Consider the following 72,089-nt stretch of genomic DNA (forward strand, 5'->3'; position numbering starts at 1 on the left):
TTAGATCCTTCATTAGCACCAATACCAATAATTGATAAGAGTTTTAAAAATTTGCTTTGGGGAGAGTTATTTGCAATTTCACAAGGAGAAAAGCCTTGAAAGACAAAGGAAAATCTTTTTCGATAGCATTTCTCTCGTTTATCCTTCAAATCACACCACTTGGACAATCTCTTCATTCACCCTTCTACCTCTGTCAGCAAAGTCAGCGAAGTCAACAGGCACAGGTCGATCAGTGGAACTCCCAGTGTAGATAATCTGAAACACAAGGTAGAAAACAGCTTTTGGTTCCAAATGCTTTTCATTCCTTAGGCTAGAAAACTATGCTATATGCTTCTAAAAAGGACCTTCATGTGGAAACTCATGGAGACTCAGAGTGTGTCTATCATTTTATTCTTGGAAGACCAGAAATATCTGAGGTCTGTTCTATGCCTTTGAATCTAAAAAGAACAAAGTATACATGATGTATTTAAGTCACTTCCTTAATTAAATTTGCATACCACTGGCTGTCTAACTGTATAGCAATTACTTTTTCTTGTGTGAGGAATGAAGCTTTGTAATATCAATAAAATTTTGAAGAATTGTTTCCCATAGAAAACTTTTAAAAATATAGGGCAGGGTATTTTATTGGATCATTCAGAACCCTTCTAATGCTTGTGATGTCATCTCCCTTCTATATTTCAGTCACTGATTTATTAACGTTTATGGTTTGCCTTGTCAAGATATTCAAGGCCTGGTGTAAACATTATGTTTGAACATGCTTGTAGATTTCCAGCCTGAACTTCTGCACAGCTTTAATGAATTCATTATTCAGACATGCACTATCTTGTGGATTGAATCATCTTTGTGAATTGACCATGGGTTTGTTGGTGCTTATCACTGAAAGCATTTAATGATGCAGATGACCAGCTCATTTCTGAAATACCAGAGCATCCACTGATGGTAAAGATTCACTTGCCTTGACCTGCAAAAGCATGCTATTAGGTTGGGAATATTTTTTCCTAAGGCAGGCAGGATACACATTGAGCTCTCAGTCTAGGTACAAAGTTACTGTCTTCCATTTGGAATTATCATAAGCAATGGTTGATTGCATGTTTTGTTCATATTCTGTCATTTTACTGAAAGATAAAATTAGTTTTCCATTCCTTCAAGACTTTACATGGTTCTTCTTTTTTTCCTATTGGCTCTGCTTTTAGATTTTTTGTTTGTTTTATTAATTCATTCACTCAGTGAATATTCAATCAGTACTCTTATGCTAGGTACTGTGTTATGTGAGGTATGACATCTACCTTCTATTAGGTTTCAGTATGATGCAGACCCTGACGCCAGAAATCTGAACTAGAGGAAATTCTGGCTATAGTCAAAATAATTTCTGGGGCTCAAGTGTAGACCTAATTTTGATAAAGATTAGAGGGCAATGCTGGGCTAAGCTGGTGTAGCAGAAGCTACCACATGGAGGATAGCAGAGCAGTCTGTGTTGAGAGAACACAGTTCAAAAAAGTTGCCTTTAGAATTCAATCTTGAGGAGTAGCAGGGATGAGACTGAGAGATTAGTTGACAGCCAGATTGTCCGGCTAAGCATTTGATCTTAATATCTTTTAAGGGGAGACACCCTCAGAGATTCTGGAAGGATTTTTGGTGACTTCTGTGCTTTAAGAAAATGAAGGTGCAGGATGATCTTCAAGATGAACCAGAGGAGGGAGGGGCAGCAGAGGGAGAAAGATCAGTTGGGAAGTTATCAAGGTGTGGTGTGATAAGAGGTGGGAGCAGGATGAATCAAAGGCAGAGAAGATACGTAATATGGGAGTGTCATGTTTTATTTCCCCAGAGAATTGAGTTCACCTTCATTAATGAACCAATAAAACGAGTCATGGTTTTGCTAGGCCTTCCAAATATGTAGCGATTTATTTTGCAGAAATTGTGCTCAAGAATAACTTATGAATGTTATGAAATGCAATGAACTTAGTCAGTGACTTGAAAGATATATGTCAAAGAACGTGATCATCACAAATTTTAAGTCCAATATGCCTCCTTTTCAATCCCTCTACTGCCCATGATCTACAAGTGCAGAACATTATGGACATTACCTGTTCCATTCTCATTAGTCCCTCTGAGGCTGGTGAAGCCTTTCTGCCTTGATAATGGGGAAAATGCAACACAGAAAGCATCAATAAATGAAGTAATGCAAAAGTAATATTTTCATTGTCCCAATTTTCTTTAGCAAGAGACAAGTCAGCATAGCCTTAGTAGAAGTTACTTAAGAGTAAAGTGGTTGAACCAGGGAAAACTTGTGCTGAACAGACTAATGAGGGATAGTGAAGACTAAGCATCTGTGGAGGACAGGTCTGCCACTAACAAGGAGATGGTCCTTAATTGCTGAAGCTGGCATGGACAAGTTAGGAAATTTAGAACAATTACAGTGGATTTTGTCATAAATTATCTGGAATACTATTTATCTTCTTGTCCAAATTAAGAAAAAGTAAAGTTTAGCTTATTCTTTAGATGATGTCAAGTGTGACCCAAATTGATTTGCTGCCTGTAAAGAGCTTTCAATTTAAAAAGGATCATCCCCAACTCATGCTGGGAAGAGAAAGTCAAAACATTGAATAAAATGTGGAATTCAGTTAAATACAAGTTTTGACAACGTTACTGAATATATACCCTAATAGATGACACAGAAAGCAATGGTTAAATTGAAATGATTATTATGCATGTTCATTGGTTATGCACCATATACTTATGTGTTTATTTGGGAATACACAACTTCACATTTTCATGTGTATATAATGAGAAAGGAACAAGGAGAGTGAGAGAAAATAAGAGATTTTACCTAGGAGCCGAATATTCTGAGTACTTATGTTTAAAACATTTTCCTTAAATTACTTAAAGGCTCCCTCTTTAGGCATTTGAAGTGGAAGTCATTCTTTTAGGATTCTGTGTTATCCTTCATTTTTGTTTGCACAGAGTTGCCCAAGAAGGCTGCATGGTAATACAACATGATTTACTGTTCTGTAACAAACAACAGAAGAATTGCAAGAGTTTGAAAACTGACATGGGGAGGAGAGGAGAAAAAAAGGATATGTTTATACCTCCTCATTTTGACATGGCTCCTTCAGAAATCTGATACTCAATATCTGCCTGCATCTGGAGGAGGGAAGAAAGAGACCATACAGGCATTCTGTACTTAATGTTGAAATAAAACCCTCTATTGTCCACCAAGACAATAGAACCAGTCTATAATAATGTAGTACAAGTAGAGCATAAATGACATAAGCCAGCAATGCAGGCTTTGTTCTAGTGTAATCTTCCATATCAACCATCTCCACTCCCCAGAGGTAAGAGAAAGGCCTTTTTCCCATTTCCCATAACTTGCCCCTGCTCTCTTTCTTTACTCTATAGAAAGCCCTGTAATAAGGCTCCCCTCTGGGATGGCTAATCATGTTTGACAACATAGGAACTGTCCTAATCTTGGCCAAAATCTCACACTAAGCCCAAATTGTTTGTAGGCATAAACAAAATTGTTAGTTTCATTATCTATTTAAAATTTGCAGGAAGTGTTTACTTTGGTGGGAAGAGATGTGGGAATACTGAGAAGATGGGGGTTCCCACAGCAAAAAGCACTTCTTAGGAACATGTCACTTCAACTTCTATGGAGAAAGCATCTTTTATGGGCAAAAGAAATAAGTAAACAATATATTACTAAAACAAAGTAAATTATCAACGATAAGCGTAGGGTAGAAGCCCTGATTGGGAACACTGAAGCCTACAACATATTCACCACTACCTGGTAATGCTTAGGACAGCGGACATTGTGGGGAGGTTATTATTCCGGCTGAAGACTATAATTTCAGGTTATATGCAGGAGTCAGAGAAGAAAACTAATTCACAAAACACATCATGTCTTTTTGCAACCATAAAATCAACCTATGTGTAAGAGAAAACGCAATCTGTTAGAAATATTTTATGAATGAAATTAATCTATAAAGAAAAGATCATTAAGAATTGCAAAAAGCAATCAAAATAGCACAATTCCATATTTTAAAAAATGAAGAGCTCTGGAACAGAAAAGCATATGCTATTACCTTTGCTTTGCTTGAGAACAGAAAGAAAAGGCTCTCAATATTTGTAGCCCCTTGACTCCCTGCCTTTCTCACACTGGAAAAGACTTATTTCATATCTTTCTGGCACATCTTTAATTTTGGTAAGGGTTCAGTCAATCATATTAGAATATTTAATAATACTTATTGAATGAATAAGTGTTCACCCATAATTGTGGATGTGTCTTATTCAATTATTTTGCTGCTGTGACTAATTGTTGTGGGGGATACAATAATGAACAAAAACCAAGAACCTTAGTTTAGTCTGTTAGTATTCCCAGAACTAAACAGTACTTGGCATACAGTAAGTGATACAATGTTCATTGAAAATATAGAACTCTTCTATTTTTATCCGAACTATGGACTTGGAGAGTTTATAATGTATTACCTTGCATTAAAATGCTTCATTTGTGTCAATATTATCTCTTTGGCAAAACCATAAAGATCCTTAAGAGAAAAAAAAAATGTCTTTTACTTTACTCTTTTTTTCCCGCAAAACTTTTACAGGGTTAAGCAAGGGATAGATTCCCGTACTTTATAATCTAGAGTGGGAAACATACAATGGATCCAAACATACTAGAGGCAAAGAATAGTAAGAGGGAAAAAATGAAAGCAAGGCAAATGGAGGAAGTTATGGAATTGGTGAGTTCTAGAGTAGCTTTTTCACATGGAGATATCATGGAAGGCCTCTTTGGTCACAGGGCAGTTAGTAGAAACTGGAATGATGTGAGGGAACATGTTATGCAGCCAAGAACAAGAGTTCGGTAAAGAAAGAAGAGCAAGTCCAAGGCTGCGGAGGCCAGTGTGCCAGGGAGCAGAGCTGGGTAAATGGGAGGAGAGGCGATCAGAGAGGTGAGAAAAGGGTGATAGGCAGGTGTGTCTTTCAGGCAACACGGGGGAATTTGAATTTAATTCCACTGGAGATGGGTAGTTTATTCAGAGACAAATAAAGTTGCAAACAGGACACGATACTTTGAAAGTGATCTTGAACCAAGGGAAGATAGGCTAAGCTTCACCAAGAAAATTTATGTTAGATGTGCTAAATAACGTTTGCATTTTTAAGGCATTTAATCACTGGAAAAGTTTATCAAAGTACAATAATAAATTTCATTCCTTAGAACTACTTAGAAATGACCATGTTTGTTTAATATAAAGTATCACCTGAAAAAAAAGATCAGTGTTTTTTTTTTCTCCAATAACTTAAACTAATCCACTGTCAGTATAATTGATTGTATAACCACACTGATTTAGTAATTCAGATTACTAGGAAAACTGGAATATAGTCATCTCTTCAATTTATTGTTTTTCATCATGGGTACCATTGAGGGAAAAGATCTATTTGCTGTCTAAGACAACTGTTTTACTATATTTGACTCCTGAACAACTTCAGTTCCTTAGCTATTTATTCTAGGGAAATTTTTAATTTTTTTTTCCTGGTGCTAGGATTGAATCCAGAGACCTCATTCGTAGTAGGCAAGTGCTCTACTGCTGAGCTATATCCCCCAGCCTCTAGAAAAAAACCTTTTTTTTTTTTTTTCCTTGAAAGAACATCACCAAGGGCAGACTAGGACATGAAGGCAACTTGGGATGATGTATGATTTGATATTCTTTCAAAGTATATTAGGAAAACATTAGCCCAATACTCGTCTTAGTTAAATATTATATACAGACTAGCCTCTGCTAATTTCCTTTCAGCATCCAGTAAGAACATACTTCTGGAAAAAAATGTGACAAAATTTTTCCTCTTCTTCCATGTTTTTTCTTTTCTTTGATGCTTTCTTTTGCAATTTTCCAAAGCCTTGATTTGTTGAAGACATAGTAAACTTTTAAACTTTAGATAATAAAATAAAGCATTCCTATAAGGGATACTGTGTTTTGAAACCCTTTTCATTGTCAGAAGTCACCATCTATGATCATGGCTTTCAGTTGATGACCACCATTTCCAAAAATACTCAACTGAAGTAGGTTTGCCCTAATGAGGACTGTTTTCTTTCTTTCTCTCAAGGGCACGGGGAATGGGATCAATGAACATTGATTCCTGTGACATTTTGGAGACCTGTCTAGATTAGTGACAATTAGTTGTCGAGCTGATTTACCCTACCCATAATGTGGCTCTGTAGACAAAATAAACATGTTGCAAATAATGCTAAGTAGGACTTACCCCAGGACAATGTTAGGGACTGCACAGTCCTGCTTAGACTTAAGGTGTGGTGGCAAGGGGCAGTTTGAAGAAATGTGGCCCCTCTTTACCTCTTTTTGAAACTCTCATAGTTCTCTCCCCTTTCCTATGAATCATTGCTGGAGAGGTTTATTGGATTCCCTAGCAAAGCACAATGCCTGCAGAAATAAGGGATTAGTACTTGTTTGTTGGTTTTGGTTTCTGTTTGTTTTAAATAATGATGATGGCTGCTCTCATTGCTTTCAGAAACTGGATTAAGGAGTTAAATGATGTTCGAGCTTGCCAACCAAACCATTAAAAAAACAAGATGTTTTAGTCGCCAGAATGGTAACCTTTTCCACTGGACCCAGGGAGAAGAGCCTCACAGTCCACCCACCCTTCCATTCCCTTTTCCTCCCAGGCTCCTCTGACAGCCTATTAAGATTAGGGCCAATAACATACATTCCTGCCAATAGTAAACCTAAGTTCTATGTTTGCAAAATGTGAACTGCATCCTGAAAAGTGAAGGATATTTCTATTCCACTCCCAGGAATTTCTGGCAAATTCATAAGTTAGATGAGACAAAGAACAGATAAAAATTCCCTGTTATTGTGCAGAGACCTGGAATGCTAATATAATTCCAAACTATCCATTACTAGTTCTAACAGCCTATTCTACCTATTTCAGCTCTTCCCTGTATCACTTTCCCCACTTCTCAGTCCAAGGACCTGCCATTACACAGTCAGTATACAAGTCATCCAACACCGAATGGCATTTATGTTATTCATGCATCTTATCAGTGCTGTCTGAGAAGTTCTGGATGAGATCAGGCAGAAGAACGGTGCCAAGGCATAATATCAGTCATTATAGCATCAAGGACTTTAAAAAATACTATTACATAATATCAGTGATAATGAGACTAATAATAATAACAAACACTATGTGGTGGCAGAGATAGTATAGACATATCTGGCATGTGAAAGAGAATTCGCAAAGTGGGTGGAGAGAGGACAGTATACATCTGTAGTTGGGACACACTGGACAGAGAATAATTCACATGTGCAATTAAAAATAGGGTTGCTGGCTTCACACTTGAAACTTGTATGTGGAGAGTGGCCCTCTCATGATCTGCCTTCAGGGCAGCCTAGAAGCTGGTAAGCACACTGGTCTCCAAGCTGCCCCTTATTCACCATGTAGCTATTCACCTTTGGAGGGAAATAAGAGGGCTCTGTTAGATGGCCTCTGCTGTCCTTTCAAAGTCTTTAATTGCCTTTGCCCATCACTTCTTCCCAGAAAAGCTGCATCTCCCATCCTTTCCCCAGACACCATTTCCTGACTGTTTCTTGCCACATCGTGTGGCAGGTTTGGAAGATGATATGGGAAGGCAGAAAAGGAAAGAAGAGAAGGAGCCCCAAGTAATAATTTCTGAAACCATTTGCCCTGAAAATTTTATGCAGAAACTAATAACTGTAATGAAAGCAACTAGACATACTAGTTGGGAGAGGAGGAGGCAGCTTGGAGCATCCTGCATAGAATCCACTTCAAGGGCACTTGTTGAGTTCCAAGACTTTACAATGGGGAGGGAGGGACAGGCTCCTCTGAAAAGCACATTTCCTGTTCACAGAAGCTTCCTTATATTGAATGACTATCAGGAGTGATCTAATTTCATCTGCATAATAGTTCCATGATGTAGCTATTATTAGCTCTTGTATTCTTGAGATGCAGAATGCTTAAACAGTTTCCCTAAGGTCACAGTCAGTAAGGGAAAGAACCAGTATTCAAAAGGAGAGTTCTTTATGTTCAAAGTCCATGTTCTTTTCACTACATCAACTGCCTCTTGGCTCCTATTTCTTTGGGGTAAATGGTATAATATTTCGAAAACCCAGTGATTCCAAGCTTCAAGGTACAGAGTGTAATCTCTACACAGTACACACAATTCGGATGTTATTGCTGTGGGTAGACCTGTTTGTGGTTAAAAAAAGAGAGTGTTGACTCATTCCCCCTCTAAGCTGGCCCATCCCACCCATGGCCTTCTGGTGGCGTGAAAAGGAAGCTGGTGTTGGTAACTGTTAGGGCATGATTACCTCCATAGTAAAGGCAGAAGATAGACCAGCTGAGTGGTGCTGGCTCTGGGATCCAATCCTTACTCATAATATAAATGCTACTCAAATGTCTCCAGGGGTGATGGGTACAACCGGAGTCTGGAATCCCACCTGCCTGAGACTCCTGGGAAGCTAATGAGTAGGGCTTATTTTCTGCACCAACAGCAAAAGCTGCACAATGAGAAAAAATAACCATTCTTTCTAAGCAGAGGAAACTTGAGCCTTCCATTTCACGATACTAATCACCAAGTAAACAGACTCTTTTAAGTCAACATCTGTGTGAGGGCTGCTTCCCTCACCAGCCTCCTTCCTGCCCATTCTCACTGAAATACCACCAGGAGCACAGGTCCTTCTTAGACTTGGAGGGTTCCCTGCATTGTCCTAGGACCTATGCCACAATCCACAAGGGCTTCACCTTGGAGCCTCCACTTCCACTCAGGGGTGAGTGCTGACTCCTTTGGTTGTAGGAGATGTGAGTTGTCGCAGCAGCTGGAGAAACCTGCTCAGTGATCTCCATGGCATTTGCTTAACTCTGCAGCTTTGTACCCCTGGGTGCCTGGTTGCTTTGCTAGAAGAACTCATTGTTTGAAAATAACTTTTGATTTTCTCTAAGTTTCTTATTTGTCTAATATTGGCCAGATCATGAGGCAATTCACATACACTGGTGCCAGATTTATAAAGTGTGAATTCAATTCTGTCTTTGGCCTTCTCTGTCCAACTCCCACCATTTCCTTATGTAGTGTCTCTTAAAACAGCCACATTTCCCTTCTAAAACCCCTAATAAATCCTGGAAGATTAACAAATAGGGGGGAAATGACAATTTCTTATACTTTTTCATATGTAGGCTATAAACAGTTCCTGTTCTCTGAGATCCTCCTTACAGTGTTCCTATGAGACCAGGGTAGTTATCAAGCTCCAGATTTTACAAGAGGAAAAACAGAGACCATTCCTTTTCTTTTCTGCTGCCAAAGGCGGGGGGGGGGGGGGGGCCCTCTGAAATTAAGTGGATTGAAAATGAAGTCAAATGAGCAGAGGCCTCTGTCTTAAACTCAGCACTTTGTGATTTGCTTGATTACACTTTCCTTAGCCGCTCCCTCAAATCTAATAGGCACAAACTCATTACCCCTTTAGGATTTGGCTGCGGAGGTCTAATGGACAATGGGAACATAGAAGAATCTGGCTGGTGTGCCAGAGTTAACAACCACTCATGTGCAATAAAACCAGACAGCATTTTTGATGGACAACATTTTCACTGCATTCAAAGAGCCTTGGAAAGCTTCCACGGCTGCTGATTTCAAATAAGAAAACATTCCAAAGGGAGTCAAGGCAAGGATGTATCTTTTCCAGGCTTGCTCCTAATGTTTGCTCAGCTCAGGGCAAGAGTACCAATGGAGACTCATAAGTCATCTATCTAAATACTTAAAAATTGTGATGCAAAGTTGAAAACCCTTAAAATAAGCAAAATATGTTCTACCCTCCCTTCATGACAAATGTATTTCAATTAATAATCTAGAGGCTAGGTTCATGTTTAAAATTCTCTGACTCCTTTTGAGTTTCATTCTGGAATTCATTGGCCAAGGAGATCTGGTTTTTCCCTGTTTAGCCCATTATCCTTGGTCTTAGATCTACACTCTTCTCTTCACAACCTGGCTCCATCCTGCAACGTGTGGGACCTCATACTCATGAAGGGCGCTCTATCACAAGTGTCCAAGCTCCTTAACACACCTACTAACAACCATTCCTGGTCCATTGCTTGGCCTAGAAGTGTGTCCAGTTTGCACCCAGAAAGTTCTCTCAGAAGGTGCTGGAAGCTGTCCCCCTCTGGTCAAGAAGGCAATTATAAAGTCCTGAGAATCCAAAACATGGTTAAGAGTGAGTGTGTGGGTGGCTCTATGATTATTTCTGTGAAGAGAGGCATTGCTGAAAGAAGAACAGGGTAAGACTTTTAAGAGGTGGTCACAGAGCTGTGACCTCTCTTGCTTGGATGTGTGGCTAGTACATATAATGTCAGTCTTTTATAAGATAATGTTTCATATAGAAAGGGGACACTTACTACAGTGTCTGCAGATAGAGGTACAACATGTCAAGGTGCTTTCTTCCATAACTAAATGAGATTATACTCATTATTTCATTGTGTGTGAGATGATTATGTGGTAATTCTCCCTTCTGGATGCATTGTGTCTTCATTTAGGAAGATTCCCCATGACCCCACACATACACATTCTGATATAATTGGTTTAGAGTGAGGACCAGATATATGTATTCTTAAATAGCTCTCCTGACAATTTTGTATACAGCCAGGACTGAGGACCACTGGGTTCAGCCTAATGACTTTGCTTTTCATATATTGTGGCACTAAAGCTTTTTGTTATCCAAGAATCCAAGCCATTATAACTCAGGAGAGATTCATTTCCAGGATGACTGGAGCCCCTTTATTGTAGATAACAATTAAGTCTGTGCTTGGAGCAGTGAGTAAGATTTGTCTGCTCAGGTTAAAATAGTGGTAGGCAGGACCCTTACCTGGCTTCTCTGTGTTCCATGAAAGGTGAGATTCAAAATATTTAAAAACAATTGCATCAATTGTTCAATCCAAATGAACTCCAACTATAGATTACTGGTCTACTTTACCATTGATAAATCTAATTGTACCTCTCAGAAATTCCTCAGAATAGTCATTAGTGTGTGTATTTATCAGGTGATTTGCAAGAAGGTAGCAGATCTGGGACCCACATCCAGGTCTTTTGACTCCAAATCCTGAGTTCTGTCAACTCTATCAAGCAGCTTTTGATAGCACTTGTGGTTGGCATTAACTGAATTCTTTAGTCTATAAAATTGTCTCATTCCAGCAAACTGGTAGGGAGATTCATTACAAACCTCACAGAAAACCCCACCTTCACAATGAATCACCTTGTCCAAATCTATAAACATAAGTGAGAACAACATTTCAGAGCTTCATTTTCAATGACATTTATTTCTGGGACTAGTGACTTTAATTCTGAAGTTTACACATAAATCCTAAAGACTGTTCAGAAATGTGCTTATCCTTCATAATCAGTCATGCTCAAAGTTCCATAAATGTGGGGTTAATGATTTTAAGCCTGTGTCCTCTGCAGGTAGAATCTTTGAAATCACAATATTACAAGACAGAATGGGATTTTCAATGGCCATCTATTCAGCATATATTTCCAGGGAGGTTTGCACATTAACTATCCCAGAGACAAAACTCTCCCACTTAGAAAACAATTTCTCCCCTCAGCAGGAGAGGCTTCTATTCAAAGTTCAGGTCAAGAAGACCTCGACCTGGCAAAGTGATTTATTGAAAATCTCTCCCCAGCAGAGCAGACTCAGGTTCTGGGGAATAGAACTTTATACCATTGGAGAGTTCTCTTTATGATAACAGATACGAATTTAGGTACAAGAGTGAATATTGATTTAGAATGAGGAAGTAAATCGCACAGAATTACTGGAGTCTTGGAGATTTCAGATCCCTTTCCCTAAGGTCCTTTTAGGCATTTTCCAGACATGCTAGCCTAGAATGCTTCCTGGTTGTAGCTTGGTAATCCTGTCCTACCTTGGAGTCAACACAAAGCCCAGCAGATCTCAACATGCTGAAGGCCCAGTAAATCTGCTTCTGCTCTTCAGCAAATATATATGGATATTCTTTATTTATTGGTTTATCTATTCATGTGCCTCATCATACAAAGAGAATGAGACATCATCGAAGGACAAAATCTTGCTCTTTACACTCCTGCAAAGTAGCACAAATTGATTTTACAAAAACAGTGCTGTCCCTCACCTCTGCCGTTTCTCACCACTATTTCCTCATCTGCTTTTGTGACCTGGTAAAACTTGACTTGCTCTTTAATTCATTCCTTGATCCCTTTAGACCAAAAGTTCTCAACTGGGGTGATCTCATCCCCCACGGAATATTTGGTAATTATCTGTATACATTTTTGATAGCACAACTTATGTGGTGGCGAGGGTTGCTAATTAGCATCTAGTGGGCAAAGAAAAGGGATGCTGCTGAGCATCCTACAATACTCAGAACAGATTCTCAAAACCATTGTTAAGTTTTCAATGTCAGTGGTGCTGAGGCTGAGGAACCCTGCTCTTGTCCACTGTGGTTGTCCTTCCTCCATGCCCAGAGCCACACACACAGGTGATGGATTTGCACTTGACCTACTGACTATAATCACCCATATACATGCCTGTTTCACTAATTGAATGGTGAGTCCCACAAAGAACACTTTTGTGTTTTAGTTCCTTTAGTGTCCCCAGGTACTAACAGTGCTTGGCGTACATTAGGTGATCTATAATGGTCATTGAAAATATAGAACTCTTCTACTTTATCTGACCTTTATAGTAAATTTATCATATATAATCTTAAAATACTTCACATATATAAACATTGTCTCTTTAGCAAGACTGTAAATTTCCCGAGGGAAAAGATCACATCTTACACTCTCTGTCTTCCCATAGTACTTCTGTAGTGCTAAGCATATGACAGATGCCCAGTAATTATTTATTTTAAGGTTGATTATGTACCAATTTCTTCTAAACGTCTATAAGGTTTAAAGTAATAGTTAGATCAAGGTAGGATGGACTTAGTAACGGAAAGTTTCTGATGGAGTGTACTCAAAATTAATTTTGAGGAAGGAAACAGTATTTGATTGGAAAGGAGGGATTCCATATGAGGGTGGTGGAAAATTAGAGTTAGGTGTGTAATGATGCTTTCTAATTTGTTCAGAGAAATCTGAGTTTATGATAAAAATCTTTAGTGAAATTTAATCCACCAAAAGTATGTTTTCTTTTCATTTATTTATTTATTGTTCAGTGATGGGAATTGAACCTAGGGCCTAGCACATACTAGGCAAACTCATACCACTGAGCTGTGTCCCCAGGTTTTTTAATTATTTTTGAGACAGGGTCTTACTAAGTTGCCCAGATTGTCCTTGAACTTGGAATCCTCCTACTTCAGCCTTCTAAATAGCTGAGATTAAAGGTGTGCCCCACCTAAGTACGGGGATATCTTGAGGTTTATTGAACAAACTACTTCTGGTAGGAGTTTCAAAGCCAACAATGTGGTTTTTAAAAAATGTATAAAGTGATATCAGATTGCCAGTGGGTCACTCTCCCAAATGCTTCAGTCTATAGAACAAAACACCTGATGGAGAAATGATTTCTATGAATCAAAAATTACAGAAATGCCTGAAGGCCCTGGAAACTCTTCAGAATGTGGTGCTCCAAGGAATGGCAGTTCTTAGTATTTGATCAGGTCTTTTTTGTGTGTATCAGAATCATTTATAGACTTGTCCATGAAGGAGAGGTTTTGAATTTTCACATCCATGTTTCCCATTCATTTCTTTTACTTGTTGAGAAGGAAGATGCTAAAATTTCATAAAGTGGGAACAAGCTCCCCTTATGTAGTATATTTCACCCAGATGCTTAATAGGTGAAAAAAATCACAGGAGTATGGAGACTTCAGAGAACTCCTGACAGTTTTAAAAATCACAGGAGCACTGGAGCATCTGTTCAAGTCTAGTGGAAGAGATGAGTGTGGCATTTTCCAAATTCTTGCCAATCCCATCTAAGCCCAAATCTCATCTTTGGCCTCTGATATATGTGGGCTTACAGGATATCACTGACTACAACAGGGTTGGTGGGTAGTAGGGAAGGAAAGCTATCCTTAAGGCCCAAGACTTCCATCATTTAGACATAGACTAACTCACTGACTTATCACTTTATTATTGCAGAATGCTGGCAGATAAAAATCAATTTTATTTCTCAGTTTACCCTCCAGGTTATATGGTAAGTAATTACTGGATGTTGCCTCTATCATCTGATAACAAGAATCTCATGATTTTCTCTCCTGGTGCATAAAGTGTGTGCAGTGTGGATCATGTGACAGAAACTAAGTAAATGCATCTTGATTGACAGATTTTAATTTTTTAAAAGGCTTCACCCCAGTAAAATTAGACCTCTTCTATGTCTCTTCATCATGGCCCCCTCCAGCTTGTTCAGGACTTCACATTGTGTAAGTGCAAGATAAGATTTCCACTGAAGAACATTTTCATATTATTCTGTTTCATGGTAACAGACATGCTTTTGTGACCTTCATTAATTTAGATAATTAAAGAAACCCTGATTTAACTTGAGTCATATTTCATTCTAAACATGGCAAAGTAAAGGCTTTTGTGAATTATAGGTAGCTGCTGTTTTTATCCATTTGTGGCAGTTTTCTCATCTTTCTCATTGTGTAATAGACATTGTAACTTCAGTCATGGAAAAGAGACTGAGAAAAGAGCTGGTCAAATGTTGTCCTGGTGTTCTCCTGGCTATGGAGAAACAGTTAAAATCTGAGCATACGAGCCGAGCAGGCGTAGTCAGGACCTTTCCCTGGTTTTGTTACATGGGAACAAGGAGAAAAGTGTGACTTATTTCTGTGGAGTGAAACAACAGAGTGGCTACAAATCAGAAACTTCCCTCAGCCACTTTCCTGGGCTGCTCAGGGGAACTTTGATCATGGGGGAGAATAAGGAACTCTCCTATAAAAGTAAGACCAAGAGATTGAGGGAGTGAGGGAGAAGAAAGGAAGAGTTGAGACTAATGTTGGACACTGATCACATTTTGCCTCCAGATTTAGTTATACTTAAGGCTAGTGTCCTTGGATTTTTCAGTTTCAAGAGTCCATAACTATTCTTCCTCCATTTATTTTATTGTTTTTGCGTTTGAGTTGATCGTTTGCTACTAACAGCCGAAGGGATTCTGATTAACACCATCTGTGCAATATCTGATGGATCATTCAAATCAACACGGTCAATTTCAGAGAGGATATTTTACTAGAATTTCCTTCCCTAAAAGAACTTTACATTAAAATCTTCCTCAAATTAAAGAAGTGGTCCACTCTTGTTCCTATGATTGTTTGGATTATTAAATCAATCAATCATGTAAAGCTCTTAGCACATGGGTCTAATTATTTGCTAGCTATTTGATCATATCATCATCATCATGTTAGGCGTTGACTAAAGTTACAGAGGGGGACAAGGTTGAGAAATTGTCTGGAAGCTGGAAAGTGGTAGGTGTATATGTTGTACAAAAATATTTTTCAGTTAGTACTTTCCTTGCAGTCTATATGACTATTGTATATGTACCATAATGCTCTTCATGAGACTTTTGTTGTTCAAGTTGTTTAAAGAAATCTCTGGTAGTATTTTCAGTCTTTTAAAATCAGTTACAATTTGGAGGGTGGTATTGGCAGGATATACTGCTGTATTGAAAAACAATATGGTATCAATTTGACCATATACATAAGAGAAGACAATAAATTCCTTATTGATATGAGTTAAGACAGCACCAAAAAGCAAACACATGAGCTGGAGTCAAGCTAATAAGATTATTTGTACGAAATAGAAATTTCTATCACTTATGAATGAAATCAAAAATTTTTAAGGAATCTAAAAATTATATTTAAGAAAATGTGAGAACTGATCATTGAAATTAACCTCCAATTAAACAGGAGCTATTGACACAATACACTGAGAAGCATGCATATCTATCCTCTGACTCATGAAGCAATTAAAATCAATTCTGGTGAATAAGGTTGGTTGTAACAGGGGAACCACAGTGGCCATAGTCTGGGGAAGACTCAGTAAAAAGACAGAAATTAAGAAAATTCTAACTCTTTAAAATCAACCTTTTTTTTTTTTTCTTTTCTTTTTTTGCCCCAGAGGATGCAAGTTGAAAACGTCTTTGTTTTTTCACTCACAATTTTATTTCTGTTCTCACACCCCACTCTCCTTACATGAATATTAAGGACTGAGGCTTTAGCAACAGGCTTTTGGTTGTGGGGGAGGCAGGGGTAAAGGGAAAAGTGTTGTGTATGGCTTTTCATATGTTAATAAGTCGATTCCATGACAACCATTGAAAAAAGCAGGGCTGGGAACAAAAGCTGCAGCCGGAGAGAGGATCAGGGCCCTTTCAGGGGCGCTGTAAGAATAACAGCCAAGACTCCCTCCTCTGAAAGGTATCTGATGGCTGCTCCTCAAAGGACTTTGTTTTAATAGTGCAGAGTCAGTAGGTAATTAATGCAGAGTTTTATGAGCCCAAATTTCACCCTCAATGATGCTTCCCTTTTAAAAGATAGTGAATAAGAATCTGAAACCAAAAGGATATGTCAAATCACTGCTCCCATTAGGGACCTGGGACGGAGCCCATCCAGGGGACATGCTAGACTATCAGTTCCAAAGATCTTACACGTCAGTTTTAAGTAACAAGGTCAAGGGCTTTTATCTTGGGAGTATTAAGAAGGCGTTTAGAGCTGGTTGACCAGAGAAACTGCGGGGGGAATGGCTGCTCCCCTCTTCAGTAGCCTTTGAACATAGTACAACATGTTATCCTGAGTGACATGTTGAGATTGTACAGGACACAGACAAGAACAGTCCACAGGACACCGATGGCATTCCTGGGCTTCCCTGACCAATGAAAAGAAATCCTGGCTGGCTATTTGTCCTTCCAGAGACACAAGGTGACACCCTGATGCCAGGTTTCCTAATGTCTAGTACAGCTGAGTTTGTGCTTGAACTTCAGTTAGTCAGACATATGAATTAGCTGTTGTATCATGCTAACACAATGCATTCCTTCTAGCCAGTTCTGAAGCACTGCAAAGGATTGCATTCAGTAATAATGCTGACTTTACTACTTTTCTCTCCAGCCTTGTTTTTCTCTCATGTGTATTAATTACCCAGTCTTTGATTGAATTATATTAAATTCCTCTTTTTTTTTTATCCCTTTAAGTATTTGCCAGAAACGCCATGAGTAACTCGTGATACAGTGTTTTCTCTGTTTGGATGGACACAAGGGCTTTCATCACAATGGAATGCTTATGGAATTACATATTTCAAAGGACACTAACATGAAAATACAACTTCATTCAGAGTCAGGTTACAATGATGAATAGTAATGCCACAATGATTACTAAAGGAATTTCCAATTTGCTTTCAGAGTATTGGCTTTGGTCTTCCCTTCAGTGATTACAAAATGTAATTCTTGCTTTTATTTCTCATAAACTTTATGCACTTACGTGAGTCTCACTTTCATGCTATTCATGACTATAGTAGGGTTGTTTGATGAAAAGCCCATATTGTAGTTATGATGAATCAGAATTTGAGATCTGACAATATTGTTACCAAGATTATATGATAAAAATGCTGTTTTTCTTAAAATGATCTTACTTGCAAACGCATATTTTACTCAATATTCACAGCATGAAATTTATCATCATCTGATATTTTGTTAAAAACATTGAACCATTGGTTCATTCAGCAAATTTTTAATATGTACTAATCATACACTAGAACTGAGCTAAACTTGAGAGGTGCAAAGATGATAATGTGCATGCTTTTCTTAAAAAATGCACAGTTAAGTGAATAGATAATTATGTGCATAGATAATTACAGCTTCTGCCATTTGTAAATCTCATTTCTCCTGAAATTGAAATTTAAATAGATTGGAAGAGATAAAAATAAGGGAAATTAAGATGATTTGGGGAAATAAAATCAAAATAGGAAAAGTCAACGAAAGTAGGGATAGGATGAGCTGCATGTGCAGAGCATAAAACTTCATACCCTTGTAGGGGTGAAACTTAAATCTAACCCTGGTAGACTCAGAGAGTATTAGTCACAATGATGGACTTGAGAACAAAACTAACCAGAAGGTACAATTAGCAAAGTTTTTACTTGTTGAGATATGAGAGAAAATTTTTTTTTCAGACGTCTGTGAAAAGGGTAAAGAAGTGAGATACAGAAGTGACACGTTCTCAATAACGTTGCTAAAAAAAATTCAGTATCGTCTTTTATAAGTATTTTGTATACTATTCCTCAGTGAAAAAGAAGATAGCTTCGTTAAAATGACTGCAATGGCCATAGATTTCCTCAGAAAAGAAAGTGGTCTTAGTGAGCCTGCTCACAGATGGCTGCTGTCTGTGCCGTGACACTTCTCTTGTAACACACACACACACACACACACACGCACACACACACACATACACAATTACAAACAGTATGGCCTATGGCCACAGCTAATTGGCCTAGGAAGAGGAGGGACACTTGACTCAAGAGAAACTGATGTTTACAGACTGGCTAGTAGCTTACAAGGCCATCTGATAAAGAAAAAGCTTGGCTTAGAAAGGATGACTGAAGTGAAGAGGAAACAATTGGATGTTTTCTTTTGGGGCGTTTAGAGATAAGAGGTACACAGAGGGAGGCAATTATTTGGAAGTGTGAGCAGAAACTGAAGGGCACACAGAAAGAAGTTAGGTTGCAAAGGCCAAGAGGCAGCTGAGACAATAAATAGGCACAAAGGGACAAGGACACAGAGCAGAGGCTGAGGTGATGATTTCGTAAGGAGAGAAAGGGTGTAAATCAATGAGCTCCTGCTGCTGAGCTGGGGATTGAGAGAGCTGACCACTGAAGCTCTGCTGCTTTCTGAAAGGCACAGTGGCTTCCTGGGAGCCTGGCTGTACTGTGATTCTGCTCTTCCTGCAAGACACAGGCTTCTGGTTATTACTTGAACTAACTTGAGAGAATGACTGATTTTTGTCATTGTCAGAACAAAGCAAACGGCTGATGACATAACCCAAAGTGTGGCTCAGTAAGAGAACTTCTACGAGGGTACAAACAATGTGGTACAAGTATGTAATCTTTGAAGGTCTGACTTGATCCAAAATAGATAGACAATCACAGAGCTACAGGTCTTTCAAAAAACTATCCATGGTGTTATTGTTATGATTTGAAAAATAAGATCCACATCAGAATTAAATAGCAGAGATCTGAGGTTACACTCTAGAAAGAATATGGGGTGCAGATGTCTCCTGTAGCTGATTAAAAGTCAGTTTGACTAATTTGCCAATCAACAGCCTAGAAGATAGGGATCCCATGGTATGTGTGTGCGTGTGTGTCTGGGGGCTGAAACCAGAGCTTCACCATTGCTAGGCAAGTGCTTTACCATTGAAATACATTCCCAGCTCTTTTATTTATTAATTTATTTTATTTTTAATTTAAAAAATTTTTTATACATGTATATAGGGAAATAATGTCTGTCTCATTCTACTGTCCTTCCCATCCCTACAACCCCTTCTTTCCCCTCCCTCCCCTCTGTACATTACAAAGTTCCTTCATTCTTCCCTAACCCGCTTCCCCCAACCCGGACTATGGATCAGCATTCGCTTATCAGAGAAAAAATTTGGCCTTTGGTTTTTGGGGATTGGCTTATTTCACTTAGCATGATATTCTCTAGTTCCAACCATTTACCAGCAAATGCCATAATTTCATTCTTCTTTAAGGCTGAGTAATATTACACTGTGTATTTGTACCACATTTTCTTTATTCATTCATCTGCTGAAGGGCATCTAGGTTGGTTCCATAGTTTAGTTATTGTGAATTGACCCAGCTCTTTTTCAATTTTCATTGAGACAGAGTTTCCCCACGTTGCTGAGGCTGGCTTTTAAATTTGTGATGATCCTCCTGCCTCAACCTCCTGAATAGCTACAATTACAACTTCCTGAATAGCTAGAATAGGTGTGCACCAACAAGTCTGGTAGGATCATGTCTTTTTGGGAAAATGTTAGAAGTGTGGGTTCTTTTCCTTGGTCTGCAGGAGAACTGATTCGCAGTTCTAGGGAAATATTTTCTAACATAACATAATAAAATAAATTCCTAATTCTACTCTACTCAGACATAGATAAATAGGAGTCCAGAAACCTGAAACTCTGAGCCACAAGGCAGAACTACAATGATGTATTTCTATAAACATTTCAAGGCATAATGGGCAATGATTGTCCCCCATAACCAAACAAAATTTCCATCATATCCTCATAGAACATCACATATGGTATAGCATTATCAGAAATAATCAACACAGTTTTAGAGTTAAATTGCTCAAAACAATGGTTTTAACTTTAGTAATTGTAAGCTCGGCGGATCTCAGCGGCGGGACCAAATGTAAGCTTGGCGGGCTTGGCGGGCTCTGCGGGCACTGTTAACCGCCAAATAAAATCGGACTGAAAACACATACCATGCACACGGACACAGCAAAAAAGCTGGAGTATCCATCCTCATTTCAGATAATGTGGACTTCAAGCCAAAACTAGTCAGAAGGGATAAAGAAGGACGTTACATGCTACTTAAGGGAAGCATAAATCAGCAAGACATAACAATCATAAATATCTACGCCCCGAACATTGGCTCATCCACGTACGTCAAACAAATCCTTCTCAATTCCAGAAATCAAATAGACCAAAACACAATAATACTAGGCGATTTTAACACACCTCTCTCACCACTGGATAGATCGTCCAAACAAAAATTGAATAAAGAAACCATAGATCTCAATAACACAATCAACAATTTAGACTTAACGGACATATATAGAACATACCATCCAACAAAGAACGAATACACTTTCTTCTCAGCAGCACATGGATCCTTCTCTAAAATAGACCATATTTTATGCCACAAAGCTACTGTTAGCAAATACAAGAAGATAGAGATACTACCTTGTACTCTATCAGATCATAATGGATTGAAATTAGAAATAAATGACAGAATAAAAAACAGAAACTTCTCCAATACCTGGAGATTAAGTAATACACTATTATATGATGAATGGATAACAGAAGACATCAGGAGGGAAATAAAAAAATTCTTAGAAGTAAACGAGAACAAAGACACATCATATCAAAATCTCTGGGACACTATGAAAGCAGTACTTAGAGGAAGATTTATTTCATGGGGTGCATTCAAAAAAAGAAGTAGAAATCAACAAATAAACGACTTAACACTACAGCTCAAAGCCCTAGAAAAAGAGAGCAGACCAATACCAAAAGTAGTAGAAGACAGGAAATAGTTAAAATCAGAGCCGAAATCAACGAAATTGAAACAAAAGAAACAATTGGAAAAATTAACAAAATAAACAGTTGGTTCTTTGAAAAAATAAACAAAATTGATAAACCCTTAGCCACACTAACAAAGAGAAAGAGGGAGAAAACTCAAATTACTAAAATTCGGAATGAACAAGGAAACATCACAACAGACACGAGTGAAATACAAAACATAATTAGAAGCTATTTTGAAAATCTATACTCCAACAAAACAGAAAACCTCGAAGACATCAACAAATTTCTAGAGACATATTAATTACATAAACTGAACGAGGAGGACATACACAACTTAAATAAACCAATTTCAAGCAATGAAATAGAAGAGGTCATCAAAAACCTACCAACAAAGAAAAGTCTGGGACCAGATGGGTTCTCAGCCGAGTTCTACAAAACCTTTAAAGAAGAGCTCATTCCAATACTCCTCAAAGTATTCCATAAAATAGAAGAGGAGGGAACCCTCCCAAACTTGTTCTATGAAGCCAATATCACCCTGATACCTAAACCAGACAAAGACACATCGAGGAAAGAAAATTTCAGACCAATATCCTTAATGAACATCGACGCAAAAATTCTCAACAAAATTTTAGCAAATTGCATACAAATATATACTAAAAAGATAGTGCACCACGATCAATTGGGTTTTATCCCAGGGATGCAAGGTTGGTTCAACATTCAGAAATCAATAAATGTCATTCACCATATCAACAGACTTAAAGTTAAGAATCACATGATTATTTCAATAGATGCAGAAAAAGCATTCGATAAAATACAGCATCCTTTCATGCTCAAAACACTAGAAAAAATAGGGATAGTGGGAACATTCCTTAACATTGTAGAGGCCATCTACACTAAGTCCATGGCTAATAACATTCTAAATGGTGAAAAACTGAAAGCGTTCCCCCTAAAAACTGGAACAAGGCAGGGATGCCCGCTTTCACCACTTCTATTCAACATCGTCCTTGAGACTCTAGCCAGAGCAATTAGACAAACCAAAGAAATTAAAGGGATACGAATTGGAAAAGAAGAACTCAAACTATCCCTGTTCACTGATGACATGATTATATATTTAGAGGAACCTGGAAATTCCACCAGAAAACTTTTAGAACTCATAAGTGAATTCAGTAAAGTAGCAGGTTACAAGATCAATGCTCATAAATCCAATGCATTTTTGTACATAAGTGATGAATCTTCAGAAAGAGAAATTAGGAAAACTACCCCATTCACAATAGCATCGAAAAAAATAAAATACTTGGGAATCAATCTCACAAAAGAGGTGAAAGACCTCTACAATGAGAACTACAGAACACTAAAGAAAGAAATTAAAGAAAACCTTAGAAGATGGAAAGATCTCCCATGTTCCTGGATAGGCAGAATTAATATTGTCAAAATGGCCATACTACCTAAAGTGCTATACAGATTCAATGCAATTCCAATTAAAATCCCAATGATGTACCTTGCAGAAATAGAGCAAGCAATTATGAAATTCATCTGGAAGAATAAAAAACTTAGAATAGCTAAAGCAATCCTAAGTATCAAGAACGAAGCAGGGGGTATTGCAATACCAGATCTTCAACTCTACTAAAAAGCAATAGTAACAAAAATGGCATGGTATTGGTACCAAAATAGACAGGTAGATCAATGGTACAGAATAGAGGACATGGACACAAACCCAAATAAATACAATTTTCTCATACTAGACAAAGGGGCCAAAAATATGCAATGGAGAAAAGATAGCCTCTTCAACAAATGGTGCTGGGAAAACTGGAAAACCATATGCAACAGAAAGAAATTAAATCCCTATCTCTCACCCTACACAAAACTCAACTCAAAATGGATCAAGGACCTCGGAATCAGACCAGAGACCCTGCATCTTATAGAAGAAAAAGTAGGTCCAAATCTTCAACTTGTTGGCTTAGGATCAGACTTCCTTAACAGGACTCCCATAGCACAAGAAATAAAAGCAAGAATCACCAACTGGGATAGATTCAAACTAAAAAGCTTTCTCTCAGCAAAGGAAACTATCAGCAATGCGAAGAAAGAGCCTACAGAGTGGGAGAACATCTTTGCCAACCATACTTCAGATAGAGCGCTAATTTCCAGAATCTATAAAGAACTCAAAAAACTCTACACCAAGAATACAAATAATCCAATCAACAAATGGGCTAAGGAAATGAACAGACACTTCACAGAAGATGTACAAGCAATCAACAGATATATGAAAAAATGTTCAACATCCCTAGTAATAAGGGAAATGCAAATCAAAACTACCCTAAGATTTCATCTCACCCCAATTAGAATGACGATTATCAAAAACACAAGCAACAAGAGGTGTTGGCGAGGATGTGGTGAAAAAGGAACACTCATACATTGCTGGTGGGGTTGCAAATTAGTGCAGCCACTCTGGAAAGCATTATGGAGATTCCTCAGAAAGCTTGGAATGGAACTACCATTTGACCCAGCTATCCCACTCCTTGGCCTATACCCAAAGGACTTAAAATTAGCATACTACAGAGATACAGCCACATCAATGTTCATTGCTGCTCAATTCACCATAGCCAGATTGTGGAACCAACCTAGATGTCCTTCAGTTGATGAATGGATAAAGAAACTGTGGCATATATATACAATGGAATATTACTCCGCAATGAAGAATGATAAAATTATGGCATTTGCAGGCAAATGGATGAAATTGAAGAATATCATGCTAAGTGAGATAAGCCAATCTCAAAAAACTAAAGGACAAATGATCTCGCTGATAAGCAGATGAGGACATATAATGGGGGGTGGGAGGGGTTAGCATTAGGGTTAGGGTTAGGTTTAGGGTTAGGGATAAGGAGTCTGGTAAGAATGAAGGAAAGAAGGACTGTATAGAGGGAAAAGAGGGGTGGGAGGGGTGGGGGGAAGGGAAAAAAAATAATGAATCAAACATCATTGCTCTATGTAAACGTATGATTACACAAATGGTATGCCTTGACTCCATGTACAAATAGAGAAACAACATGTATCCCATTTGTATACAATAAAAAAAAAAAAAAAAAAAAAAAAAAATCGGACCGAAAGTGGCCAGAGCAAGCTTTATTGGAATTTGACTCTCGGGCGAAATTCCCAGACCCTGGGAGGTATAGGGACCCGGAGAAAATCGCATGTGGCCCAGGCTGCCCAGGGTTTTTATAGACTGGGATGGGAGGGGATCCTGTTGAGTGACCGGTGGGTGTGAAGAGTCAATGGAACTTTCCATCCACCTTGCTGCGAACTTTCTGATCACCTTTTGGTGGGTTGGTCTTTGTTCCAGCTCCTCAGCTTCTTTGTTCCAGCTGCTCAGCTTTGCCCCCTACAGTTGCCTAATTTCCGACCTAACAGTAATAATATAAATTTCATGGTCTTTTACTTACTGGAGTAGCTTCTGGTCATCAGAATGAGATGAGGAATGGAACAACAATCAGAATGGGACAGGAATGGAAAATTTTCAAAACATATGTGTCCAGGCCCTATCTTTGAGGAATCAAACTATAGGATCAAGTAAATCTGGGCCAGCATAATTGGGCACATTTTTCCAGATCATTTTGATCCATTACTCTGACTAAGAATCACAACCAATTCCTGATGATAGAACTCCTAGATCCTAGATATAAATGTCGAACTATGTTGGGATTTTATCTGTATGTTAACTGGATTTTACCCTTGCTTAATTTTAGCTGTTTAGATAGCTGTACATTTCAAAGTACTGTATTGTTGATTTTTTTCCCTTTTATTGGTGCATTATAGTTGGGTTCATTTTGTACATCATACATGTATGGAGTTTAATTTATTCCATTTCAGTTCCTGGTACCCCTGCATTTCCCTGCTCTTCTCTCTCCCCCTATTCCTTTTCTTCTACTCTAAGGGTCTTCTTTTCACTAATTTATTTATATTTAATTGGTGCTTTATAGATACACAGGAAGGTAGAATTCACTGCAGTATATTTATACATGCACATAGCATAATTTTGTTATATTCACTGCATTTCCTCCCCTTTCTGGTCCCTCTTGTCTCCTTTTAAATCCCCCTTTTCTACTCCATTCATTTTTCCTATATCTTTATGATTTCCCTCTTCCTGTTCTTTTTCTTACTTTATTCTAGCTTCTGCATGAGAGAAAACATTTTACTCTTGACTTTCTGAGTCTGACTTATTTTACTTAGCATTACATTCTTCAATTTCATCCACTTACTGCCAAATGCCATACTTTTATTCTTCTTTAGGACTGAGTAAAACTCCACTCTGTGTGTGTGTGTGTGTGTGCGTGTGTGTGTGTGTGTGTGTGTGCTATCACATTTTCTTAGTCCTCATTTATGAATGGGTACCTGGGCTTGTTCCATATTTTGGCTACTGTAAATTGCACTGTTGTACACATTGATGTGTATGTATTACTATAATATACTGATTTTAGTTCTTTTGGATAAAACCTAGAACTGGGATAGCTGGGTCATATGGTGGTTCCATTCCTAGTTTTTTAAGGAATCTTCATACTGTTTTCCAGAGCAGTTGTACTAATTTGCAATCCCACCAACAAGGTTTGAGAAAGTACAGTATTCTTTTTTAAGAAAATTTTTTTCTCAGAAGGTATGTTCTAAGACCTCCATTAGATGCCTAAAACCTCAGATCATATTGAACTCTATATATGCTATGTTTTTTTTCCTATACTGTACATATGTACCTATGATAAGGTTTAGTTTATAAATTGGGTGCAGGAAGAGACTAATGACAATAACTGGTAACAGAATAGTCATAATAATATATGGAAATAAAATTTATGTGAATGTGGTCTCTCAAAATATCTTGTATTATAATCCCCTTCTTGTGATGATATGAGATACTATAATGTCTATAGGGTGAAATGAAGCAAAGTAAATGACACAGGCATTTTGATGTAGTTTTAAGCTGCTATTGACCTTCTTACTTGAATATAAACACTGCCATGCCCATAAGAGTAGTCAACCTGATTACTGAGATGGCTACTAAGTGACTAAAGGGAGGGTATCATATACACTATGGATACATTAGCCATAAGCATGATTGATGTTCTAACGAGCAGGATAGAGTGGGACAGCACGAGATTTCATCATGTTATTCAGAATGGCACACAACTGAAACCTTATAAATTGTTTATGACTAGAATTTTCCATTTAGGAAAAGGACAGCAGTTCACTGCAAGTAACTGAAATTGTGGAAAACAACAGCGGATTAGAGGGGATTGCTGTACACTTTAGGATTAGGACTTTACAAATTTCCTCATTTAATTAATTCATTTAAAAACTAGGTTCATTTTATTACACAGTATTGTTATTTATTTGTGTTTAGTGCAAAATGGGAATAGCAACAATACTTACCTATTAGATGAAATTGATTTTGTGACTGTAAGTATTCTTAAATAAAATTCTATTTCTTTTTCTTATTTCCCCTCATTTTGTCCTGCTGAGTCAAACAAATTGACCACAAAAATAATGAATATTTGTAATTAACTTGCAAGATATTTGGGATAAGAACTTAGCAATAAAGTTTCCAAATGTTTTTAATTTTACTAATCTAGGAGAGATTTCCTGATTTTTAGAGACCATTACACTAAAAATAGTTAAAACCACCAAAGGTACTAAGTTTCAGTTCCCTGGTTAGCAAATTTCCTATCATCTGTGTCATAATGGTTAGAATACTAGGCTTGATATCAAAAGAATGCTCTGGTTCTTCAATCAGTAAAAGTATACTTACCTTTTAAAAAAAAAGTCTTGACTTTGTTCCACCATTTACTTCAATATGGATAGAAGGTCACCTTTCATACAGAGGATTTTAAAAAAGAGAATGAAATAAAATAAATTTTACTAAGACACTGTGACTGTCCTTGACATAATAGGTGTTTGATAATTATTTTTGTTTGTACAACTTTGAAAAGTTGGGTAAAAACCAAGAATAGTGATTACAAAACTTCAATGAAATCATTGTTTAACCGGAAGACTCAGTGGATTTGGTTTTGGTTGTTATACAATGATCTAGCCGTTGAAAGTATTTCTCCACACTAAGAAGTTTCATGTTTTAAATAAAATGTGGGACTGCATGTTTATATTTCAACTGTGGTTTTTCCTTTTACCTTGGGTTGTCTCTGTAGACAGAAAGTGAATGGGGAAAATGAGACAGCTGCTTAAATAATTCCATCCAAACAAAAGAGAGACAATAATTGTGCAGATTATTGTCAGTGAAAGTGGTCCATGGATTAAACAATCTAGATGATTGCCTCAATTCTTGTTTTACTTTGTGTACAAATAACATAACCTTAGAATTGGAGAAATGTGAAGGAGACTATTCTAGCCAAATTTTAATCTCAAATTATTCTTTCATGAATTTCCTTGGTTTATCAATTTACTTCTTTTTCTACCATTTGCTTGTTCCCTGTAGAAGAAAGTAGTATAATCCACACAATAAATTTTATACTGAATTTCAAAACAAAAGATAACTAGTACTTTAAAAATGTTTCCTGAGAGACCAAGTTTTCTATTTTTCTCTGAGGAGTTGGGAATACTCTAGGAGATGAGAGGATTTTGAGATCTTGATCTGTTTCATGAATCTCAGCATGGTACTATAAACTTAAAAAGTCAGTTATAATGTTTATAGTCAATATACAGAAAATAGAAATCTAAGTAAATTTTTTTCCTCAAATGAAAACACTTAAGCTTATCTACACAATAGCTGAAATTTCTGGGTGAAAACATGAAACTCTATCAAATATTTTGATCTTATATCTACAGAATATTAAGCGTGAGGTATTTTTAAAAATTCAAGAATTTAGAACTATTATAGTTAGAAGCACCAAAATATTAAATTGAACCTAACATATCTAACATAAAAAAACAATTGGATATATGGAGAAAATGTTTATTAGTTGAAGCCTTATGCTGTAGTTCATGAAACCTCTGGTTCTCCACTAGTGAGTTGTGGAATTTGGATAAAATCCTTCTCTTATTTCTCAGAATCCTCACTTGGAGTGTTGTGGCTACACGACAAGGCTCTGGAATCAGGCTGGAGCCAAACTGCCTGGGTTTGAATCCCAGCTCTTCATCTTACTAGTTGCCTGACCTTCAAAATTTGCCTGAAAACTATGCATTTCAGATTCTTGATCTGTGAAATGTAATAACAATGGCACTCACTCCATAGATTTGTTATTTTATATATATATATAAACACATATACATATTATATGTGTGTGTATATGTATATATCACTCATGGGTGACTGATCTATAGGAATGATGCTGCTAGTGTGACAATGGACAGACCAGTACCTTTTATAAAGAATTACATTAAAGAATCTTTTTAAAAGTTATCATTTGATTTTGATGACTTATAACAGAGAAGTTTCTAGCAATATAAATTAGTATGTGAGAAAATCAGGCACATGAGGAAAGAGGATCAGGGTAGAGGCAAGGTCATGCATAATTGTCAGCACACGGAAAGTGGTGCCTTGTGCCCCTCTCAACATTGCATGATAAGAGATAACTTCCTCTTTGAGTTCATTTACTTAAAAAGATTTGTTGGAGCTGAGGACTATGAGTCCAGAATATGGGTAAAAGTCATAAAAAAATCAATGAGAAACAATGAAAACAGAGCAGTCAAGTACACTACATCTATAGAAATATGGGTATAAAGATGAGTTTACACACACATTTTTATACCTTCACAAAAAAAGAAAAAGGAAAATCTAAAGATAGCATAAAAGATGAGAAAAAATAGAATGAAGGGGGAAAAATGGACACAAGGAAAGAAAGAAATAACTCTCCATTTATCATTTTCTTTTTCAAAATGGTCTATGCAAGGTGAGAGAATCAGAATGAAGAGAATCCCTGCATTTTCTGAACAGGGATATGAAAGGAAAAGATGCTTAAAGGCAGATTCCAAAATGGGGCTTCAGAGGATTGAATCCTGCTCCACATATTTTAAAGTGATGTTGGTGGCTGTACTGATTAGCATAGAATAAACCAGTATAATCAATGAAAATGCAAAGGTTCAACCACAATTGAAGTTATGGGTCACACTATCCAAACTGGTGTTCCTGCTTTCTGGGTCAGGAGGTAGAAGAACAACTCTATTCGTGTAGCCTTTCAGTGACCCAGCATGAAGGCAATGTTATCATTTTCAATTTGTGCCCTATGTGGATGCTTTGGTTATCAGAATCTCAGGCAGTTGGAAGAAGAAAATTGCACATCAGATTTTGTACTATAGGCCTGGAATCAATCATCTTTGCCTACTTGCCTTTGGTTGGAACCTTGTCATCTGACTCTAGCTAAAAACAGAGGACCTTGGGAAATGTGGTATAGTTGTGTGCTCAAGGAGAGGAGAATATATCTTGATAGATGGTTAGCGGTATGCTCCACCATTACTGACATTTAAAACCACTAGATTTCATACACATGCTCATACCCACATCCCAGCTAAAACAAGGAAAATATCTGACAGAGTTCTATAAGACCATAATTTGCTGGGGTCAAGTAGTAGATGCCATTTTGGAAGGAGCATGGTTTTTCCGACTTGATATCATTCCCACCATTACTAATTTTGTTCTAACCCTGTTCTCACTGTAGTTTTCATAAGAATGAACTACTCATGTTTGAAGAGGCTATAGCTAGGAACCCTCTTAACCAATGTCATTGGGACCGATATTAATTTAATTCATTAAAAAGATAAACATAGGCAAAGTGGTTGTTAAAATAATCCTTTACATGTTGCATATTCTAAAGCATATTAATTTGTTTTATTTGCTAAGCTTATCATCTTAGGTCAAAGTCTTTTCTTTAAATATTTGAATACTGACTGAGATTAAGAGTTCTCTTTTATAAATCCCATATATAATGTCATCCTGACAGTATCCAATATTTCTACATAAAGGAAGAATTTATAGATACTTGTTAAAATTCTGAGGGAAAAATCCTTCATATTTTGATGATTCCTTGCCTCTTACATCATTCCCAATTATCTTATTTACACCTAATTTTTAGTGACTTGACTTTACGAATTGTAAACAGAAACAAAATCTTCCTTTCATATAGTTCTTACATTTCACTAGGTGAAACAATATTCTAAAAACTCAAGCAACAAATACATTTGACACAGATAAATTTGAGAACAAACCCAGTTGGTTCTTTTTTTTTTTAATTTTCTCCCCCTACCCCAGGGTCCGGGGATTCGAACCATGGCCCTTGCACATGCTAGGCAAGCATCCTACAATACAAGCTCCAGGTGATTCTTAGTGAGTAATAGGGTAAGTTGCTGTGAGAAAGTCCAACACAGAGGGCCATTAATATGCTTAATTTCACATAAAAGTCCAAAATTAGTTGAATAGGATAGTATCAGTAAAGAATACCCCTCTAAGTATTTTCTTTTCCTGTAAAGTTAAAAGTGAGTTATGTCCTACTTGCATTCCTGTCCAAGAAATTAGGAACAGGAAAAAGGGAGAGTTCAATTCAAGCAGAATTATATTTAAAGAGATGAACTTTAAAGTTGTCCTCATCATTACCATTTGCATACTATTTGCCAAAATCTAGTCACATAGCCTTACAGGGCTGCAAAATGGCTGGAAAAATACAGCTCACAGCTGGCCATTTAGCTGGATAAAGATGGAATTACTTCAACTTAAAAGAAGGGGAGAAAAAAATTCTAGGCACCAGCAGTCTATGATCCACAAAGAAAGTAACTGGTAAAAATAGAAAAGAGTCCTGTGTTATATGTTATCAGTTAGTTTGTGCTGTATAACAAACCATACCACACTTCATGACTTAAAATAACAAGCTTATGTTACTCTTCATAATTTTCTGAGTTAGTTGAGTAGTTCTTGTCTGGGGGATTTATTGAGATTGTGTGATATTGGAATTCCCATTAGAATGCCTCATTTTGATCCACATGGTCTCTCATATTTTAATAGGCTAGTCCAGGCTTCTTTTCAAGGTTGCTCAGTGTTCCATATTGCTACAAGATTGTAAGTTCCAAATACATAAACAAATTTTAAGCCCCTGCTTAGAAACATTTGGTAAAGACCTGATGTCATGTGGCCAATCCTAGATTTAAGAAATGGAAAGACAGACATCAACTCTTGATGGCAGAAACAGCACCAACACATTGAAAAGAAGAGAACGTATACAAAGGAGAAATTTGTGGCCATTTAAAAAATATACCATAAAAAACAAGCAATCTAATAACCTTGAAACTTCAACTTTTTTATTATGGAGAAAATGGAGAAAGCTGACCATACAGGATAGTTTGAAAATTTAGTCAATGGAGCTTCAATCTATTATTATGAGATTTGCTCTTTGAGTGTAATCTAGCTTCTTATTTACCCCCTAGATAAGAATAATTTCTTTCCAAGAATTTCTTGGAAAGTGTGAACCACAATTAAAATGTTGATAAATTGAATACTTTGGGTTTAAAACTATTTCATTAGAAGAGGATTGAATAAATAACAAGATGTTTATGCAGCACTTATACTCAAAAAATGTTTGAAGAGTTTGGTATTCAGAATATCAGAATATATGTACATATGTACATACATATGTGTATATATGTTTGGGAAAAGTTTGGCATTGCTTTATAGAGTTAAAATTGTGCATATCCCACAACCCAGAAAACCACTACTAGATAAAAACTATAGAGTGATTTTCATGCATGTGCACCTGGAAACCTGTACAATATGTTCACAGCAGCAGGGTTTATAAAAGCAAATGTCTGAAAACAACCTAAATGTTCACTGACATGAAAATGTATAGATTTTTAAAAATTATTTTCCTACTGTGTCAATTATATAGCTCAATTGACAAGAACTACAAGTCTCAATATATGTGATAGAAGGGAATTATCAGCAGAATAAATATAATGCCTTTATTAAAAATTTTGAGATATGCAACCCATGTAAAAACAATATATTGCCTGGGATACATACATATGTTGTAAGAATATTAAACAAAATATATGATAGTGGAGTGGGGCCTAGGGATAGGATACATGACAGTGTAAATGGTTAAAAAAAAAAAAAAGAAAACCCATTTTACTGTATTGTTATTCTTTATATCTTTCATATCTATTATATGTCTTATTTATTATATACATACATTTTATAATTTTAAGAAAGGAAATGTTCCTATATATGCTTGTATCAGTTGCAATTTTTAACCAGGGATTCTTAAAATATTCCACTATCTATCCAGTACTCCTGAGGGTCTGCGGATAGTCAAAGATTCTTATTCTAAGCATACATTGTCTTAGAATTCTCCAGTGACATACAAATATTTAATACTAATTTTGTCTCTACTCCATTTTTTCCCCAGTGAATATTTTGACATTAAAATAAAGTCAATACCCTAAATATCTGGTGGAAGTGAAGTTCTAGGAAGATGAATCATGTAATCCTAAGACTTTGAAAACTCCCCAGTAAACCATAAAGTACTTAATGATAAACATTGACCTGCTGTGACAGGAAGCAGTATTTAAAGTTTTTAAATTCTGAGGTGGTTATAACATAACCAGAATAAAGTTAAGTGGAGAGCCTTAAAAAGGAGAGAAAAAACCTGCCGTAATCTTGCACCTTGCAGATACCAATATTATGCCACATATTACACTACAATACAATAACTGTTTCATTGACTGTGTGTCCTCCTAGAATATAAATTCCTCCTTGTTCAAGTTGTTACTTTTTTCTATCTCTTCACAACATTATGCATGCCTGTAATCCCAGCAGCTCAGGAGGCTGACAGGAGAGTGGTGGGTTCAAAGCCAGGCTCAGCAAAAGCAAGGCACTAAGAAACTCAGTGAGACCCTGTCTCTAAATAAAATACAAAATAGGACTGGGGAGATGGCTCAGTGGTCAAGTGCCCCTGAGTTCAGTCCCCGGTACCAAAACCAACAAGAACAATATTACAATAAGTAGCACACAGAAAGTTTTATAGGACACTGTCCCTGACTCTCTTAAATGACAGCTAGTTATCAAGTTTGGCGGTAGTGGACCTATGACCTACCCATCACAGTCGTCATTTCCTTGTTGGCCTCAGGGGGCGCTGTGCTCTCCACACTTTCTGAGGCAAGAGAGTACCTGGGCTTTTCCCTCAAAACCACACAACATGACTAAACTCAGGTAGCAGCCTTTATCAAAACTTTCTAAAGTCTGGTCGTTAACAACAGAGAATAACTGTTACCCAGAAATTAATGTTCTGACTTGTTACCCTCTCACCTGTCCAAATTGATGCTTACTGCTTTGTGTACCTCTCTAACGGCAATATGGCAGCCATCCTCTTTTCCCTACCACTCTGTACTATTCTGCAGAATATCTAGACTCTAGGTTCATGAGAACATGGTTTCAGGAGGAGAAAGGAATCCAGTGTAGTCACTGTCTAAATTCTGCCTTTGAAGTCATAATTTTCAATTTTATGATCTACTCGATTTCGGTATTAAAAAAGGAACACCTGGAGACAAAAACACTTAATAGAGGACAAGAGATGGACAAGTCTGAGGGATATGGTGCTGGGATGAAATTTGGGTAGTAGGAGTAAGGGGGGACTTTCCTTAGAGGTTGCTCAATGAAAGTTTGTTGAATGAATGAATTAAGGGTCAGTATGAATTCTTGGGAGTCTGCTATGATGGGTAGAGATGCAAAAGAAAACAGATACATTGAAAACATAGGAAATAGAAAATTAATCAAACTAATTTTTATAAAACAGTAAGATTGATCAAATAGTTTTTGCTGCTGACTTTTTTTGAACATCACTAGAGTGTCAATTCCACTAATGAGGTTTGCCAGGCTTCTGATGGGGCCCATTTCATGACCTAATGAGCAACATTGCAAATGGAAAAGCAGCTATGCGTTTGCCAAGGGAGAAAATAATTTTTCAGATTTGATATGTATGGTGATATTAGAAGTCTGAACACATGAACAATTAGGAAAGCACTCCTTAGCCTAATGATATCAATTGAGCAGTGAAAAGGATACATGACTTTAAAAGATCAGAAGATCTTCTTTTGTTGTTTTCTTTTTAAAAATTTTTTGGACAGAGAAACCATGAAGAATGAATGAAAGAATCATTCATTCATCCAATCAACATTATTGTGTATTTCTATAGAAATATTCTGCTGGCTGTAAGAATAAAAGGAATATTTATACAAATATTCCAGTTCTTAGTAGCCTCACATCTAATGTAGGCTCGGGTAGAGATAAAGGATTTAAGAAAAATTGAAAAACAGTACAAACAATTGAAAACCACATGGTAAAATCTATCAAATCTGATAAGTAATTATGAAAGAGAAATTGATGAATTTTAAGGTAATGTTACTATAATGGTTAGTAATTGACTATTATAGATCTAAGAATTAGTATAAAACATGTCAGTAGATTAGCCTGTCTAATGATTCCTGATTGAAACTAAGTAAAATTCTATGGTTGTAGTGACAATTATCTTCCTAGAGAAGAGAATATGGATAAAGGATCAAAACAGACTTGATTTTCTAGACTTGCTTTATTGAAATAGGATCCAGAAAATCAAAATAATTGAAGGTGGAGGAGAAACAATGAGTAATATATAGTTAAAAAGAAAAGAGTTCATGATATTTGGGTTATGGTTTCCTAGAAAAACAGCAAAGTATGAGAATATATATGCTTGGAAGAATCAAGAGAAGAACTGGTAGAAAGGATGAAAAGGGAAGTATGAACTCAAATGTTGGTGGGCATGCTGATTTCCTTGTTAGTGGAATAATTATGCCTATTTATGATTAGTATGTAAATAAATGCCTTTTATAATTTAACCTTTGGAAGTTTAAATTGGAATGTGCAGAAAGTTCTTTGGGCTAAATGTTATTCACATGTAGGGGATTATGATTATATCACTTTCATAGAAGCTTTTTTTCTCCCCATTCTGAAATAGATAAAAATAAGCCCCAAATTAATCTTTTTGGAAAAGTGATGAAAATACTTGTTCCTTCATTCTATACACATTTGTTAAATGCTTGTTATACACATTTAAAGCATTGCTGAGGTTTAGAAAACTACGTTAATATTACTATCATTCTCAGACATTGTTCTTACTTTAGAGCTAACACTTTTTGTGAAAACAAGAATGTAAAACTTATTAGTAACATTATCTAAGAGATCTGTTTTATTCTCAGTGAAACCCTACCCAATTACCTTAGATAACATAATTCGAAAACTCTAACCTTCCATGTGCATATGATTATCATACTTTCTGATACTTTAAAACTTTTTGGGCCAGAGAGTGGTAGTAGTTCAAACTAGTTTCTTCTTTTTCAGTTATCTTCTTTTTTCCTTACTGAGAGAACCCTTGTGAAATCAGAGAAGCCACATTTCCAGTTTTAAAATGTTACTGTCTTAGACTCCTTTGAAATTAGGCTTGGTCATAAAACCCAGTGGTTATCCTTGAGGTGTAAGAAGAGCTATGGAGATAGAAAGGATTGACTCCTGCTGCCTTTCACTGTTTGCTCATCCACTGCCTTATCTGGGAATGTGGTCATGAAGCATCTGCCATCTTGTAACCACAGGACATGATGGCATTCAAGTCAATTAAGTTAAGTCAGGGAAAGATACAATGTAGATCTCCGATGGCATTTTGGGGCCACTATACTACCTGTAGCCCTCTCACCTGCAATGTTTCCTTGTTACATAAGAATAAATCCCTCTTCAGCTTGATCACTCTGATCAGATTTCTGTTTCAAGGTTTCTAAGAGAGGGATAAAACAATAATCCTAGGGGAAGAAAATCTAGGATTAAAAAAAATCCAAAATCATATATCGAAATGCAAATCAATAGAAAATGATCTTTTCATACTCTAAAACTGATTTTAGTTTTTATAAAGTAGCAAGGTAGTTCTACTTAATGGGATATGGCTCATGAAGTTAAGTACACATTTCATTGATTCTAAAACATACTTTTTAGGGCTGGGGAGATAACTCAGTTGGTAGAGTGCTTGCCTTGTAAGTATAAGGTCCTGAGTTCAATCCCCAGCACCACCAAAAAAAATAAAATAAAATAATAATAATAATAATAATGATTATAAAATGTACTTTTTTTCATGGATCTAGATCTCTAAATTAGTTGTTTTGCAATTGCTATTGGTTAGGTGGTACCATATTGTGGGTGCTATTGTTTGTCTATGTGCACAAGAAATTGCAGAATTACATCAGCGGCTTGGAAGACAATTCTGGGGGTTCAGTAATGGAGCTCTCGCTTAAGAAATGCTGCATTACCAGTGCTCCTGATGGTGCAGACGCTGTTGCTGTTTGGAGAAACACAGACAGCAACAATTCTTACATATAACATGATTTAGCGGAGTTGAACTGGAAATATGAAAAAGCTTTTCAAATGCTGTAACCTATTTCTTTTGCTTATTTTTCTTTTTTATGTACGCATAAGAATGATATATAATTCCAAAAAAATCTAAATGGGTTCTTTTAGTAGGTATACAATTAAAATTCTAAGAGATAAAAAGGTATGCCATAATTTAATTGGCAGTTTTTAAATCTTTCTTAGTGGTATGTAAAATAATGATGTGTTTTACAAGAACTGATATCCCAGATTTGATGAAATAACACCAAGTTCCTCTTTGCCAGGAATAAAAGGCAGTCTTCTTTTCACAGCATGATGTTTTAATAGAATACAGGCCTTGGAGAAAGAGACCAAGGAATCTACCCTAAAGTAATTTTTTTTTTTTTTTTTTTTTTTTTGATTCTATGCGAAATGCCTAGTGGAGGGCCTGGCAGTCATATTGCCTTAGGGATCCATCAAGGGAATTGAATTGTTCCCAGAGGCAACTCTGAACTCTGATCTGAATCAGAATGGCAGGCCTGATCACACACTTGACAAATACATAAGACACATATTTGTGGAATGAATTTATTTCTAAAAATTTTAATTAATGTCATATATCAGGCAGGTTGGACTAGTATTTTAAATTTTTCTTCCATGATGTTTACCTCATTTATGCTTTTGCTGTCCAAAACTTTGTTTTTCAAATACAGTTCAGGAAGTGTTAATTTCTTTCATATAGAGGCAGGTCTTTATATGCCTATTTTAAATAAACAGATCTGTGATTTCAGGAGATTAAGAGAATTGCTTAGTGTCACAGAACTATTAAATAATATAATTAGGATTAGAATTCACATTTATATATTTCAAAAGTTTATTTTCTTTATTGTATATGAATATCTATGCCTATATCTATGTCTTTGTTTATATCTACATACATATGAAATTTCTCACTCTCTTACTTCCAATAAGATTCTGAAAATATAGAATAAGTTGCTAACAGGAAGGTCAAATATTACAACAAAAGTGTAGAAAGTTCAGCTATAAAAATGTAAAAAACTGGTTTCTGTCAGTGGCATTCAAGAAAAAGAGAAAAGGAGGAGGCAATGAGATAGTCTTTTTTAAAAATATTTTTTAGTTGTTGATGGACCTTTATTTTATTTATTTATTTTTATGTGGTGCTGAGAATTGAACCCAGTGCCTCATGCATGCTAGGCAATCACTCCACCACTGAGCTATAACTCCAGCCCTGAGATAGTCTTTTACACATGAACAAAGAATAAAGGAATAATGGTTATGAATAACAAAATATCCTAGTCTCATTTAAAAACAATTTGACAAAGATAAAAAATGGTTATTTGGTTGTTAAGAAGCATTTTAAAACAATGACCTTCATGAAAGAATTTAACAGAGCAAAACATGTTTGGAACACTTATGAAATTTCTTCATTGAGTCCAATTACCCATGTGCTGTTAATTTAAATGTGAAGATGTAAAATTATTGACTATACCTATATTTGTAACAGAATTGGGTGTGACACAGATTTACTTAATGTGGTTGGCTAGATTATGTTAAGATGATAGGTGTAATTTATGATGTGTGATAGTTATAGCTAAAGGCCTGAGTTTTTAGAAACTGGTTTCATTAGAAACTCAAAAATTTATTTGCTACTTATTGCATATGCAACCAAGCCCTCTCATGAACAAGAAATTCACTCGTAGGGTCTGGGAATAAACATAAGAGCATGTTGTAAAATCACTAGAACACCCCACTGTGCTACTAAGCCTGGTACAAGCCATTACTTTGGAAAAAAAATATGTGAAAAGTAGGAGAAAAAATTAGGAAAATATTAAAATATGCCTCTTATATTTTTAAATTAAATTTCTCTTTTAGCATTTTGAGTTAAACACAATACTGAATATTCTTTATTAATTTTGATTTTAAAGCTTCTAACAGATCTTAAAGAAAAATTGTCCTATTTGATTTCTTGATATTTAACCCATAAAACTATTGGTTAATGAAAACTACATGACTTATTAAAAGACAAACATTTTTGAATACTTTGATATAGAAAATAGCTTATTTCCCATAGCAAAGAAAATTAACCCCAAAGGCTATGGTGCATTCCTGTAAAGATACATATTTTGAGTCTTAAGAATTTTCTGTTAGCACTGTATTATTTTAAGCAAAGAACATGATCTTTCTATAAGTAGGATGTATCTACCAACCAAACTCTTCAGTCTGGGAAATGGACTCTTAGTAATTATCTGAGAGCTATAATTAGAAATTCTTCTGTTTAATTAGGAAGAAATATTTTGCTTATAGTACATTTGAGAAATTTCTTTCTTTTTTTTTCTTGATACCAGGGACTGAAGCCAGGAGCAATTGTACTTAGTTACATCCCCAGCCCTTTTTATTTTTATCTTTTGACACAGAGTCTCACTAAGTTGCTTAGGGCCTAAGTTGCTGAGTCTGGCTTTGAACTTGCGATCCTCCTGCTTCAGTCTCCTGAGTCACTGGAATTACAGGTGTGTGCCACAGCCCCTAGTAGAAACAAGTCTTTTAAGAAACTTCTTTCTGTAAAGCTTAATATTAAGCTGTCATATGAAATTGCAATTCTATGACTCAAAAACAAACAGATAATAATAATTTCATATACTTTGATGTAAAAACATTGAGTAATGACATACGTTAAAGATGTAATGGAATCTTGGTCCACACACAAAAAGGAACTTGGATCTAGACTAAAGAAGTTATCTATGAGAAGATCAATATTAGATAAAAGTGACTTTGCAAATGGGTTTCAAAGTAACTCCCTGGGCCAGCAATATAGGCATCATTTAGGACCTTGTTAGAGATGCAGGTCCTGGAGTACCACCCATACTCTGAATTAGACACTTGGAGATGGAGCTCAGAATGTGTTTTAATAAGCCCCCAGTGACTTTGATGCATGCTAACATTTAAAAACGACAGGACCATGTCTTTTCCAGCAAAAACTATATATGTCCTCAGAGTCACCAAAATTTGAATTGATTGAATATGACTTGTATATAGTAAATATCCACATCAACTGATATAGAAAAACACCAAAGCTGCATAATTATTCCACTTTATAACTAATAACATTAGAGTTATTTTATTTTATAGTACTGTATTTTATGCTCTGCTATGTTTTCATTCTACCATTTGGAAGATTTTGGGAAGTCTTGGAAATCATACTTGTTTATTATGAAGGAAGGAGAGATTTCAAAGAAATATAAAAATACTTGGTGCATACATACTTCCTAAGGTGAAGGAATTTATGAAATAAGGACCCAAATTTATGAGAAGATTTTCATCCAATTGGAAAAGTAAAGACAAATGATAGAGGAACTAAAGAGATTTGACTGTGACACAATATTTCAGGGAGGTACAGGGAAGGGGATAAATGCAGGAACACTAGAATTATAAGTAGGTCAAGGTTAGCTCTTGTCTAGCTCTTAAGCTAGACACTGGGATCAGAAATGCCATTGTGAGAACATGGCTGAGGTTTCCTCCTCTGATGTAGGACTGGAGGAGAGAAAATGCTTTTTGTATTTGAGATTTATATATCTATTTTGAAATGAATAGCAAATGAAAACACATAGGAAATTCCATTGAAAAGATGGGTTGAATTTTATCTGAAAAAGTGAGCTTTAGCAAGATAAATTGTTTTTATTATTCTTGACTCCAGTATTCTGAGATTAGTTCATTCACTTTTTTTGTAAGTGCCTACTTGAAAGTGTAAGATTTTAGGCTTTTAAAGTGTCACCATGTAATTCGTGCCATTTCAATTCATGAGAAATACTATGTATTGTAAAACTATCTGACAAAAACCTATGGCAAGTACCAGCAGTAGTGGAGAACTTTCAGACCTAATAGATTTGCAGACAGGATGTCCATTTTCAAAAAACAAACAAACAAGCAAACAAACAAAAAAACCTGATGATAAGATATTATGGGAGATTATAGCTAAAAAAATGATTAAGGAAAAAAAAAACCACAAGTAATCAGCGGGTAGAGACAAAAATGCCCTTTGTCTTAGTCAGTTCTTTTGCTGCTGTGACTAAATGACATGACCAGCACAATTGTCAAGGAAGAAGAATTTGAGAGACCACAGTTTCAGAGGTCTTAGTCCATAGAAGGCCGGCTCCATTCCTCTGGGCTTGAGGTGAGGCAGAACATCATGGTGGAAGAGTGTGGCAGAGGGAAGCAACTTGCATCATCAAGAGGCAAAGAGAGAGAGAGAGACTCCACTCTCCAGATACAAAATACCCCATAAACACGCCCCAAGGAACCACTCCCTCCAACCACACTCTACCTGCCTCCAGTTACCCATCAGGGATTAATCCACTGATTCTCACAACCCAATCATTTCTCCTCTGAACCATCTTGCATTGTCTCACATGAGCTTTTGGTAGACACCTAGCAGCCAAGCCGTAACACCCTTATTTACATGTAAATGTTTAAATTCAAGAAGCACAGTTCATTATTAACATAATAAAAAGTTGAGAAGAAGACTTGAATAAATGAAACTATATTTAATGTTATTATAAATATTTTATAGTTTTAGAACTTAATCTGCACTCATATCCAGTCAAAATCTCAGTAGAATTTATGGTGAACTTAAAAAAAATTTTTTTTAAATTTATCTAGAAAGATAAGAGTCTATAATTAGTTAAACATTTTTATTAAAAAGAGCCAAGAGATGATTTGTTCAACAAGGATAAAATATTACAGTATTACAGAAATATTGTTAAAAATGTGATACTGGTATAGGAATACATAGATAGACAATGGAGTGGAATAGAGTACAGAAAGTAGAGAAGTGTATGTGTGTGCGTGTGTGTATGTAACTGATAAAATATCTTTCTTTAATATAAGGACTAGAAAAATAAATTTGGAATTGGTACTTCATACCATATTTAAAGAAGAAAAGAAAAAAAAGTGCTTCAGTGGATTAAAGGCCTAAATTTGCCTTTTACTTCTGTTCATGAGACAGGCTTTTGCTATGTTGCCTAATATGCCCATGAACTCTCGATGCTCTTGTCTCAGTCCCCCAAAGGGCTGGGATTACAGGTACACACCACCATGGACAGTGAACGGGCCAATTTTGAAAGGAAAAAATCTAAAGCTGCTATAGAATAAAATATAAGAATTTATCTTTGTGATCTCATTTGGGGAACCCCCAGCAATATCCCAAAGCACAAATGAGAAGAGGAAGAATTAAAGTGTGGCAATCTCCAAATATAAACATTCTGCTTGACAAAGGACTGCATAAGCAAAGACTAGCCATGTGTAGATTGAAAGATGTTTGTACTGTAAAAACCAACAAATGATAATTATATTATATACATATAGGTGCACATTCACAGACACATACACAGAATGTACATACTAGTACCTGGAATATAATCAAGCCTGTAAACCCCAGTAAAACATGAATAAAATGTATAAATGAGAATTCACATACACACAAAGGCAGAGGGGCTGGAGTCAAACAGTAAGCATATGAGCAGATTTATATTAATTTAAACAATCATGAGATACCATTGTCTAGCTCATTAAAACAGATAGCCTCAGAATGTCAAGAGCTCAAAACGTCAGTTGCTGGTGGAAGTAAGGTTATGCAGTCAATGTGGACAGATTTGGTGGTATTTAGTAAAATTAAATATCCTTAAAGTATGAGCCAACACCACCACTCTTGGTATACTCCCCTGAGGAACTCCCTCCGGGTCTGTAGGAAGACCTGTTTACTACAGTGTTGGTTGTGTTATCAAAGGGTGGGAGGCAACTATATGTGTTTATCACCAGCGGAATATGTGAATATCATATTTAAAAGCAGAATGTGGAAATCTAGATTTACCAAAGTTAGGGGGTTTCCCAAGAGGTTCCCCGTAAAGAATAATCTTCTTCTATACTTGGACTCTGAATAAATTAAGGAATAAAAGCAAGAATAGATGGAAATCTAAATATTGCTTTTTATTAACAATAGTGTAGAATTGAAAGATGTTTGTGTGGGAGAAAAGGGGCCCACTAACTGAAAACCGGAACAGGCAGAGTCTCCACACTGGGCCCAGTACCCTTGTGGGGCCCCACATCTGAGCAGGAGAGAAAGTGGACAGACAGGACCTAAGGAAGAAGGGCAGAATAGAGCAAAGCATGCCCAGTGTCCTCACACGTACTTATCTAGAAGTCCCCTAGAAGTCCCTCCATCTCCCAGAGGCAGAGTGAATAGCAGGACTGGAGGAGGCCCTTCAGAGGCAAGTGATGTCCCTGTGAAAAAAAGCTAGTAAGGTTATCTAAAAGCAGAATGTTGGTTAAAAGTCTGGAATGATACTATTTTTATGTTCAAAATAATTAAACACACACATACTAGAAGGTAGATTTGAAAAAGGGAGATTACATACACATTGAAGATGTCTATATCTATGGGGGATTAATGCCAAAAATTTTCAAAAGTAGAAGAGAATAACATAGAGGAAAATAGTGTAACTTGAAGTGAACCAGCGAAGAAAACATTAAGAATGCAGAAACTATACATCATAGAATTATAGCGTCATTCTTGTCATTGCATTCATATATCTGACCAAAATAAAATCCAATAAGAAGAAGAAGAAAAAAAAAAAAAAAAAAAAAAAAAAAAAACAGGTGCTGATTGACTGCAATGATCTGAGTTCAAAAATGGACACAGCATGAAGCCTTCCCATTCTTAGAATCTTTTGAGTGGCAGTTTTCATTCGTATATAGCAGCTTAACGTCTAACGAGAGCTCTGTACTAATCAGGAGATAATGATGTTTGTGGGAAAGAAGGGAAAACCAACCAGAAATCTCTCTTAGGTCCTTTGAACTTAAGGCTGCGCTTTTCCCTTCCGAAGTGTGCGATTTAACCAGTTAGCTTCTGCTCATAACGTTTCTCACTAGCGATGAAGACATGTTGCTAATTCCGCTCGTCTTGTTCCTTTCCCAGAATCTAAGAGGAAAAACACAACCGGTTTTGCTATTTTAGTCACATAAATATCTTATGAGAAATCTGCTAGCATACTGCCCCTGCGCAGAGCTGGGTGGGGGACCCGGCCGGCGGGTTTGCCAGCTGGGGGGACCTCCCTGGCTCAGGGCTGGAGAGCTGAGTGCTGTCGTGCGGCAACTCATGTTTAGGCTGCGTGCACAGCGCAGGGCTGCTAAGCGGCACCGACTGCAACGCGACTTGGAAAGTACCGCTCAGCCCACAGTCGACAGATGGTATTTCTTCTGCGTTTGTGTGCAGGGGGTGGGGAGTGGTGGTAACAATAAGCAGCAGTAGCCACTTGACAGGCTCCCTGCTGCCAAGAATTTGCATGACGAACGCTTGCTGCCATCTGGAGAACTTCAGCTCATTGAGGAAGAATCGGTATCTCAGCTTGGAAGCGCTCTGGGCCCCAGTCAGCGCAGTGGTGTCCCCTCCCCGGGGAAGGAGAGAACGAAAGACAGATCAATCCGGTGAACCTGGCCTGGGGGAGGCGGGCTGCACCAGCCCTAGGGGAAAGTCAGGGATCAGGGATGTGCTGATCTGTGCTCCAGGATTTGCGGACAGGTCTGGTACTTCAGAGTGGATTGGGTCAGTGGAATCCGTCACCTTTTGAACACGAGTTTGTTTATCCACCAGTAGTTGGTGGAGGAAATGTGGACCTGGGAAGAAGAAAATTCAAACAAGTACCCCCTTTCCCATGACCTCCAGACGAAAGTTCAGTGAGGCCAAAGACTGACCATACACCCCAGGGACCTTGTTCTCAGACCACAGGCTGTGCATTATAAACATATGTGCGCGCTGTTTAATTAAACACATAACAGCGTTCCAGCCGCTAAGATTTTCACGTTTAAAGCAAAATGTATTTTCAAAGTGAAAAAAAAAAAATTACAATCTGAGTTTTACATTTATAATACTTTTCTTCCTTTCTTATCCACCTGAGAACTGTATATCTTTTTCTTTAGGGATATTTCTCTAGAAAAAAAAAATTTAATCTAAAATTTCTATAATGGATATTTAATTCTTACTGGGATCAAGTGATATCTTAAATGAAACAACATTTATTGGGAGAACATATTGTATAGCTAAAAAATTTGTTATGAGCAGCTAAAGAGCTCTAGTGTCTATACATGACCACAGAGCTTTATAAGCTTCCTGCCAAGTCAGAATTTCTAATATTGAAGAACACAAAGAAAGTTCCTCATAGGAGAAAAGAAATGGTCCTGTGTACATTAATTATAAATCTAATTAAGAGTAAAATCACTTTTATTGTTGATGCTTTTTGACATAGCTAAATTTATGATTCTCTGAAGGTAGGTTTTGAGGTCCTAACTTGGACTGGTGTTGGGTTATCTGTGTGGTAAATCAGGAGATAAAGGTGCAGGCTGAGTATAGATCTCTTCAGTATCAGAGGCAGTTTTCTGACAAGGGGAAAGACATGTGCAAACAATAATGTGCAATTGTTTGTGAAAGTCATGTGCCACCATCAGGGATGAAGCATTCTGTTTGAACTGCATTATTTCAGAAAATGTAAGCTTAATGCTCTGTGTGCCAAAAAACTTCAAAATGGAACTTTAAGTTCAATTCCCTGTCTTTTTAGGTAGAATTATTAAAGTCACTTGGTGTTAATGTGGTTCAGAATAATAATTATTATATGTATGCTATACTAGTAATGCATATTAATTATTATACCGTGTTATAATATTTCCCTCAAGAACCACTGAGTGTTATGAGAGGGCAGGTCTGGGACTTGGGAAAGTAAGGGGAGACAGCTAGGGCATGACAGGGTAGAAGGCACTCAGTCCAGCATGAGAATGAGTTAAAGAGTGTGTATTTCCTTAACTCTACATCCTGGAGACCTCCCTTGCTACCCTCTGCTCTGGGCCCTGATGAGAAGGGCTCAGAGCACATCTGTATATGAAAATGGTTCTGTTTTATTTACCTGGATATTCCTACTCCACACCCAATCAAGGGTATTTCGGACTTTATTCCATCATGATACCACTGCTATATGCCATTACACACGTCAATGCAATGTACATAGACATAGATGTAGATGTGTGTATACAAACTGATTCAAAGTTCATTTTGATGAACACATTTCCTATCAGAGACTGTTCCTGTTTTTTTTTCTTTTTTCTTTTTCTTTTGGTACTGGGATTGAAGCCAGATGCCCTAACCACAGAGCTACATCCCCAGCCCTTTTAATTTTTTTTATTTTGAGGCAAGATGTTACTAAGTTGCTTAGGGCCTCCCTAAGGCTGAGGCAGACCTAAAACTTGTGATCCTCCTGCCTTAGTCTCCTGAGGTGCTGGGATTATAGGCAGGTGCCGCCATACATGGCTTGATTTTTAGATTTGAAAATATGGTTATTATAAGCATCATCTAGGAAAAGCTAAGGACTTAAAGGAAAAAACAGACAAACACACTAGTAAAATTATATACTACATTTTAAGTAAAGTTCTAAGACAACAAGATTTTTGCTTGATCCCTTGAGGGTGATGATGTTTCTGGCGGAGGAAAAAAAATAGTGCATGATCTCACTGACAGATTCTAAAGTTACCTCTAGATTCTGTGTGGCCTTGAAGGCCATTTCTGGGTAGCAGAGGGGATTCCCAGACAAGGGTGAAGGACAGTGATACAGTAGCAGAACATCATTAACTTGGCCATTGGTATTTTCCTGGTTGTACTGTCTGATTAATACATGATCAAAATTATGTCATCAAAATAATTTAACTAATGTAAAATATCAAAAATATTTCAACTGATTCTGAATGTGCAAGGGGATCTAAACACATTGACAAAGGAAACCACTAATTTTCAGGGTTTTCTTTATGGTTTCCAGTTGATATGCATCATGCAAGATAGCAGGTGGCTTGGCATTTTTATTTTTTGTTGTATCTACATGATATCTGTTCAACTGTATGAAAATTGAATTTTAAAAAATTAATCAAGTTTTTTGCTTCCAAGCCACCAGGCAGTGAGCTAGCTGTCTGTGGACAGAATTAAAATATTCATGTGTGCTGGTAAGAAATAAAGTGATTTGGACATCTGGTTTGGTTAGATATGCTTGCTTGCATTTGTATCTTTTACTCTATGGAGTTATTGTTTGGAGGGAGTATATCACAGGTTGAATTGTGTCCCCTAGAAAAGATATGTGGGCGTTCTAGCTTCCAGTACTTCAGAACTTATTTGGAGATAGGGTCTTCACAGAGGTAATCAATTTAAAATGAGGTCTTAAGTTGAGTCCTAATCCAATGTGACTGATGTCCTTATTGAAAAGGGCAACGTGGTGCAGACATGCTCATAGGGAAACTGCTATGTGAAGGTGAAGGCAGAGATAGGGTGATGCTTCTCCAAGCCAAAGAATGTTAAAGATTGCCCTCAAACCCTCAGAAAACAGGCAAGACACAGGCAACAGATTCTTTCTCTGACTTCCAGAAGGAACCAACCCTGCTAACATCTTCTTTTTGGACTTCCAGGTTGCAGAACTGTAAGATAATAAACTTCTCTCATTTAAGGAACCCTGTTTGTGATTCTTTGTTCTACGGTCTTATCAAACTAATACAGGGTATTTATTGAAACAACATCCTTGTTAATTTCAAAACTAGTTTGAGACATACACACATTCACATGCACACATCTTCCAAACTTGTACATTTTTTTCTCTTTTTTGAGATGGGTATCGTAGCAAAACAAAAAAATGTGCTGAGAGGGCCCCAAAGAATTTGTACTTATGTGCATACTCATCAGTGACTTGGAAACCAATTGCTTCCCAGACCTAATTTTACTAGTCAAATGGTTACCATTAGAACAATTTTCAGCATCATCAAATATACACATAAAATTAGAAAGTTAGTCAAAGATATTTATGAACCATCACTGGGCAAAGATCTTGTGTGACATAGAGTAGTTCCCTTTCCTCATGAAAAAAATGGTATTGTACCAATAGTGAATTTATAGAGCATCTATGTCTTTCTTTCTTTTGGCCTTCAAAATTGTTACTTTCTTCTTTGTAATTTCATAACAAAAGAAAATTTTATAATGTTCCAAGTTTCTTCTTCCAGCAATTGAGTCCTCTAAAGAAAAATATTTCTTTATAATATTGAGGTAAAAATCCCCATTTTTAGGACTTATGCTGAAACGTATTTTACATTCAGTAAGAAATAAAGAGCCTATTACAATAACTACCACATATTATATGCTTTCACATAGAAGCAATGAATATGGAAATCAAGGATATAATATTTTTAGTTACTTCTATTTGCTTTCCCGGTTTAAAATTGAGAGTACAGGCTTATAGAAATGTTTTTCTTTCTGGTTCACTAGGCTGCACTTTTTTCCTCTCCTTTGATTTACAGAGAGCTGAAGTAGGTCAATTTAAATATATCTTTTGAGCCAAGGAAGCTAGCAAGAAATAATCACAATTTTAAGGAAAAATAAGAAACAGTGACAGTTTTTTAAGAAGATTACATCGTGTTTGTATTCTGTTAATTACTGCTACCAGTCTGCAAGCTGTGGCAAAGGTCCCCTGGAGATCATTTCCAACTTATTTATGGAATCTTCAGAGGAGAAGTTATGAGAATGTCTTTTTTATGATAGTCTCTTTAAACTTTCATTTTCAATAACTCACAATTAGTTGCCTGGAATGAGGATGTATATTAGGCTAAATATGCAGAGGTCATAATTTTCTGACCTACTTCCTTCTTCATGTCCAAATAATTTGGAAAGAATTCTTTCCAGATTCTGTTCATCTGTTTTGTTAATCTACAATGACATCTTTTCAACTGTCTTGGTCTCAAAGTGTCCTGTAGCTTTAAAGTAGCAATTTCCTACTTGAAGGAATCCATTACCATGCCTACAAGAATGTGGATGGATTAGAAAAGCTGCTTCACACTTCAATAACTTGGGGAGAAAGTTTAGGACTGAAAGAAGCAGACTGAAGACAGATGGGAGAATATAATGCTGAGAAAAGGAAGTGGATTGTACAGGGAAGCTGGGGATAACCATCTTGCAAAATGGGTCTTACTGATTGGAATCATTTCCACAATTTCCTCTTCAGATTCCCATGGAAATATTTCTTTCCTTATTTGAAAATCATTTGATAGTTCCATGTATTTGTCGTTCCCCTTTAAGGAAGACATACTTTGGTTTCATTCACCAGTACCTTCTTCTTTGACACCATATGTCCATCTGAAAAGTGAAGGGCTTCCTTACTTCCCTCAAATGGGCTTTGTGTTTGCCAGAGGGCAGCTTGTGACGCTCTCCCATCTGGCATGCAAGTTGCCACTTGGCTGCCACCTGTGCTGCCACCCAGGACCCTTGCTACTCCTCCCCCATCCAGTGCTGTAGACTGCAGGTCCCCACAACCTTTTCTTGGCTGCTGTCTCTTCTCCAGTGGCAGACGTTGGGGTGGGAAACACTTTGAGGGCCAAGCATTTGCTATTACTAGTCTGGCATAGACTCAAACCCTTCTCCACTGGCAAAATACAAGAATATTGAATATGCCTGCTGCTAAGTACAATGTACAATCACCTCTCTCCTTCCCCCTCCACCCAGCTCTTTCCATGCTACAAACCCCACCGTGATCTGATGCCTTGTTTTTACTTGGAGTTATATGATTGGACTCTGCCATGCCTCCCATCTCCAGTCCTTTCTGAAGAGATCTTTGGTGAGTCTTCCCTCAGATGATGAGGAGGATTGAATCATGTTGTCTTTAATTGGCTGAGCTTAAGTCTCTTACTGAAGTGCTCCTGGTCATTGGATATGCAAATCCCAGACCAGTAAGTGTTTGTAGTTTGAGCAGTAGATGTGCCACAGAAGCTACCAGACAAACAGGCTGGAGATGTGAATGGATTTGATCACTTTGATGAGGAAAGAACATCTTTAGGATTATAAACTTGTTATTTTTAGCACTAGAAGTAATCTTAGAATCATTCATTTATCTTAAAAATGATAGAAGTCAATGTCCTATAGCTTGGTTACACATTATTTTTACATTGCTACTGTTCATGTCAATGGATAGTCTATAAAAGCATATGCCATGACATTTATTGTTGTAAGTATTTGGAACTCATACTTATTGTTTATATATACACCCTTTGAATCTGTGAAATCTTAGGAATAAAGCATTTCATTTGAATGAGACCATGAGGTTCCCCTTTGGTCATGGACTGGGGATATTTTATACACAAAGAAAATGTTTTCTTCCCACTACTTGAAAGCCTATGGCAGTATCTTCAGCCAGAAATATTATTCAAATCCATAACTATTCACTTATTTAACATGTACTTACTGAATATTTATTGAAAAATGCCAGGTACTAAACTAGGTGCTAGGAATATAATAAAAACTCAAATAAATAAGATTGTAAATATTAAAAATGAGTGGCCTATGTTATGATTTAATGAACTTGTGAATATGAACTTAAGAACATAAATCTATTTTTCGCTTTGTTTTGTTTTTGTTTGTTTGGATTTTCCTTTTTCTCTAGTGTAACCATTACAAAGGGTTTGTTAGGTACCCAAGTGTATTCAAATGCATTTGACTGTGAGTAAAAGAAAAGTCAATTAAACTCAAAGTGGCTTAAATAATAAAGGGAATTTATTGGCTCAGTAACTTAAAAGTCCAGCTGGAGGGTGGGCTTCCAGCATGGTTTAATTAGGCCTCCAGGTCAATTGCTCTGTGATTGTTTCAGCTCTGTCCAATTCCATGCATGTATCATGTTAGTAGTCCCTGACTGACTTCTCTCACGATTGCAAAATGATTAAGAAAAACAGGGTTTGATGCATCTCACTCATATTTGCAGGTGAGAAAAAGACTATTCCTATCATAGGATTCCAAGCAAGACTCTTGAGATTACTCTGACTGAATTTGATTAGATGTGTATATCTCATCCAATTATTGTGGGTAGGGGAAGGAAATGTATGATTTGATTTAAATCAATGCAGAACCTAAAATTGGAAATGGAGGTGGAATGATTTTCCCTCAGTATAGTGTAGTTGAATGGGTAGTAGTAGACAATTGAACTAAATCTGAGTGCTATTAAAAACTAGGAAATGGATAAGGGATACAAGCTAAGAAATCATTAAATATGTACCGAATAAATTGGGAGGTAGAACTGCATCAGGTTCCATAATTTTGCTGGTTATTATTCAAGGATAGCTAGTTAACAAGTCCAAAATAAATTTACATTAAAGGTATTGTTTGAAATTATAAGGAAAAGAAAGTTAACATAAAATATTTAATCCAGAAAGGATTAAAAAAATCACTATAATAAAACAACCAAAGAAAAATAGATGAAAGATGAAAGGAATTAATAAAAACAAAAGCAGGAAATAATTAGAAAGGAGATTGGAATTTTTTCTTTTGTGACTGCATTAGATTATGTACTTTTAACCAACTTTACACACCAAGAAAACCTAAATAAGCTGAATGGCAGCAGCAACAAAATCTGTCTAAGGCACTGAAGAGCTAGCTACAAGGTTGCAGGACTGGGGAGTCAAGATCCTGGAGAGGAGAGCATCCAGAGATGGAGCCTATCCAGGGCACCATGGTGCATCTGAAGGCACTGACCAATCAGAAGCCTGAGAGAAGGCTGGGAGGCAAGGTATTTTTGCATAAAGTGCTGGTTGGAGAGGCTGAGATGCTCAGCAGGGTTAGGGCAGTATTATGGAGCTGAGGATGACCCAAACTAGAGGTGAGAGCCCACAAGAGGAATTGCCCTGGTAAATATCCCAGTTTTCAATAAGAATCCAAAAATTTACACCATAGCAGTGTGAGCTAATTGACCAGCTTTCCCAGGGAAAAATAATTCTGGTTTTGAGTCAACTCAGAATGTATGAAGGTGGTTTACCATTGCCTTAATTCACTACTTCAATTCTGGTTTTGAGTCAACTCAGTTTTAATCAAATTTATGAAGGTGGTTTACCATTGCCTTAATTCACTGCTAAAAGCAAAATTATCCTCTCATGCAAAAGACATTACTTCAAATTATTTTATCATATATATGATATATATGATGTCTATACACACACACACACACACACACAAACATTTATATATATATATATATATATGTTTTCCAGCATTTCATTTAAAAACAACTGGTCATTTTAACCATACATTAAGAGAAAAAAATTAAAACAGGCAAAAAAATTAGACACACAGAAGATTAAGAAAATATCTGTGGTTAATTTATTAAAAGAAAATATAAAGCATTTCAGCAGGGAATCAAAAACTATGACTGTTAAAAGAAAATTTGAGAGTAAAAATATTGAATAATTATAAGCTATAACTGGATACATAGATTTCACTAAGAAATAGAAAACTGGAAGAAAGGTAAGAAAATATTAGCTATCCAGCCTGAAGCATCAAGAGGCAAAAAAACAGAAAATACATAAAAAAGCACGAGAGACTCTTGGTACTTGGCAAAAAGATCTCACATATGTGTACTTGCAGTCTTGAAACAAGAAAGAGGATGAGGCAGAGTGATGAAAAAATAATATCTTTAAAATTTCCTAAAACCAGCAATAGGAAAAAAATACAAAAACTATTTTTTAAATACAAAACAAATCTAACAAGCAATAACAACAGTGACAAACCTTTGGTTAATCTGATAAAAAATAGAAAAAAGCCAGAAATGTGATAATGAATATAGCTATAGATACAAAGAGATTAGAATTATGTCTATATTTCTGCATTCCAAATTCTTAATGAAATGAACAGTTTTCCAAAAAAAAAAAATTAAGGAAATTGACTTAAGAAGAAATTGAAATATAAATAGTCCAATAATTGTGGGAAAAAAATGACCCAGTAGAAGTTGTTGATAAATCATCTCCAGCAAAGCACAGCTTGAATGACTTCCTAGAGGAGGTCTGATAAACTGTTAAAGTTCTTATAATTTATAAAACTGTTTCAGAGAAAAGGAACAAGATTTAAAACTTTCTAATTGGTTTTCAATTTTCTTGATGATGACCATGTGAAAATATGTTTCCAAATGTGAAGAAATTGACAAAAGAATCTTATTTATGAATGATATTAAAAGTTTTGCAACATATATATATTGTGAAATCTGAAAGTATTTTAGTAATACAAGAAGTTTTTAATAATAGAAATTCTGCCAATACATTTTCCACCTATAGATAGCTTATAACCAACAAATACACAGTGTCACTATTACTATTATTCAATCTTATTCTGGACATATTGGCCCACATAATAGCTAAAACTATTGGAATTATTACTACTTATAACAACCTAAAATCTCCATAAATTCAATTGGTATTCTATTAAAAATTAAAACAGTTAATTACTGGGAGAAAATAAATACATATATAAACAATTAATTTTCTTATGTACCAGTTGCAACCAATTGCATAGTTATAATATAAGGTATCCAACACTCCAGTTTTAGCGCTGGAAGTCCTATGTTCCAGGAAGCTTCACAGTTCTGGGTACACTGGGAAAGTTGGTTCATTTTAAATTGGGAAATATTCTCTGTAATAATGAGCATAGCAAGTAGGTTGATTAAAGGCATACAGAAACTTTATGGGGAAAACTATATAATTTTACTAAGTACTATAATTTTTAATTAATAGCGCATTCTTTTAATGGCATGAACATACATGGGAAAAACTCAACATTAAAATATGTAATTTTTCCTGAATTAATGATTTGAGTGCATGTCTAATAAAAAAACTAAGTAGATTTTTTAATTAAGCAAAATGATTCAAAAGTTTGCATGAAGAAACTAAAATATCTTAGATAATTACAGAACAGAATAATAAAGGGAAGGGAATTTAGGTTATGAACTATAAAATATATTAAAAACTGAAAATAACTCCAATTGTACTATATGTTCAAAAGACTAAACAAGAAATTCAAAGGAGTAAAATTTCTACAGAGTAGAAAGTAAAGAAATAGACTTACATATGTATAAATACATATAAAAATAAGATTGCATTTCAATTCAAGAGGAAGAATCAATTAGTCAAAAACAATGCTGGACTAATTGGTTACAATTTGGAATGGGATAAAGTATTACCTTAAACTAAGCCAGAAGATCAGTTGCAATCAAATTACTTATATGTAACCAAAGTTTTCTCATCTTCCCCAAAAATGAACTAGAGGAAAATAGAGGTAAATGGAATAAGATCATCTCTTAAAATAAGAAAACAAAAAAATTTAGAGAAAAACTACCATATGTTTTGATTACATATATAAAAGTTAAGAATGTTTGCATACACACACACATACCATATGCAAAATCCAAAGACATTGGCCAACTATGTATAAATCAACTATGTATAAATTAACTATGACAATTTTTATATTTTGCATTTGTAAATGGAATTTATAATTGTATAAGCAAATTTTTCCCATTGCAATATAATGTAGACAAAGAACACACTGGACATTCACAAAGTAACTAAGAGCAACTAAAACAATTAAGGAAAAATGTTCAACATTGTTGGCCATCAAAGGAATGGGAAATAAAGTTTCAGTGAAATTATGTGACTTTTCAGATGTTTGACAAAACTGGTACTCTTAGGCACAAATATACTGACATCACTAAACTTTTTATTGTACTTAATTAACAGGTACTTGATAAAATAATATTTTAAAATGTGGCAAGCAAGTATTGTGAAATTATTTAAATATTTTTAATACATTTTTCTTTTTTAAATTTTACAGAAATGGATGGAGATGGAAAAATAAGAATTATATATAAAATTTATAAGAAACATACAGCTCAAAATTGAGATAGTGAAGACAAAGATGGAAATCATTTGACATTTTGAAAACATTTGGTATTTAGTCTCAATAAATTACTTGCTGTATTGAAGTCACACTGTTCAATTCAATATACACTTCTGAAGGACATTATCAAGAAAATATACACCATCAAGAGGAAAGTCTAGAAAAGGAAAATGTAACCAGGAATTTGATAGTTTTCACCTTCTTTGGAATCCCTAGTGTGCTAGCTTATTATTTAACTTTTTATTGGCAAATGAAAACACATTATGTGTGAACTCACCAAATGAGTGGATATGAAATAATTTACTCTATCTTAATAAAATTTTAGGCAAACAGGTCCTTTAACACACTGTTAGTACTAAAAACCTGAAATAGTCTTGTTGAAAATAGTATGATAGATTATATCAGAGGTTTTAAAAATATTAATTCCTCATGCCTGGTCAAGTCCATTCTAGGTATTTATGTCAAGAAAACAACTGTGGTGAGTAAAATGATTTATGTACCAGGATACTCTTTTCTTTGTAGCCTTATTATGATAGTGGGTAACTGGAAACCACCTAAATGTTAACAATAAGAGATCAATTAAGTATTTTATGGTGCAGTCAAACAATTGGATGCTGGACCTTAAAATAATATTTTAATATTTTAATGGAATGAGAAATATTGTTTATATATTTATAAAAAAGAATCAGTTCACAACAGTCTAAATTTCCCCCCAAATATTCATTATACACATACAGATAGGAGGGATATAAAAATCATGATAGAGGTTATTTTTCTGAGTTGTACAGTTGCAAGTGATTTCACTTTTTTCCTTTGGACTTTTCTGTAATTCCACATTTTAAAAATTTCCACAGTAAATATTTCCTGTTTTTATAATCAGAGAAATATTATTTTAAAAATTGTGCCTGAAATAAGTAAGGGAAAAAGTGGAGGTTACTTTTATTCAGGAAAGCTGGAACCTTTTTAATAATATCCAACATTCCATGTATGACTGAGAAGTAGCATATTACTTCCTTTTGCCTTCTATTTTAAGGTCGCTTGCATATTATTTTTTCTTCTTAGGGTCTGTTATTCAAAGGTTATTATTATTGGTTAGAATGTTATCTCCTGATAATTCTTTACAGTAGATTGACCCTTTGAGAATGTCTATCATAAGCAAAACATTTTTTTTTGGTAGTGGGGATTTAACCCAGAGGTGCTTTACCCAGAGGCTACATCCCCAGCCTTATATATTTTTATTTTGAGACAGGTTCTCACTAAACTACTTAGGGCCTTATTGAGTTGCTGAGGTTGGCCTCAAACCTGCAATCCTCCTGCCTTAGCCTCTTGAGTTGGTGTGATTGCAGGCATGTGCCACTGAACCTGGCTGTAAAACTGTTCCTGTTCCACAGTCCAGATAACTGTCTTCCTAAAATTTATAAATCAGTATCTAACATAATTGGATACCAGCCTTAAAATACTATTTTAATGGTATGAGAATAAATAATAGCAGTTCAAACTTTCGTCCCCTGATCCTAAATCTACCACATGATACTGAGAGGTGAGCACAGAAGACAAACCAGAAAGCAGAAGGGAAAGTGGCATGCAGAATGTTAAAAGAAGAGGAGGTTTACTTGAGTATGGTTGCACATTTAAGAATTCTACAGACACATATTTAATAAGAAAATTTTTAGAGAGAGTCTGGTGAGATGAGCAAAGTTATTGCATGTGCAAAAGAACAGGATGGAATAAAAACTGGCAATCAGAGAATCAGAAATAACCTTAGATACTGAAGATAATGATTAGAAAAATTTGCAAAAAGGTTTAGAATATACATTTGTGGCAAGAAGAATTAAAGACAAAAAAGATACATATGAATGAAATACATATGATTAATGTCTCAGCTCCATGGTGCCAGAAAGCAGAAAGAAAAAGACATGAGGGTATTTTTAAAGAAATTATGTAATAAAAATTTCCATAATGAAGGAACTTGAGCCCAAAGGCTAAAATGGCTCATCAGTTAGTCCAAAACTATCACAAAATTGTTCCTCCAAGAATCATGACAATTAGAAGCAAAGAGAGCAAGATAGTGTGCACATGTACAAACAGGAAAGCAATAACAAAATGTGTAAGGAGGAAGAGATGTGGAAGGATAATTTTTAAGAGCAGTTAGAAACAGAAGACAATGTTGGGAAAATGCTTTTAAACTTCTGAAGGTTTTAAACCTAGGCTTTCTCACCTTGTCAGGTTGTTAATCAAGGTGAGGTATGGTAATCCCCTAGTTTCAATGACTGAAGACAGCTGAAGTTTGCATTTCTCTCTCATACATAGTAGTTGCATTCAGGGTAGGGGTGGTGAGGGCTTTAAGTCACTAAGTCATCAAGGGATCAGGCTGATGGAGAGTCCACCCACTACTTGCCTTCCTAGGTAAACGTGGGTGTAGGCCTCAAGACAAGAAGGAAGGAAAGATGGAGTGGCCCCACCTGCTTTGTATAGGCCCCAGACTGGAGTGTCCACATCAGTTCTGCTCATGATATTGTTGTGGAGAACCAGTCACATGACCTTACCTGGATGTGGAGATCCACAGATTAAAAAGTCCTATGCTGGATAACCCCATGCAGGGACAACTTCAAATTATGGAAAGGACACCACCAATTTTGTTGAACGACTAAACAGTTATCAAAACCCTGTCTTCCTTTCAATCTTTTTGAAGATGTTACTAAGAAATGTGTACCATTCAAATAAGGGAGAAGTCAAGGAAGACGAAGATGCAGGATTGTGGAAGCAGGAGAGTTGGTTACCACAGGCAAAAAGTTCCAGGGTGACAGTTATGCAGCTGTAAAACAGTCCTGAAGAGCAGCAGATTCAGAGTAGTGTGTATGTGTGTGTGTGTGTGTGTACGTGCATGTGGAATAGAGGGGTTAGAGAAAAGTTTCTAGGAAAATATATGTAACTGTGAGAACATCTGATGCATTTGGCCACATGGAAAATAGCATTGTGAAACATTTTATATGTCTCATGTTTAAGCTTCAGTGAAAAGTTAGGCATGCATATATAGAAGTCTAAGCAAATGAAAAATTCAGGCAATTACTAACTTCAAGGAATAGTAAAAGTACCAGAGAAAAGGGAGCATAATCAGATTAAACTACTTGACTCAGCAACAAATGCTAGGATATAACTCTAATATGTAAGTTATAATGAAGTACCTCTAAATAGGAGTTTAACCAAAAATTGTATATAAATATACTACAAAGGTGGTGGGGTTGGGAACTGGCTTTTAGTGTATGGAGTTTTTTTTTTTTTTTTTTTTCTTTTTTTAATGCATGACATAAAAAATAATAGCCATAATTGGAAGTCAGTAGATGATATGTAGGCATATTAATTAGAATAGAGGTCAATGCAGACAAGATAGCTGATGTTATTTGAAAATCTTTGCCCTTGGGAAGCAGGACTTGGTGGTGTGAAGGGATAGGACAGTGGGTGTTGATTTTCCTTAATTATGAACTATTTGACTTCTGGAAATCACATGTGTGAAATTACTTTGATAAAATAGAAAGTAACGATTTCTAAGAGATATAGTTTGTCGGGGCTATTTAGGATTGCAGAAGTAGACTAAGATCATTCACTTCTATTTCCAGGCTTATCTCCAGAATCTCGGGAATTCGTGTGCCTCAACTTCCTTTAATATCAATACTCTGGCAATCTCTTCCTTGGATTTGGACTTCGGTCTTCAAATTCTGTGCACTTGTCACTACCATGTCTTCTCAAAAACATTGTGCACATTGGTTGATGTAAAAGCAGCTTGACGCCAGTCACTCAATTGGATTATTCTGCCCCTCTTGTTAATGAAGATAAGACTCCTGGGATCTCCCAGAACTGTCTTGGTGTTAATCAGCTTGCTCAGTCAATCAAAAAGAAGATGAAGTATCTTTCTGCCCTTCATGTTTCAAGACTCAGTCTTTGTTCTGGGTGGATGTGGATACTGACTTGATGGACTATGAATCCTTAAGCGTTTTGGCTTTCAATCTGGCAAAACACAAACAGCCGTGGAAGAAAGAACAGAAATAATTCAAAGTGATTATGGGCCATTGACACAGAAAATATTAACAAGGATTCAGGGGTAGACTTGGAGTATGCTTATGTGTGGGGTTGGTTTGGAGCATAGGGATGTATGCATTGAAGACACTGGGGCAGGGGAGACACTGGAGAGAGGATTGGAAGCACAGACTCCGCAGCCTCTTGTTTTTCTTGAGAACCCTACACTTGGTGTGGGGCTCTTTGGAATGTATTTATACTTATTACAATAGGCACTTCATTGTTTTTGACTTAGATTCTTATTCACAATAGAGAAAGTGATCGCTGTTTTGCAAATCATTTGTTCTTAACCAAAAAGCCTGCTACATTTAAAATGACTTGGGAGCTAGAACTGAATATTATGGGCCATTTTACCCAAAGCCCTTTGCACTCTAAAAGAGAACCATATGCTTAGCTTCAGACTTTACTGCAAATGTTTTCAGGACAACTGCTTTGCTATAGAGACCTACCACTTACGGTAACCCTTTCTCTCTGACACTCATGGTCAAATTCAGAATAGATTTGCACTTTTCCTCATTTTATGCCAGATGAATTACTGAAAATTAATGTGCATCTAGAGACAAAATGATTAAGGAAGAATTTCCACAGACAAATTCTTCCAACTTCCCTAGGAAAGATAAAAATGGCAAGTTTTATATTTGTTTGCTTTTTTTTTTTTTTTTTTTTTTTTTTTTGCCAAGTTTTATACAGCTGAATAGTCTAGGTTTGCTCTGGTCAGTCACAGGTGGAAATGAGTACGAACTTAGCTTCTCCCAACCAGTCAGACCTAAGGAAATCAAATAATCATGTGACTTCATTTGATTCATGACCATCTTAAAAATTTTCCTTGTGGTTAAGGTTGCCTCCAATCCCTACCCCTATTTGATTTTAAAGAGTTAGCATTTCAACAAACTCAATTTCCTGCAAACTCTTATTTTTACGCACATGAGAAGCAAAGAAGGGGATTATTTACTTAGGAAAAAATTAAAGTATTTTATGATTGCATGTTTTGTTTTTCTCTTGAGCTGGTTGGTGATGTAACATTTCTAGAGTCTTCTAATGTTACTTCAGCTAAGAAGAATCAGTAATGTGTTCCAGGCTCACTTCATTTTCTTCATAGCCACAGGCTACTCTACATCACCACCCAGATCTCTCTGCCCTGTGCTGACAGCATTTGCTACCTAATGACCTGTGACATGAGAGCTGAACTCAGAATTAGTGAGTGAAGGGCAAATATCATGGTTCCTGTGAAAGTAGGTTTTCTTTGTCTTAAGTTCATTCTTCTGCAGTGGCTGGGGTTTCCACATCTGTTTCAAGGTGTTTTCAAAACTATCCTTGTATATTCTTGTATAAGTATATAAGCTTTAAGGTTATAAATAACTTTTTTCCATTTACTTTTATTATTATATTAATAAAATAGTCCAAATTTTGAAGCATATTCCTACACTTTCATATATATATGTATATATATGAAAGCAAACACACACACATGTCCATTTCCTTCACTGCGTCTTAACTGGGATGTGTGATAAAATGCAAAAGGAGAAGCAGTGTTTACAAGTTCTAGGATTAAGACAAGAATTATAAGCCATCCCTTCTTTTCTCATTAGGAAATGGTCAACCTTTGCTCTTCTGAGGCAAAATCACTTAGGTTTTCCTTAAACAAGGTGAAAATGAATAGTTACCCTTCTTGGCTGTATCTGGTTTCAACTGCTCTTCAGGATGAACAACGTATATTTTCTTCATCAACAAATATAGACAAAGCTCCTACTCTTCCCATTTGCCCAAAAGCAGTTTGGTCTGAGTCTTAGAGCAGTATTGTAATGCATTGATGTGAATAAGAGCATCCCTCGGTGAGTCACTCCACCTCCCAGAGAACCAAGGCAAGCACATGTAGTTTTGGAGCCCTGGTCATAAGGGAGGGGGTGGACCTGGCCACATCTGTGCTCCCTGTGAACCTGGCAAACAAAATCAGTGTCTGGGGTTATTTTAAACCTCAGCAGTTTAGTCTCTGACCATTCTTTTTCACTAGTATGAGTAAGTTAATGAGGGTTAGTTTTTACAGAGTCTTTTGTATTTATGAATGAGTTATTAAAAATATACTCTATCTTCAAAGCAAGCAATTATCTTTTTTTCTAAAGATAATTTCTAAAGATGGATATTATAATGTGCATTTTAACTTTTTTGAACTCTATAATCAGTACCATTTTAGAAACAATACTTATTTCTAAATAATACTTATTTCTAAAATGGAAAAAAATAATATGCAAAACAAGAAGTGTTATTTATAAAGTTATTTTTTAAAAGTCTTTGAACAAATTTTTTAGTTGTAGATGGACATAATACCTTTATTTTATTTGTTTATTTTTAATGCGATGCTGAGGATCAAACCTCACATATGCTAGGCAAGCGCTCTAACACTGAGCCACAAACACAGCCCTCTAAAATTATTTTTATTTATCCATTACCACCAAGTATTTACATCCTTTATGAATGTAATATTTAAACCCAATTTCAAGATATGAGGTGTCCATAAAATATATATTAGATTTGAAAGACTATTGATATTTATTTCTAACCATAATTCAATGTTTTCATAAAAAATTACACATCACTATGCTTTTCATAATACAAATTATAACTATGTGTTTTTCCTCTGTTAATTTATATATAATTATTTTTGATTTTCTGTTGTACAAAAACCACTGTATTATTCATTTCTATTTCAAAATGCATCTCTACATAGTCATATTAGAAAAAAATAAACAAGGTTATAGTTCCTGAAAGCTGATGGTTTAGTTTAGCACAGAATGAAAACCAATTGTGTTTGGCCTTGATAAATGAAATAACTTATGTAAAATGAGGGAGAGTATTGTGGGAAGTGGTAACAGTGAGTTAAACACAGGCAAGAAATAGAAGAAATAAGATTGACTTAAGTTCAGGGTTGTATTGGTTACCTAATGCTAGGTAACAATATTAACACAAACACAGTGACTTCAAACAACACACATTTATTAGCTCACAGTTTCTGTGGGTCAAGTTTGGGCACAACTTTGCTGATACCTCTGCTTGAGGCAATTTACAAGGGACCCAGTATTGACCTGGGCTGGAGGTCTCATCTGAAACTTGGTGGGGAAGGAGCTGATTCAAAGCCAAGGTGGTTGTTGGCAGTACTTTATTCCTTGTACATTGTCAGACTGAGTGCCTCAGTTTCTTGCTGATTATTGGCCAGCTCTCATTTATTTGCTGTGTTGGCAACCTACCAAACATGGCTACCAGCATCCTAAAGCCAAGAAAGAAGGGGTGATGTCCTACAAGAAGACATTATAATTTCATGTGACACAATTATGCACATCTCCTCACCTTTGCTGTAACCTATTGGTAACATGGAAGTCAGAAGTCCCACCTAGGCTCAAGGCATGAGATGGCACAAAGGTGTGAATGCCAGAGGCAATGACCAGGAGGAACACATTTCGGGCTGTTCACCATGAGCATCAAGAAGGAAAAGCTCAAGAAATAAATAAGGGTCTTTTTTTATTTTCAATGAAGAAATGGGTAGATACAAATGATTATCTTCATTTTTGAGTAAAAAAGCATCCAATTTCTTATCTGTCACTAATTTTCAACCTGAACTTTCCACTGTGATATCTGTTAGTATTTCCATTTTATGAGTGTCTACTGTTCCACTTTATCTAGGCAATTTGATAAACAATTCTTTAGGATTTCAGAATCTCCCTTTAAATTGCATGTGGTGTAGACATGGAAATTGGACAGTCCTGTGTGACCTGCATGTTGCAGAGGACATGTGGTAAGGTTTTTGAACAGAATCTGGTGACTCGACAGGAAAAGGGACATTTGGAAAAGGATTCCCTATACATGAATTAGGAACAGAATTTGATAGACCAGAAAACCATATTTGGCAAGAAAATGAAGAACAAAAGTGGGAGGCAGGAGTTTGACCCCAGAACTTGGTCTCTTGACAATCACCCCTAGTGCTACTGAAATACCTGGACTCTTGGTGACAGGATCTCAGAGGTCATTCAGTACTACCTCTCTCCTATGGGAAAACTGAGGGGTCACAGGGATTAAATTGTCAGCCCGAATCATGGAAAGAGTAATCTGGCACAGTCAGAACCAAAAGTTAAGACAAACCTCAAAGTACTACTTTAAAACATCCTCGTAATTTTTTTTCCTTATAAATCTTATTTTGCAGGAGGAGAGCCCTCAGAATAGCACTGATTATCTCTCAGGGTTTCTAGAGAAGAGGCATCCCACATAGTTGAAAGGGACCAAGTTTCGGAAGAAATCCTTCAGACTTCTGCTGCTCAGGGGATTAGGATATCAAGTAATTCTTTTAAAGCAATGTTTTAATAGCAGCAGTATCGTGTCTTTGGAAGAAGGGATCTATATAAAGCGGATGATTTCTCAATCTTTTTTTTTTTTTCTTCATTCCTCTACCTCCTCAGTACAAATCCAACGTGAGGCCTTGAAAGCAACACGGGATGAGAATGGAGGAGAAGCTTAAACAAATCTAATCAAGTATTCTTGTCTGCTGACTTCAAAGGGTAGCAGAGCTTTGGGGACATTTGTGGAGATTCAGCAGGCAGGAGGCTTAAGACTTCTTATGACAGCCTGAGTGTGTAGCACTTTTAAGTGTTAGGAGCATTTAATGAAGCCAGAAGCATCCCTGGGAGAAAAATAGGTACTTCCTAAATCTAATCACTAAAAAGGTTCAGGGATGTTAGTAATAGTCAAATCAGTTTGATAGGTTGTCTGGAAACTCCTTGTGAAGTTTTTGCTATTCAAACAATGATCTGATTATGTCTTCCTGGGTTTGATCCAACCAATCTCTGTCTTCTTAATGTTAATTTCTAATAGATTAGTAGGTTGAGAGGTTTCGTGGTAGAGACCAGTCACAGAACAGAAGATGGAAAGCTCATGGCCAGAAGACACATTTGAATGCAGTAGAGGTATTTGATATTTAATCTTCCTTTCAGTATAAATCAGTTCATATCTACCTCTCTACAGATGCTCTAACCATTGAAACCAATGCCTTATGGGTCTTTACATGTGCATAATCAGAAGTCCATGAGGGTAAAGTGACTTGCCTTTGCATAAGTTTGGGTAGTGGCAAAGCCAAGGATTGGGCCCAGGTTCCTTGTAGCATGCCCACTGTCAAGACTCTGAGCTCCCAATCCAATTCATGTACCATTGACTTCACATAGAAAACAAGTTAAAATGAGGCAATGACACGCATCTAAGAAGAACAATGAACTTCAGTGAACTATATTTCGCTCTCATTGAAACATTACTTTCTTAACCTTAAATTGCTGCAACTTCTCTAAAATTTAGGAGGCTGACTTGGCACCACAAAACTTAATTATTAACTAAAACATACTTAGAAATCTTTAGATGAAAGGTGCTACATAAAATTATCTTTATTAAAGAGTAGTTGCATGAAACTAGTGTGAATTCAGATTGGATGTGTATCACCTGGCATCCAAGTTATTTGGGGAGATTATATGTATACCTGTGGCAATAGTAGAGACAGAGAAAGTGCTGGCTCTGGCACTAAGTCTTCTTAGAACGAACTCAGGGGTAAGTCCAACTGCAACCTCTTCTCTCATTAATTGTCAATTTTACTTTTCTTTGCCCTTTATTAAATATCTTTTTGTTTCAAGGTGATAACATCTTACTAGGTGACAGCACTCTATAGTTGACAAAATGCTCCTGTAGATGATCTCTTTTGAGAGTCCCGGGGTCTGTGAGGTAGGTAGGTTGGTATCACCAACCCTCCTTTTATGCATAAGCATGGCCAAGTATTTTAAGTACATGCCAGCAAATGAAGTTTCTTACCATAACAAGGCTGCTTCCTCACCCAAGGTTTCAAAAGCTCTGAGCAGAGGTGACGCTGATGTCAGCCTTCAGGACATGCTGGGGCATCACCGCTGAGTGGGAGGTTGGCAGTCCTGGGAGGATTACTGAAAGGGATTCAGGTTATCCTTGTTGTAAGTGCCAGGAAGTCAGATTTCTCCCTGTGGTTTTATCATCACATATTATGCAGTTTTATGGAAGACTTGCTTCACGCTTCTGGGTCAGGTCCTTGTATTACCTCATCACTGTTTGCTACGCACTAGAGCCCAGGAACAACTTCCCAGGGCAGTTGGGTATGGTTGTGCAGGCTGTGCATTGCACAACTCTAGGGACACCATTCAAATCAAAGATATTATAGATATTCACATTTCTTATGGTGTTGTTTCAACAAATTGAACCAAAGTGGTGTAGAAGATGTGCTTTTTCTAACTTGCACAAAAGCTCAAGGTAAGGAGTAGGTCCAAGTCAGGAAAAATTTATGAAAAAAATTAAAAAGGCAAGAAGTAAACAAAAAGTAGGGTGATTAGCTTTCTTTATTTCATGATCAGTTTACCTAGATGGCGATTCATGGAAATATAATCCGGTTTATATTTAAAAACAAAAAGACAGCAAATTCTGCCACATTATATATGTACGATCAGACAACACTGTGAAATTTCAAAGTGTCAGGCCTAAACTTCAAAACCTTTAGAATTAATTAGAAAGTAAGTCTACAGGTTCAAACAATTTAGGAAAGTGGAATTTTTTCCTACCTAAATTGCATAGGTTACTGAAGTACTTAGAAATAAACTTGGGTCATTGGAATAATTAGCCCAAAAGATAATTCCATTTTTTCCCACCTCTATAATATCACTAAGAAGGACTTTTCTTATACCCAAAACTTGCTCAGATTATGTCACAGTGAGAGGAGAATCTACTCTTCATGGAGTAATTGCTTAAAATATTTTAGTTAGCTTGAGTGAGATTCGATTGAACTGAAGCTTGGCTAATAGAAATATGGAGTAAAAATTGAGTCTAAAGTTACGAATCAGTAAACCAATGACAGCTCAGTTACCAAGGGTGAGAGTGTCAACAATAGTGAAATGAAATGAGTTTTTGCATGTTGAAAGCAATAATTTAAAAACACAACCAAAGATCAGCCACCAAGGATGTTACTCCAAAGTTCTATAAAATGTCTGTTTTTCCAATTATATTTCCAATTAGTTTGTTGCATCATGTGCAGAAGATTACAGGTATTTCTCAGAGCACTGCAATACATCCCACTTTCCATCTTTACAAAAAAAAAAAATTATCTGTGAATTCAGTTGCTCTTTATCATTTCCCAAGTCTCTGTAACTGAGCTTTCATGCTTAAAGGCACATCTTAGTGATATGCCCCAAGACAAATCTCTCTTCTTTTCTTCTCAGACTTGAGGCTGTTCTAACACCACTGACCAGTTTCTCATCACAGCCTCTCTTGACTTCACATAGTTAGCATGCTCTTTTAGGGACCTTTAAAACTTTCTTATTTCGCCTTTCCTTTACACTTTTCTGGATTCTTCCAAGTCCCTGCATCATATTTATCTCCATATCTGTTTTTTTCACATGTGCTGAGCATCTTCATCTTTGTTGATAATTCCAGATTTCTCTTTTGAACTCTTTCCCCACCCTTTCATTGTTGGTCACATCATTGTATTGCTTGGTTTGACTGAACAGCAATCCATTTATCTTCTATCCTCTATTTTTCTCCTACAGGTATTTCCCAAGTCCACTCTTGGAAACTTTTCATTCTCTAGTTATAGAACTTGGACATTGCTGCCTCCAGCAACTTCCTCACCAATTTTCCTGCCTTTAGTCTCTCTTCAGTTGATCAGCTGCATCCATACAACACATCATTTTCTTCATCTCATATGATCTCTTTTGTAGTATTTTCCAATACTGTCACATCACCTCTTAAGAGACCCTGGTCTTTCCATTGCCCTCTTCCTTCTTATCTGACTATCCTTCTTTGTAAGGTCAGTTATAGCTCTGTTAATGCAAGGAAGTCCTGGTTGAAGCACATTACCTCAAAACAATGATTAACTGTGCGCCTCTTATTCTCAATAATCCTATTTGTATAATAGACTATAGGGTTAGTGTATTCTTCTGGAGCTTTGGTCATGACTGGGTCTGCTCTACAAGTTGACTTTGCAATTCTCTGTACTTGCAAAGTCAGTATGGATATGCACTGTGCTTCCTATAAAAATTTTTTTTTTCCTCTCATGGTCTTCTTACCATGACTCACATATCTGTCAAAGCATGCTCAAAATCACATGTTCTAAAGAATTTTCATTCTCTCTTCTGGTCACTAGATTTTCTCCAGAAACCTCAGTACATTTTATCTTCTATGACCCAATTCATGAAGGCTGCACTGTACAACCACGAGGGCCTAGAAGTCCTACTTTCTGTTCTTACTAATATGGTCATGTAGAATCAGGGCACATTTTAAAAATTGAGACTTTTTATGACTCAAAATTGTCATATATTTTGTGTATTTATACTCACCATTAAATCATTAATTATAAAATCTTTAACAAATAAAAATTCTCAACTGAAATAATTTGAAAACAAACAAAAATATATAATATTTTGATGTTATTTGGTCTACTTCTGATTTAATGACACAAATATTCAGTACCCATTTTGATCCATGCCTTAATGAATTTGTAATGTTACTGGTATAATTCTGTGATATCATGTAGATCTGAGTTTTTTTTTTTTATTGTTGTTTCATTTCCTCAGGAAAAAGAGTGTGGTAACTTCTGTAGTTGAATAGTATCCCAGTTACAAAGGATTATAAAACAAAACTACATTTTGCCATTCGTATTAAACAAAGGAAGTTGAATTTTTCCCTATACAAAAATTCAGGATTTTAGCACTTTTAGTTTTTGCACATTGGTTTGAAGGTCAAACAGGATCTGGAAATGCTCTTGTTTTCCTCTTGGGTCCTTGCATTTATAAAATAGCAAGGTTGCCAAGTATTCAGTTGGCTCCTATAGATTTATCATTACCTACAGAGTGCTTCAGTGGAATTCAGGACAAATGTTATTTGGTGTTAGGGAGGGACAGATGACTGAAGGCAATAATTTCTGTCTCTTTTCTTATTCCTACAGGAATTCTGCTGAGTCTTATCACAGTGACTGGAAGAAAGCAGCTGAAGATTGAGCCCAGTGAACTAATTTCCTCACATCCTTCAATAAGCAGTAGTTTGTGAAACAGAATGGAAACATTCCTGTAGTAAAAGGAGTTCAAAAAGAAGCCCTAAGTCCTTAAAATTAATAAACCAATAAACCAAAACATAAAACTGCACAGTTATTTTCATGACTGATAAGAAGGAAAAGAATTCCAGATATTTTTTTGAAGAAAGGAACAATAAAACAAGCATATTTAAAAATAAAACCACATTAAATACTATATAATAGAAAAAGTATAGAAGGCACCAACTAAGAGAAAGTAAACATCAGCTTTTATTGACAGAGAATGCCTGCAGGGGGGAGGTGTTAACTTCCTTTGCTTCCTGGTCCATTGTCCAAAACTTTAGACCCCCACCCCCAATCCACTTTTTTTTTTCCCCCTTCATTTGCCATGCTGGGGACTGAACTCAGGGCCTTAGTGCTTCTGAGGCAAGATCTCTACCAACTGAGCTATCTACCCAGCTCCACAATGCTTTTTAAACTTCTCTTGTACCCTTCATCCTCAGCTGTTCATCAGGGCATTTCAGGAAGCTTCCTCTTTTAGCTACTTATTTCCCACGTGCTGCAGCTATGGTTCCGTGTTTTTCGGTCCTTAACTCTTGGAACCCTTGGAACTCCCAGCAGTGCACTTTTGGCTTTTTATATACAGCCATTCATTTTATGAAGATGACACTACTGATTAGCCATTGTAATTAGGTTGTTTACTGCAAAGGATGATGGATGTACTTTGTCAACTGATATTTTCAACATGATTCCCTGGCAGCTATAGGTGTTAATTTAGGTGAGGATTTAGGGGGAACAGGGGAAAAGTCTAGAATGATGAAATGGAGCAGTGGTTCTTAAATTTTAATGCATATCAGAATCATCTGGAGAGCTTTAAAAAAATCTTGATATCTAGGTCATGATACTTACCAATTATCCTAACATGAGATTTGTTGTTTTTAAATCTGTATTTATGAGGGATGTATGTTTATAGTTTTGCTTTCTTGTAATTTTTTTTCAAAAACAGCTTTATTGAGGTATAGTTTACATATAGTAAGTTTTGACGTAGGTGTACACACCTGTGAAACTGTCATCACAATCAAGGTAAGGAAAATATATAGTTTTTATGCCTCTCTCAACTATCCTCAGGCAAACACCCAATTCCCTCTTTCTTTATTTCCCTTCTTTCCTTCCTTCTCTCTCTTTCTTTCTTTCATTGGAAATTACACCGAGGACCTTGTTAGGTATGTCCTCTACCACTGAACTACATACCCATTTCCTTACTATCATAATAGATTAATCTTACTGTCATAATAGATTAATCTGCATTTTCTAGAATTGTATACAAATAAAATCATGTAGTGTAGACTCTGCATGGTCTAGCTTCTTTCACCAAAAAGAAGTTGCATGTATGAATAGCTCATTTGGAAAATAACTTCTGAGTACTATTTCATTGTATTAAAAAGAACATGTTTATTAATTCATTTACTGTGACCACTTGGGTTGTAGGTATTGCAAATTAAGTTGCCACAAACATTTATGTACAAACCTTTGTATAAACATGCTTTAATTTTTCTTTCCTAAATATCTAGGAGAAGAATGGCTGGGTCAAATGAAAGAATATGTTTAAATTCAATAATCTGACAAACTATTTTCCAAAGTGTCTGTAACATACATCCTTGGCATCACTTGGTATGATCAGTCTTTTAATTTTTGCTACACATGGTGATATCCTATTTACTTTAATTTGTATTTGCCTAACGAATAATTACTTTGAGCAAATTTTCATGTGCTTATTAGGTAACCACATAGATTATTTAGTGGAATGTCTATCTTTTTAAAAAATTGAATCATTTTTCCACTTATTATTTAACAGCAAGGTTATTTTAATATAATTCTAGACAGAATTCCATGTCAATATATGTTTTGCAAATTTTTCAACTACTCTCTGACTTGCCCTTTCATTTTCCATTTAATAGTACCTTTTGAAGAGAAAAATTATAAATTTTGATGGAGTCCAATTTATTGACATTTCCTTTTGTGGTTTGTGCTTTCAACAAATTCAAAATTATAAAATTTTCTTCTGTTTTTGTAAACAACAGAAGTTATATAGTGTGCTAGTCAGCTTTGCACCACTGTGACCAAAATACCTGACAGTAACAAGTTTGAGGAGAAAAGATTTATTTTGGCTCCCAGTTTCAGAGGTGCAGTCCATGGTTGATGGCTCCAAGACAGAAACATCATAACTGAAGGGTATAGTGGAGGAAAGCTGCTGAGATTATGGCAGCCAGTAAGGACAGGGGATTGTGGGGTGGGGAGAGAGAAGAGCAAGGGCAGAAATGCATACTTCCGGGGCACACCCCCAGTGCCTACTTCCTTCAACTAGGTCCCATCTCCCAGTAGTGCATTTGGCCATCAGTGGATTGATTGACCACTGAGGTCAGAGCCCTCATAATCTAATCATTATTTCTGAAAAGCCCCCACGTCTGACCCTTGCCTCATTGGCAACCATGCCTTCAACATAGGAGCCTTTGGGGGACATCCAGATCTAACAGTAACATACAGTTTTAGCTCTTATATTTCTATCTAGGATCCATTTTGAGTTAATTGCAAGAAGATTTTTTTATATGAAAGTCTAAAAATCCCAGAACAATTTGCTAAAAGTATTATCCCCCTCCTTCACTGAATTATCTTGGCAACCTTGTTGAAAAAAATGGATTACTTGCGTGTGAGTTAATTTCTGAACTTTATTTTGTTGAGTTGATTTGCTTGCCCATTTCTATGCCAATATCACACTGTCTTAATTTCTGTAGTTTTACAGGAAGGCTTGAAATCTGGTAATGTAAAACCTCCAATTTCAGTCTTCTTTTCCAAATAATTTTAGCCATTCTGGGTCCTTTTAATTTCCACATAAATTCTAGAGTCAGTTTATCAAATTCTATTTTTAAAATAAGGACTGCTGGACAGTTGGCAATTGGCTGCTCCAGCTATTGTTGGCCCACATAGCATATGGCCTCCCATGGGTGCAGTGGCTGGAGGGACAGCCACTGGCTCTTCTCTCTGGTGCTTTCTATGAGGATCTTTAAAGTTGAGGAGTGTGGTTGGCTTCAGGGAGAGCAGAGTTCAGCTCTTCTGCCTAGCAGGACTTCCAGGTTTATGAGTGTTTCCTCTGAGCTGCTTCCTACTCTGCCTGAGCTTTCTGAAGGGTGGCCTACTTCTGAACACACTGCAGATGACACTCTGAGGGGTGCAAATGGCCTTGGTAAAAACTGTAGAGATGGTCTTGCATGGTTCAGAGAGTTTGTCTCTTTTCCCTGCTCCCCATTCATCTGAAGAATGGAAAACCTGTAGAATAATCTTATTTTAGGCCACAGGATTAAATAAAGTGTAGTCAGTTGGGATGGGGGGAGGAGTGGCATCTCTGTCCAGGGAGTCCTGATGCACTTCAGACAGGGTGGGATGTCCCAGAGTAGTGCAGCAGGCAACTCCTTAGGCAGGGAGGCACTGTGGGTTCTGGTGCAGAGTAGTGGGCAGTAGAATAGACTAGTTGGGCCAGATCTGAGACTGTGCTCCTGGCAGGGTTACTGTGATGGCCACTCAAAGAAGAGGCCCCAATGAGGCTCATGGGCTGTAACTGAATAGGAAACTGACCCTTTTTATTTTATTTTTTATTTTTTTTTTCCCTATGGTTGTACACAATGTAGATTCACACCATTCATGTAATCATACATATATATAGGGTAATATTTTCTGTTTCATTCTACTGTTCTTCCATCCTCACCCTCTCCAACCCCTTTTTCCTCTACATCATCCAAAGTTTTTTCATTCTTCTCTTCCCCCTGCCATCCCGCATCATTATATGTTGTCATGCACTTATCAGAGAAAACATTCAGCCTTTAGTTTTTTGGGCTTGGCCTATTTCACTTAGCACGATATTTTCCAGCTTCATCCATTTACCAGCAAATGCCATAATTTTATTCTTCTTTATGGCTGAGTAATATTCCATTGTATATACATACCACAGTTTCTTTATCCATTCATCAATTGAAGGGCATCTAGGTTGGTTCCATAATCTAGCTATTGTGAATTGAACTGCTATGAACATTGATGTGGCTGCATCACTGCAGTATGCTGATTTTAAGTCCTTTGGGTATAAACCAAGGAGTGGGATAGCTGGGTCAAATGATGGGTCCATTCCAAGATTTCTGAGGAATCTCCATACTGCTTTCCAGAGTGGCTGTACCAATTTGCATCTCCACCAGCAATGTATGAGTGTGCCTTTTTCCCCACATCCACGCCAACACTTATTGCTTGTGTTTTTGATAATAGTAATTCTAATTGGAGTTAGATGAAATCTTAGGGTGGTTTAATTTGCATTTCTCTAATTACTAGGAATGATGAGCACTTTTTCATATATTTGTTGATCATCTGTATATCTTCTTCTGTGAGGTGTCTGCCCATTTCCTTAGCCCATTTATTGATTGGGTTCTTTGTATTTTTGGTGTAAAGTTTTTTAAGTTCTTTATAAACTTTGGAGATGAGTGCTCTGTCTGAAGTGTGTGTGGAAAAGATTTTCTCCCACT

This window comes from Sciurus carolinensis, chromosome 7 (genome assembly GCF_902686445.1).
Source record: "Sciurus carolinensis chromosome 7, mSciCar1.2, whole genome shotgun sequence".
Classification (NCBI taxonomy): domain Eukaryota; kingdom Metazoa; phylum Chordata; class Mammalia; order Rodentia; family Sciuridae; genus Sciurus; species Sciurus carolinensis.